The sequence below is a fragment of the Ochotona curzoniae genome, unplaced genomic scaffold (assembly GCF_017591425.1).
Source record: "Ochotona curzoniae isolate NIBS_2020 unplaced genomic scaffold, NIBS_Ocur_1.0 contig_3819, whole genome shotgun sequence".
NCBI classification, from domain to species: Eukaryota; Metazoa; Chordata; class Mammalia; order Lagomorpha; family Ochotonidae; genus Ochotona; species Ochotona curzoniae.
In genome coordinates this window covers 39,610,727-39,682,815 of record NW_024466004.1, presented here as the reverse complement: position 1 = coordinate 39,682,815, position 72,089 = coordinate 39,610,727, and the positions used below count along the sequence as shown (strand labels likewise).

The window sequence follows — 72,089 nt, the reverse complement described above, 5'->3', positions numbered from 1 at the left end:
AGTCAAGGGACCTCGTTTAGGTCTCCCTCATAGGTGTAGGATCCCAAGGCTTTGGGCCACCCTCCACTGTTTTCCAGGCCACAAGCAGGGAATTGGATGGTAGGCAGGGCACTGGAACACAAACCAGCACCCACATGGGATCCCGGTGCATACAAGGTGAGGCTACTTTGCCGGGACCAGGAGGATACAAATCTTAATGTGTTAACAAAGGAGATATTGCTTCAAATAAAGCTTATGATTAGATACAGGAATAGATGAAGTTTTTCTTTATGACATCCTGAAATTTTGAGTTATGTTTATGTATTTACATATTCCTCTTAACAGTTGCCTCTGAAGACTTTAAAATAAGTGGGCATTTTAGTGTGAATTCACTGAATTCTTGGAGGTGGACGTTCAGCACGGTGGTTAAGATGCCACTTCAGCATTCCCATTCTTTTTTTTTTTTAAGATTTATTTTTATTATTTTTTTATTGGAAAGGCAGATATACTGAGAGGAGAGGCAGAGAGGAAGATCTTCCATCCGATGATTCACTCCCCAAGTGAGCACAACGGCCGAGGCTATGCCGATCCGAAGCCAGGAGCCTCTTCCGGGTCTCTCACGCGGGTGCAGGGACCCAAAGCTTTGGGTCGTCCTCTGCTGCTTTCCCAGGCCACAGGCAGGGAGCTGGAAGGGAAGCGGGGCTGCCGGGATTAGAACTGGCGCCCATATGGGATCCCGGGCGTGCAAGGCGAGGACCTTAACCACTTGCGCCACCGCGCTGGGCCCCAGCATTCCCATTCTTTTTATCAAAATACCTGGGTTTGAGTCCCAACTCTAACTTTCTGCACGAGAAAGTAGGTGCTGCCTTAACGGGTTGTGTCTGTGGGTGAAGCTAGGTTGAGGTCCTGGTTTCTGACTTCAGCTTGATGGGTCCCTGTCTTTTGTTGGCATTGAGGGAGTGAATGAGAGGATAAGCGATCTCTGTCTCCCTGTCTTTCTTTCTAGTCAATATACAAACATTTGCAGCCATATGGATAGTCTAGTAAAGCTTTTGAAATAATTTTTAAGAACTTCTGTGCCAATATTGTGACGTAGTGGGTAAGGTTTTCTCCTGGGAAACTCTGGTTCATGTCCCTGCTGTCCCAGCAATCCTGCTCCCTGTCAATGCCCTAAGAAGGACAGTGGAGGATTGTCCATGTGTTTTGGACCCTGCCACCCACACGGGAGGCCCCAGTGAAGCTCCTGGCTTCTGGATTCATCCTGACCAAGCCCTGGCTATTGTAGCCATCTGGGCCAGCTCCCCGCTTTCTCTCTCTCCGCTTCCCCCCAAATTTCAAATAATAAATAAGATTTTAAAAAACCTTACAGTATTTGTTGAAATTTTACTTATGTAAAAATTCAGATATGCACAAGATTTGAGAAAGTAAACATAATGAATCTTCATTTGGCAAACACCTAACTTCTGCAAGTATCTTTGCTTTTCTATCCGTAACCCCATCCACATCTCCTCCTTCTGTGCTCACCACCTGAACTGTTTTGCCTTCTTAGAAAATTATTTAAGATTTATTTATTTGACATGAAGACAAAGAGACCTCTTATCAGCTACTTTACACTCCAGTACCCGCCATGGTGAGATTTGAAACAGGCTGGAGTCAGAACAATTCAGGTCTCCAATGTGGGTGACTGAGTCCAACTACGTGAGCCCTTAGTTTCTGCCTTTTTTTGTTTGTTAAAGTTTATTTACTTTTTATTTAAAAGGCAAACTTATAGATAAAGAAGGAGAGAGAGAGAGAGAGAGAGAGAGAGAGATCTTTCCATTGCAGGCCAACTCCCCAAATGTCTGCAGTTGGAGCTGGGCCAGTCCCAATCCAGGAGTGTGCAATTTGAACTGGTGCCCATATGGAAAGTTGGCACTGCAGATAAAAGCTTAGCCTACTATACCACAGAACTGGCCCACAAGCAGATTCAATTGTTGACAGAAACAATGCCATGGCTCATGATATATACTTCTACCAGTAACAATACTTGTCTGGACTTTGTGTGTGTGTGAGTGGGGGGAGGGTGATAATAGTTAATTCTGCATTATGTTATTAGGGATTTTAATCCAACAATATGCTAATTCTATTAGTTCTTTAACAATTATTGATTGGGATATGTAAAAAGAAACTTTCCTTTTCAAATATTTGGTTATCCTACAGTCTGTGTTGGAAAATGGGAATAACTGATCACCTCTGTTTATTCACTAGTTTTTAAGATAGTGGATTGGTTCCTAGTGTTTTCCTAGTTCAACAGTGTGGCATTTTCCAATGTGAACTTAATAATTTAAGTATGTTGTTTCAATCTGAACATTAAACATTTGAGAATGCAATGATCTCTGAGTGGGTAACACCTCTTCAAATTGCCTCCTGATTCTCCAAGCACTCAGTTTCATTTATTCCAAATACTTTCTTTTCTCTTGTCAAATTCATCACTGGCTCATGGATTACACGGTGGCATCATTTTTGCCAAGAAACTTTTGCATTTTCTTTTTGTCACCCATGTGTTGCTTACTCGGTGGCACGCATTTTCATGGTGCTGTAATTTGTTGCTGTTGTTGTTGTGGCTGTTGTTCTAATGCATACCAGTTGTTGACCTTGTTTCATGGCTTCTTATTTATGGAAATGTATAGTGATAGAGTACTGGAATCTACCATATTCAGATATGGGGGTACAATGCATCATGCATCCCTGCTTCCAAACAAAAGATGGACTTCCAATGAAACTGTTGGAAATGTGTAGACCATGGGATACTAGACTGTCTGACATTGTCTGTATCAGCAATGTCGGGGCACTGTTAAATAAGAGACTGATGGAACTATGACTCTTTATGAAGGACTATACTTTTGTAGCAACATGAGGAAAATCTTTCTGTGGCTGGGAGTTTGGAGGGGAAATCCCAGTCTATATGCAATTGTACCACAAAATTAAAAAATCTAAAATAGAAACATAACAATAACAACAACAACAAAAACCAAATTGCCTCCTGAGTAATTTTTCATAACTATTTATTTTAATTAATTGGAGAGCAGAGTGACTGAGAGGTACACACACACACACACACACACACACACACACACACACGTACACGCTGGGTAACAGAGAGAGAGGAGAGAGAGAAATGTTCCATCTACTGGTTCACTTCTTGTACAAACATCCAGGGACTGGGGCAGGCTGAAGCCAGGAACCTGAAACTCCATCCAGGTCTCCCAGATAGATGGTTTTCAAACAGTTAGGCCATCCTCCCCTGCTTTCCCAAGTGTATTAGTAGGAAGTTAGGTCAGAACTGGAGCCACTGGAACTCCATGGCTGCTTCTGTATGGTATGTTGACATCACAAGATGTGTCCTAACCCACGCTGTCGTAACTCTAGCCCCTTCTCAGCTCTTTTGATATGACTCCAGTGGACTATAAGAGCTTCTTGGCTTTCATACATGATACAACAGGCATATCTTGGCCTTCCACTCCAGTGAACCATCTCTCCAACAGGCTCTGATTTGTTTAGTGAGAAATGCTTATTCAAAGCCTACCATCTGGCTGGTGGAGGAATTCATCGCTATTGCATTGATTAATGTCTTGACCTTTTCAACAGATAAAGCTAGTTTATAAGACATTTATTTTAAGAATGTAAATGGCCCAGTGTTGTGATGTATTACATTAAGCTACTGTTTGCGATGCCAGCATCCCATATCAGAATGCCTGTGGGAGTCCTAGTTGCTCCTCAGTCCAATTTTCTGCTAGTGTGCCTGGGAAAGCAGTGTGTTTAGGCTCAAGAGCTTGACTTGACACCCGGGTAGGAGTCCTGGATGCTATTCCAGATCCCTGGCTTCAGCTTGGCCAAGATAAGCTTGCTGTAGCCATTTACAGAGTAAACCTGTGGATGGAAAATCTTTTCTCTCTCCCTATCTCTCTCTCTCTTTAAGTTCACTTCATTTAAAAGTTCCAGAGTCTTTGGAACTGAAATAAATAAATAGGTAGGTAGGTAGGTAGATAGATAGATAAAGTATGTTTTTCAGGGCCTAGCACCATGGCAGAGTAGGTTAAGCTTCTGCATGCAGCACTGGCATCCCATATGGTTGTCAGTTCATGTCCCAGCTACTCCACTTCTGAAGCAACTCTTGGCTTAGTGCCTGAAAAAGCAATGGAGAATGGATCTGTGCCCATGTGAGAGGCCAGGAGGAAGCTTGTGGATTCCAGCTTCGCATCAGCTCATCTTTGGCCACAGAGAATGAACAAATGGGCAGAAGACCTTTCTTTGTCTCTCCTTTTATCTCTGTAAAAAAAAAATCTAATTTTCAAATGAAAATAAATACATTTAAAAAAAATAAATGGACAGACACTTAAAGAATATAAACAAAAATTGTGAGTGATTTTTGTTTATTTTAAATAGGTTATTTGATTTATAGAACAAACTAATTTCACATGGGAGTAACATTATCAAAATCTTCTAAATATCAAACTACAATTGTAGAAGTTAATATCTTAGATGAGTTCTGTTTGAATAGTTTTTCTTCTGATATGAGATGCCCTGCTTTAAGCAAACTAGTTGAAAAGCATATTCAAAATCTTAAATATATCTGTGAAGTATTGAACATTCTATAAAATGATGTTAAAATTATATTTAAGAAAAACAAATAAGCAATTATATTTGTAAAAAAGTAAATAATGATATATATAATACTGCAAAAAAGATTTGTGTTAAGTATGAGACTACAGAAAAATATTTAAAGCACTCTTAAATAAGTAATTCAGTATCTATTCAGTATATTTTGTAGGAAATTAAGATTTGGGAAATGTATTAAGTTTTTTGCTTCAAAAGTCTCATCATATAAATGATTACGTATATATATATATATACATATACATAGATATACACACACACATAGAATTTTAGTATCAGTTTCCACCTTTAAAATATGAACACTATTTTAAAAAAAAATTCCCAGAGGAAAGGGAGGAAAATCCTTCTTTTATGCATTATACATCACATCCGTAACCTAACAAGTTTTGCTTCTAGAGTGATACATGAGTTAATTTTCAACCTTATCATGTTTGTTGGTTGTAACAGAGCTATAACAAGTGAAATATTTTTAGATATTCCTGTTAATTTCCTTAACATTCCATTGCCTCCTGTGCATTACCAGTTCTGGATTCATAATTTTTCAGCATTTTCATCTGCATTAAATGGATGTGAGCAAAGAGAAGCAGAAATAGCTTTACCCCAGAGTCAATTTCCCATACATTCTAATTCAGGAGTGTGGAGGAGAGACAAATTATGAAGGCCCTATTTTTGTCAGAGTCCCTTGCTCCCCACCATTACCTTCTCATCTCTGAAAGCTTTTTATCCTATCATTAAAAGGACTGCCAGCAATGTGTGCCTATATTTTGGCATTAAACTCATAACTATTGGGAACACGTATACATTTTCCCTCTGGCTACATGATGAATAAGTTCTTAACTGATATAAAAGGAGCCCAGTCACTAAGTTCAGTGCCAACCACTTTTGTCTCTGTGTACCTCTGATGATGCTATCTGCCTCCCAAGAAAGGTGCTCAGACTAGCAGGAGGCCTAACCTTGAACAAATAACAGGTATCAAATATCCGGGCCACAAGCTCCTGGCAAACTCAACCTGACATGAACAGCACCCAATGAGAATGACACTCTGCTCTTCTGGGGTATTGAGGTTTTGGGGTCACACGGATGAAATAGGAGTTAGGGACAGAAAATCCCCAAAGACATATCCATTTGTGTGTCTATCTATTTGTCTAATGAGTGAATCTCATGAGTATATATTAAAGGACTGTGGATGTGAAGGAGCTGGTTTTTGTGGGTGTTACAACTGGAATGGGTACTGGAGGGACAGGAGGGGCAATATGGAAACATAGACCAAAAATTTCAGTCTTTGAACTGAATGGAAGTTTTTGACTTTCATTTCTTCTCAGAAGACATACAATAATTTCATCCTTAGTTTAACCCAGATTCACTTCAAATGCTTCATTAAATTTTACTACAGTGTGAAGGCATTGATTTAGAAATAAGCAACATAGAAGTGAGAAGAGGAAAACCAGATATGATCTTAGGTTTGTGAGTCCTCTAGGTATAACCTGAATCAATGAGTTATTTCTAATGGCCTTTCATTTGCAGTAGTTAGGACGTCTCTGAATGTAAAATTTGTTTCCAAATTCAGTGGCATTTTGTTAGCTTTTTATGGGGCACAGGAAAAGGAAGCTAGAACTTATACAGACCCCTCGTGGAGCCTGAGGCCATGGAAGGATTTGTTCTACTGCCTTGGCAACAATCCAGACACCTGTTCCCTGCTCCCCCACACCACCCTCTAAAGCACACGATTTCAAGGAGCTGTACCTATTCACTGTTTTGCTGCTTTTCTAGTTCCCAAGACAATTTCTTTCTTAATGTCCCCTTCTGTTCCTGGAGGAATTAAGGTCTTCCGACTTCTGCTCAGCCCCGGGCTGATCCAGCTGAGCCTTCCCCATCATCAACGCCCAGCAGGTGCCTGTGAAGCTGCGCTCCCCCTTCTCCCACTTTCTCACTTGCACTGCAGCCTGTCTTCCACGTGTCCTTTCTGTCCCTGCCTCCTCACTCGCCCTCTCTGGAATCTGCGGAGTCTTTCCAGCCCCTTCCCACCGTCTCAGAGCCTCAGGAAGTGTCCCTATCACTTAGAGGTTTAGTTCATCACCCCCTCCCAGTCTTTACAACCTCTCCGGTGGGGAGTCCCAATAATGATATGGTAATGACAATTCTACAATCTTTCTTCACAAATTTTAAAGCACTCAAGGCAGCTCCTTTTATATTTTAACTGGAGAATCATTAGTCTCTTGATGGAGAGAGCTTAGCTGTTCAATTCACAACACTGCCTCCTCTTTTTATTTATTTTTTTAACAGTAGGAAACATTTTATCACAAGCCTAGACAAAGAAGGCTGAGTATGACTTAATGGCTCCCTTCACACATATATTTCATTAGAGATTACTCTACTTTCAGATATACACACACATCAAATTATTTTCATAATCTGAAGATAAGTCAAAATAGGCATATTTCTTATTTAACCAGTTTATGTTTCTCCTACAAAACTGACACACTGATAGAGCCAAGATTCGGTGTATTAAAATCAAAAGTCCTTTTACATTTTTAAATCACTTTTATTGAGAAATAATGAAAATTGACTAAAATTACTCTGTCTGGACATGTCTTTATTCATGGCATGTACTGAGTACTTAATTATAAATATAATAGATTATGCTTTTCCAATTCTAATTAATAGCTGATCTGAATTTCAGACTACATGTAATTTATCACCACATCCATTTTGGAGCCTATTTGCTTTTTTCTTGGTCTGTGCCTGAAAGAATTTTTAAGAATAATGTTTACTGAGATGTGTCATGTTAAAAAATATTATTCTGATACTTGTTTAGACAGTAAGGCAGATTTGGTTCAGAACCATAGGATAGGTGGAAGAACTGCTTTAATAAGGCTTAATGGTAGAAAAAGCAGATTAGAATAGTAGAAAAGTTGCAAATGCAACTAAAAAATCTTAATTTATAGCCAAGGTGCAGAATTCAGTTGATGGGAGGCTACTAAGAAGTTAGGGATGCTCAGGCAATGCCTAAAATGGTACTACTTCTGAACATTTGGGCTCCTTTTTTTTTTTGTAATTATTTTATTTTGACAATCTTTACATAGTTGATTAGAGCACAAAGGGAAATTGGGTAAGACCTTTGTTTCCACGTTATTATTATTGCTATTTTTTTTTCCCTGTATCTGGGGTAAAGGGAAAGAAAAAGGGAGAAGCCCTACCCAGCCTCCCACCAATCCTAGGTCCCTGATGTGGGACGTGCTCCCAGGGTCCTGCTCAAATTGTTTTGATAGTTCAACAGTTCTGAATTGCTGCCAGTCTTGCCATTCCAAGCACAATGAAATATCTTCAGAATCCATTAGCTGACACAGGTCACCTTAGAATCTCTGTTTGCCCAGATTTTCAGTGTCAACACATGGCTGTGGTAGTTTATTTTTCCGTCCTCCATCTTCTGTTGTGGTACCAGTTGTCCTCTGCAAGTTCCGATGGACTGCCATATCCTCCATGTGCACCTGAATATGCTGTCCACTGCTCAGCCTAATCCTATGTGGAGTCTCAGCTTTGACACAAGCATTCCATGGAACCTGCACTTCTCTTCATGGTTGGGGTTTGATTGGAGGGATCCCCAAAGAATCTTCATCTGAAGTGACCCCAGACCTGATTCTTGTGTGTGCTTGCTTGTATAGGATCTGGCACAGTCCGTCGCCTCAATCAGCTTATGCACATGCTGGTGCTTGCAACTTCTGAGTTAGTTCTATTTTCAGCCCTGTCTTCCACACAAAACAATGGGTGTTGCGGTGGGCTGCTTTAATCTCTTAACAATTTTTTCTCTGAAGCTTGCTTCCTTCCTTCCTTCCTTTCTTCCTTGCTTTCTTCCTTCCTTCCTTCCTTTCTCCCTTCCTTCCTCCCTCCCTCCCGTTCTTCCTTCTTTCTTTGCTTTTCTTTGCTTTCTTTCTTTGCTTTTTTCTTTGCTTTGCTTTCTTTCTTTCTTTCTTTCTTTCTTTCTTTCTTTCTTGTTCTCTTTCTTACTTCCTTTCTTTCTCTACCTCTCTGCATCACAGATGGGTAATTAATTTTTCTTAGCTCAGGATAAAGTTTCTGACCTTAGGCTACAAGACCTTCACTTGATCTCTGAACACAGAGTAGAACCTGAATAAAAAGACCGTGCCAAGTTCCCCCAATTGATCATCATTACATTGTACTCCATTTGTCAAAAAAAAATCTGACAACTATTCTCACTGAACTTAACATAAAAACACACTCTTTCCCCTGTTTCTTTGGATCTTCACTTCCGGGGACTTTCATGTTTTATAAAACATACTGAATAAATTTGTATGTTTTTCTCTTCCTAATCTACCTTTTGTTATAGAAATCTCAACCATGATCCTAGCATAGAGACAATAGCTCTGTCTCTGTGAAGGGAGAAACTTTTTTTCTCTGCAATTCTTGTTAACATGAAATTTGTTGTTGACACTTTAAAACCCCTCAAGTGTAGTAGCAAAATTATGAGGACAAGATGATTGAGGGTCAAGTGCAACACAGCAAATAAAACCTTTTGCACAATGTCTGAAAAGATAGGTGTCCCTTGAAGCATCTACTGTCCCATATGGTGCTCTGAACACACAGCTCTCATCCAAGGTTACTCTGTTTATTTGCTTCCCTTTGGGACTGCTCAGTCAAAATGAAACTGCATACGCCTTGTTTGCTCAGTCAAAATAGGAATGAATATGCTTTATTTGCTTTTGTCTTCTGAGTGCCAGCTGTCTGTAATGGACGATCAGTGAATGCTTCTTGAACATTTTCTTAGGACTTTTAGTTAGGTTGGTTTAATTCATTCTTGTATTACAGTTGACAAATAGCAAGTCTCTTTTCCTGGATTTCTCCCTAGATGTTTTGTCTGATTAGCATCTACTTATTTGGGGGAACAAGCATTTGATAAAATGGTTTAGGTGCTGGTTGGAATGCCTGCAATCCCGGATCAGCTTGCCTTGTTACAGTTTTGAATCCTCCACTTCCCATCTATCTTCTCACTAAAATGTGCTTTGTAGTCAGCAAATGATGACTCAGGTACCTGGGTCCCTGCCACACATGGGGGACCTAAGTTGAGTTGGCAGCTCCTATCTTCAAACTGCCCTTGGTGTGGCTCTTGCAAGCGTTAGGAAGTGATGATATCCTTGTCTCTCTGTTCTTCAAATGAAATCAGGTGAAATCTCACTTTCTCCTGAGATGGCTCCAGTTGTGCTGCACTTGGTTATTCCCCTCTAAGTTGTTCCCATAGTACATTGGGTTTCTGCTTTCATAGCCTTGTGAAAAAAACCAATTGACCTGGAAGTAGTAGAGAGATTATTTCAAAGTGACAGTATCTGAGCTACAGAAAACATAGACAGAAATCTTATCCCATTTTCCTTTATTTAATTAGAGCTTCATGAAAGTCAACTGCACAAAACCTCCATTTGAGGAGGCCTCTAGTTAGAAAGGACTGGCCCTTAACAGAAGTGTGATCCAAACTGCGTAACTAACCCTCATCAGAACTTTCCATCCTCTGATGCCTAACATCTGACCCACCTTTGAACTGACATGGAATCCCTGAACTGTTCTTGGAGTTACTGTCTCTAGGGTATTCATACTGGCTTCATGGATTTTTTCCTTATAATCCATCAATTCACAGGCCCACTTCCTCCCTGATAGAATTTAAGTAGAAAAAAAGTTTCTCCTGGTGGCAAATATTATAATTAGTGGTTTTTGTTGTTGTTGATTTCAAATTTAATTTCAAGGGTCAAGAAATAACAAGCTAATTGAAAACACTACGCATTATATTTAATAGAATATTCCACAATGGTGATTAGGCACAAAGTAGAACAACATGAAATAACTTTGTTCTATTGAGTGATTAAAGGGCAGTAACATACTTTTACGCATTCATTAAGCAACAAACATATCTCTTTCTGAGATGCTTTTTAGTGTCATCCCGTAATGTTATGAAATAAAATGTAGCATTATTAGGCCAAGATTGTTAATTGCACTGAAGCAAGAAAATTCTAACCACTTTTCCGTCTGCTGAAATTCTTTATGTCTGATATTGATCAGTAAAATTCTGATTTTCTTTTTTAAATTATAACTTGATTTTAAGTGACTATAAACTTAAAGAGCATAGAGTAACTCTGTATTACACTCACTGAAGCTTTCAGATGAGTCCCTAAGCCCATAACCATCCTTGAATTTGATTTTTTAAAGTTTCACTCACATGTGAACAGTAAATTAATTGGCCATAGAATCCATTCGCCACAGTCTTTTTCCTCCTTAAAGCTAATTAGATATTTCTCAATTGAATCAGTTCTTTGCTCCTTGATACATATACCAATTACTCTTTCCAATCCCTATCGTATCCTCCAAACCCATCCTGTTTCTTTAGCCAGCTCTGATCACTAGAAGGGTAATACTTGTTCTTTTTTTGCCCCTGTTGCCATACTTGCTGGCTGGTTCTGCTTGGATTTCAGTCAATAGATGGTACCAACTAAAAATCAGAGGGTGGGAGAGTGGGGTGAGAAAAAGATCAGAAGTGTATTTTTTCCATTTCCTTCTACCCACTGCAACATCTCTGGTGGTGGTACAGTCTCTCTACAATATTAGAACAAACCCAGGATCCTTATTTCAGGATTCAGTTTCAGTGGGCTGTGCTAACTATAATTTTTTTCTTGTTTATTCAACTTAAGACACATCAACAGCTTTCATTTTTACTAAACTCCATGCCTTATAATCATGTACATTTAATCTTCCTGTCAGAGATGCTTTCTTTAAAGTCACTTCCTGTTGGGGTTCCACCTGATAATACTAGATAGCTTGATGAGTTCTTGGTTTTGTTGAATGTGTGTGTGTGTGTGTGTGTGTGTGTGTTGGGGGTGGAGGGTGTTACTGAAAATATCTAGCAGTTTCACATTTTCTGAATAGCTACAACTTCCAAAATGGTTGAGTATTGCTGATTTGTTAATGGCATTTGGCTGGGAATATTCCTGTTTTTAACATTTAGATATCTAGGCTTCGTTTCTTCAGATTAAATTCGTTCCATTAACACTTTGAACTTTATTTCTAATCCATCTATTCAGTTCCCCTTTGGGAATTCTAAATTCCTTGGTTGGCTCTGTATGATCTTTGCCCATACTTCTTATTATATCTCTCATGACTTTAATCTTTTAACTGTTCTATGTTCTGGGAGAGCTTTGCAAATTCTTTTGTACTTCTGCTAATTGATTTCCTTCGATGTAGCCTTTCAATGGACTGCTTCTATCTCTGTTTTAAATTTGCTACTCATGTTTTTCAAATTCAAGCAATCCTTAGTTACTTCAAATTTTCATAATTGTTTATTCAAGTTATATAAATCCAATTCCCCTTTGAATCTTAATGAGAAAGCAAGCCAGTTATTTTTCAAAACAGTCTGCTGAAAAATGTCTGTTCTTTGTGTTTAAGCTCTTCCATCTTTCTTTTTGATTTTAAAAAATGTATTGGTACACAGCAGGATTTTTCTGCTTCCCATCATTGAGGATGTTACATGCCTCCCCATTTTTGCTTACAATGAAATAATTTTTTGATGTGTTCTATCAAAAATTAGTGTGAACATCTTCCCAATGTTTCTTTCAGAGTAGTATCAGGGTCTAGATTAAAAGAAGAAGTTTCAGAAGATATTAGTCATTGCATCTAGCATATAGGGTTTCAGAAATGACCCTGGAACTTGAATTGCTCTCAAAGATCATGTTTTATTCTTCTTCACTTTCCTAACATACTACTGGCAATGAAGTGTTGATTGATGGGTGAACAAATGAATGAATGAAAACTTCAAAATGTTTTAATATAGGCACTGGAAGAAACTTTCCACATTAAGAAAAAATTGGACTTTAAATATTCATGCTCTTAACACACTATCAATATATAGAATTGAGGGTTTAAGAAACAGATTAATTTGATGCTTTTGAGTTCCAAAGTGTCATTTTTATTAAAATGCTATTGTTTTCTGAATTTTGAATCAATATGCATTTTCTCTGTACTGAGACAGAACAAATATGCAGATGAGTCATCCAACTTGTAAGTAGGCCATGGGATGCATGATGATGTCAAGAAAGGAGAAAATTGATTTAAGAAGAAAAGTCTAAATCTCCACTTCGATCCTTCTAGTTGTATAAATTTCACAAGTTAGTTAAATGGAGTCTCAATGTTGTTATCAAAAAATCTGCCTCATCTACTCTCCCTCCGGAAAAAAAAAAAGATGAAAGGGAATTTTAACTATGAAATGCTGTGCAAACCTTAGTTGTTATTACGATAATGGCAATGCCATGCATTGTGTTTTAGACAAAATGTTATTTGAGTTAGAAGCTAAAGAATGTGGAATGCCCTATGAAGAGGAATAATAAAACAAATAAATTATAATTTCACTGAAGGTAGAACAAGTGGAAACTAGTTTCCACTAAAGAAACAGAAGTTCAGAAAGCACCAACATCTTAGACATTCAGAATAACTGAACGCCACCGACATGATCCACTGGAAAAGTCCAAGGAAATTCTCCCTTAGAAAAGGATATAAAAGGATAGAGAAATAGTTCTGTATTGATGAGGGTGTGGCAAACACACCTAGAGATGTAATCTTCTTCTTGGTAAGTTTCATTAAGGCAACAAAGATGATGTTGTCCTCATCACTGTTACTTTTTAAATTGAATCTGGACACTTCTAAGTACTTGGTAGTCTCCAGATCTTTCCACTTGTCCACTGTCTTATTCTATGTCCTTTGATTATTCGAGAGAATGAAGAGCCTGAAAAGCTATTGAATTCTAAAGCAGTCCAGGGCTCTAGGTTGATGCCCTTATCTCTCCTCCCAAGGCCTTTTTTCCCCCCTAAAGCATTTTATAATGATCTCCATCCTCGGTATGTCTTTTCTCCATAATCAGTAAATCCTTAAGTTCAAATATCTTTGATCAGCTTATAATAATCTTTAAGAAAGATTCTAAACTTGCATCTTTTTTTTTGCCTCATATTCTCTCTCATTCCAGCACTCTTTTGTTTAGGTACTTTCAACTTTCCCGTCACTATTATATCTTCTTTAAACTTCTAAACTTTACATACAGTGTTGTCTGTAATTTGAGTGTTAGTTGAACTTGTATTCTTCAAGGTCAGCATCATATTCATTGCTTTCAAGCCTTTTATAAATTTTCTTCAATCACCAAACTCTCATTATGAGAAGAATTACTTGTTTTCTGTGCCCAAAGCACTCTATAACCAATGTAAGAACTTCTATTGCATAAATGTCTCTGTATCCATATCTGTATGTCTACCATGCTGAAATTTTCAAGTCCAGGAGCCTCATTGCCTCATCTTCTTTGCTTCTGCATATACCTTTGTTATCAATATGATTGATTGCAGCATGATGCTAAATGCTTAAAAGATTTGTAGGTTGCATAGTTCTCAGAAGATATCTTTAAAGAATGAATAAATACATGAAGAAACACAGAAAGAGGGCCTATCACTTGCTGATTCTTTTAGAATCAATTAGCCCTTTTCTATGGATCCTCTTGATTGGTCAGCAACATTCTGTTATACCATAAGGATTGAGAATTAGTCTTTCACACATGTTCCTTTGATGAAACACAGCATACTAGGTACAATGCCTAGTCATCAGTTTACCTCCACTTGTACTTTTCCATACCTGTAACAGGAAAAGCATACCAGTTACAGCACAGGCTAAAGGGAACTGCCCTGTCCTATTTCAGGGCATAATACCCTGAGCATAGGTGACCAAGGTTAACGAACCGTGTCCACAGACTCTGTAATGCTACCCAGTAGATATCAACAAACAGGACCTCACTGGATTACTCACATAACTTTAAAATGAAATAAGAATAGATTTTGTTTATAAAAGAAAGACCAAAAACCAAAAATACCCAGAGAACAAACCAGTGTCAAGAATGAATTGAATATGGATTTCATGATTCCTAAACATACATATAATTGGAAAATATGCGCAACATTCCTGTCTAACAGTGACCTAGGACAACACTGATTCTTGGTGGCCCTTAGCATTCACTAGATTAGGGATGAAAGAAGTTGAACACGAAAGTCTGTAGCCTTTGAACCTTAATCATACAGAGTGGAACTCCCCTTCTCTGTGCTTCATGGTCATTAGGGTTGGCTAACTTACATTCTCCTAGGAATAAAAAAAAAATACTTTTCTGCCCACAAATTGCCTTTCATTCAGAGGTACTGGGCAGAGTTGACCTGTGTGGATTGTGTTGCCTGAGGCTATTGTGCAACATCCCCATAACTCCCTACCTGTGAGTTCTAGGGAGGGGAGGGGTAGGAAAGGGTCTCAAGGGCAAGCTGAGAGGAGACAAAGAATTAGAGGTTGTGTGACCTGGCTCAGCCTATCTGAACAGGGAAATGGGAGTGCTTTCCAGGACACTGGGTTTCAATATTGTCAGACTCTTCTATAGCAAATAATTTACAGTATAACCCAAATTACAATGAATCAAAATAGATAATGAAGTATAGTCCATGTAAATTAAAAAAAAATCAATATAATGCCATAAATGCAAACTAAACTGAAAGAAAAGCAGCTTATGTAATACTGTATAATATGCTATGGTCTTGGATACAATGGTAGCGGTCAGATTATACACAGAAGCATTATGAATGGACTAGTTATAAATGTAGACTGATATATTGGATAAAAGGTTAAGTGCCCCAGTAATGTGATTTTTCCAAAGCATTTAAGTTTGAACCTACTTGGTAGTTATGTTATGTAAAAATTCAAAGTATAGGGTCTGAAGCAATGTCGGTATCCCATATGGGGGCTAATTTGTGTCCCCATTGCTCCACTTTCCATCCAGCTCCCTTCTTGTGACCTGGGAAAGCGTTGAGGATGGCTCAAAGCCTTGGGACCCTGTATTTACATGGGAAACAAGAAAGAAACTCCTGGCTCCTGGCTTCAGTTTGACTCAGCTCTGGATGTTGCGGCCATTTGGGGAGTGAACCAGTGGATTGAAGATCGATCTTTTTCTCTGTATCGCTTTCTCTCTGTAAATTGTTTTTCCAATAAAACAAACAAATAAATAAATATTTAAAAATAAGAAAAATTCAAAGTATACTAACATCATGATTAAAAAAAATATTTAGGACATATATATAATGTAGAGTCTTGTCCCAAAATAATAAGCATGCTGTTCACTAACTTGAATTCCCACCAAAATATTTGTAAATTCAATGGGACAACAATTTTTAATTGTGTGCAACTGTTTGTATATTCCTCATGTCTAATATTGTAAAACTGTACTCTACCATGCCAATCATGGTCACAAAAGCATATCCCATTCCCTTTACACTACTAAAGTTCTGGGGGAGGTTCTTTACCTTGGGGGTCCAGTTGGGTTTTCACTTGAATCTAGTCACATGCTTATATGCATCAATGAGATCTACTGGAAAGACTTGATTTGCAACATGAGTGTGGACCTATAATGCTATAGAAACTTTCTCTGAGTGAAGAGTAGAGAAATGAAGCAAGGGTTTGGGAGTTTCTATCACATAGTTTTTCTTACTGTATATTTATTTCTAAATGGTTTTACAAAATGCTGTTTTTATCCAAAATAATAATAAATGGATGAAAATGGAGTGGTCAACCTGATATCTGAACACATATCTTCATTTAATGATTCAATCCTTTAAAGCAAAGTAGCCCCAACATATTACCACTGGGTGTCTAATGATGTGATCATGATATTACACTATATTTTAACATTTTTGAAAATTAAAAAATTAAACATCCATTCTTTATTCCAATATACTGTAGCTTTCAGGAGTAATTCTGCAATATTCTGCTTCTCTGAGGTCTTTTGGACCAGGATTCAGCACGGGTCTGCCATCAGGCTCTGAGAGAAACTCTCCAAAGATAGACTCTTGGGGTTGCCTGTGAGAGCCGAGCACCATTATCGCTTCAAATTAGTCAAAGCCTCAGGTCAGAGATTTCACAGAGCCTCTCAAGTTAAGGGTGTCTAAGAGATGGGAAGAGTCTAAAAAATTCCTCTTCCTATTCCCTATTTTTTCTTATTTATTTTTCTTCCTGTTTACTTTTCCTTATTATATTTCCACACATGCCCCTTACTTAGGGCTCTCTGTTAACAACAACAACAACAACAAAAATCTACTAAAGGGAGAAAGAATCAGAGCAAAGATAAAGTCCTGTGTCAGAAAGTGATATAAAGGAAAGATTTTAGGATGCAAGAGACAGGACCTTGTCTTTAGGATTCTTCTCATAACAGAGCATGACAGAAAACTCAGAACTGATGCTTATTAATTTTTATTTGAAAGGCAGAAAGAAAGATACCATCCATCTGCCGGTTCATTTCCTAGAAGTTTACATTAGCCATAGCTGAGCCAGGACAAAGCCAAGAGCACAGAAATCTGTTGGGGTCTTCCACACGGTGTCAGAGACTCAAGCACTTAAGTCATCATTCATTGCCTTCCAGGATGCATAGTATTCAAAAGCTGGATAAGACGCAGAGCCGGGGCTCAAACCATGCACTCCAATATGGGATGTTAGCGGCCAAGCAGTTTCTTAACCACCTGGACAAAGGCTTACACTGAAGACTTTTTTTTTTTTTAAATAGCAGTTACCAATGATTTACACCAGATCCCCACACCTAATCTCCTTTAATACATTTAATAGACTTGTCACTTGATTTTTTTCTACAAGGTTATGCTGAGATAATAAATGAGACCACATCTGGGAAATTGTTCAAAGCTTCTTACTTAACTCCTCACATGTGACTTCTGTGTTTAGAGTTCTCTGACACCTGCGAGCCAGACAAAACACAGACATGAAGTTCCCATTATTTTTGTTACATTATGACTACAGGGGCATGAGTTATGTAACCTTAACACTCAACATTCAAAATGATATCTATAAAGCAAAACAATATCTATAAAGGGCATTCAATCATAGGTTTCCTAGATTTCTGTATACAAGAACATTATGGGCTCTTAAGCTGCAAAAATAATCTCTAGTGGGCAAGCAGTAGTGACAGGCAAGTCGATCAGGCTACTGGGACAAAACACTTTAGTCATTTACAAATGACAGAAGCTATCCCTTACACTTCTGTAAATCCAACCTTAAGGTGTGATGGAAAGCATAAATATGTCCTCTTGTGGCAGAAGGGTCTGGGGAGCTCCCTTCATTTCACAAGGGCACCCAGCGAGAAGTCTCCATTGCTTAATTCCTTAGGCGGTTAGGTTTCAAGATGTCAATTTCCAGGAATTACCAAGATTTCCCTATTTACCCATTTCCCAGTATGCAGAGGTGCAGCATCAGATCATGCACTAAAATTCCATTTCTATGTTCATCCTCATTATACATGTCCAGCATCCTTACTGAAGAATCTCCAGTGGGATTATTAGTACTTTATATCCTTTTCCTCTGGTCCTTTGATACAGAATCCGTGACACTGAACCTCCAAGATTTGCATTTTGTTTACTTTTTCTTGAAATGATTATAATATTTAAGATAGTCAATGTAATTCCACATAACTAAGAATTCAGTGGATTACTAAATCAAATATAGTACTGGTAATAAAACCTTCCACAGGAATTTTTCTCAAAGTGTTTCTACTTTCATTGTACAATCCCCCAAAAATGGTGTAGTAGAAGTTAGAGTAATACCATTTTCATCTCACAGAGAAGTGAAGTCCAGAAACGGTTGATGGCAAATAACGCCAGCAGCACCACAGCTGTAGGGTGCAGGGGTAGCAAGCAAGACAGGTGACAGCTCCGTCCCCAACAGGATCTGCTCTCAAGTCTCACTTACCTGCTCTCTAAATGATTCGTTTTTCAAATAAAATGTACAGAATAGGGTGTGCTACTTTCCATTCTCCAATAAAGCCTGGGCTGTAGCTGCTTCTTTATCAAGGCTTTGGATGCAACAGAAAGAACAGTGAACTCACAGACCAATAATCCACTTCATTGGCTTTTTCCAATCCTCATTTTTTTTTTTTAACTGGCAACTGCCTTTCAAGGAAAAGCTAGTGAGCTGTATAGAGGGAGTAGGTAATGGGAGCTTCTCAAAAGCATCAGGACACCCACACCACTGTGCAAAGCAGCTAATCTACGACATCTGTTTTGAATGGGAGAGACAGCCGAGAAGTCACAGCTGAGCCCCAAGAAACTCTCCAAATGTGAGCACTTTGTTTACAAATCAGCTGTTCACCCTCTGGCTTGAGAATTAAAGAGCCTCAGCCATGCTGCAGTCCTCTCCGTCTACTTAATACAGATGCAGCCATAGTGAAGTGCAAGTCCAGAGAGAAATGAAAACAGCTATCAATTATTGAGTGCCTAAGTTCCAGTCACCAGACTGGGCTTTTATGTCCAGAGTTTTACTTACTACTCCTAGCCCAAGAAAGATGAACATTTGCCTTTCTTTTTCAAATTTCCACCTCAAGTTAAAATCAACCATGGCAAACACCAGGAAGAGAGTTTACTCTGAAGGAAGACCCAGTAACTATTAATTGAGTAATCTCTTAGCATTATTTTTCTATTATTTGCAGCATTTATGATACTAGACTCCTTCTGCTGGCTCTATTTTTAAAAAGTGAAACATTTAGGCTTATAAAACTTGCAGGAGCCCTTTTGAAGATAGAGTTCTTTATGTCTAGTTTGTGAGTTTAATCAAGGGGGAACAAAAGCTTTCTTCCCTGGTCTCCTCCCCCTCCCCTTATTTGCACTATATGCTTGTTTATTCTCTGTTAGAGCATACTCCTCACATCGTTTGAAATGAAAAGATGATCCATCTCCTCATTACGGGTCCTCTGCTTGGTGATGGGAAACAAAACAAAACATACGAACAAAGGAAAAATGCCTTCCTGTCACTGCTCAGCCTTCTCTGCCGCTGCTCAGCTGGGATGTTAAAGATTGGGGTTTAATGAAAGAAGGTGAGGAGGTGAAAAAAAAAGGGGGGCCTAATGAGCGTGTGTTTAGTTCTATGGAAAGATCACTCAGGAGCGACAGTGATTTTTCTTTGTGCCTAATCTCACATAGTATCCCCCAAGGTCAAAGCAGCAGCTTATCACCCGTCCTTCCTCACCCATCCAGTCCCTGTCCTGGCAACCAGCCTCTTTACGGGCAGCAGGTTTCATGAAGTTTAATTTTTGATGGTGGAGTGAAAAGAATTTCATTTCTCATCACCAACTTGTGGTTCTTGCGAAGCGTGCAGCAGCGGTGCGGGAGGTTGTTTAGGCTGCTTGCATCACTGGTGGGGCGTTTCAGGGGGCTGGCATTTCAGCCCTCACGCTGCAGACGACAGCCCCAGCCCAGCCTGCAGCCTTACTGACACCTTCTAGACTGGGAAGGAAGGAGGAAATGCTTCCATCTAGCAAGGCACAGCTACAGAAAAACAAAATGCTTTAATGCTTCAAAGGAGAGCCAATAACAGCTGTCAAAAGTCTAAAGCAATGCTCCGAATTAGAATGAAATCATGTAGTCATAATATCATTCCAAAAATGTCTTTAATCAGCAAGCGTTCCAGCCCTGTGGCATGAGCATCACATTGAAAATACCAAATCAAACGAGAGGGCCAAACTTGGACCGAACACCCAAAACTCTAAAAGAGAGTGATGTGTTTGCTTCACCAGTTCCCAAATCAGGAAATCGTAACTCATGATTCTCAACAGACCGCCCTTTGGGGAGCAAGATAGAGGCAGGACATACCGTGACAAGTAAAAAAAAGAAAAGCTCAAAGGGTAACTCCTTTCAGATCAACAGCTATTTCATGGAGGCAGCGTTGCTGCTTTCATGTCCTGCATCCAGTATAACTATTAGCACGGTGGCAGGGCATTCATTGACATCTTTGTTTCAAGTTGCAAGATGCAGCCTTAACTGTGCTCTCTCCTCGACATTTCATCGAGTGAATAATCTAAATTACACAGAACGGCGATAAACTGGTTCATCATTGCCTTGTTTTAATTTTAAAAGGATAAAGATCTACAACATCAGACAGCCTAACACTGAACGTGACTATAGAAGCTGGTGAAGGGACTGGCAGGGTCTTTCTCTCCAAACTCATGAGTTCAAATTCAACCCAGGTTTGCAGTGATAAAGGACCATTCAGCATTTGTGTGTGTGTGTGTGTGTGTGTGTGTGTGTTAAATTTATATGTGTCTTCAACAGAATGTGCCTGTTATGGATGCTGACAGCTTGTGTTTGTCATTCTTACTGACTCAAGAGTAGATGGCCAGCCACATGTGGAAACTAAATCTTTTCCTCCCATATAAAGTTGATTCTCACGAAATGTGAACATCAAGTGCATCCTGCCTTCACGCTGTCATCTGCCAGCCTTTTTTCAGGCGGAAAAGCACAGCAGCTCTTTGACTCTCAGTCTAATACAATCCCTTGATGAGCCTGGACAGATTCATTTTAAAGATGTACATACATGCTCGCAACAGCAGCGTTTTCCAAACAACATAATAACTCTCCATTCTGACAAAGCATGCACTTGCAGTGATAAAATGCCAGGTCACAAGTCAAATTTTGACTCCATTACTGAGCATTATCCTTGAGCTCTAAATGGAAAGTCAGGACAATTCACCAGCTGTCAGACTCCAGTTCTCTCCCCTACCTGAACAACAAGGAGAATCCCAGGATACACAGTCAGAGCCACCAGTGGCACTGCTTGATTAGATTCTTAATGACAGGCTCAGCCCACAGGTCACTTTGGCCAATCAATCAACAGACCTGCCAGCCACTCGGACCCCAGGTTTCTGCTTGGGATTTCCTAGAATTCAGTGAAGAAGCCACAAACCTAAAGAGATTTCAGATGTATTGGTGCCCCTTAGGATCGGTAGCTTGTCCCCGCTTAATGAGAGGACACAACTTGGGGTGGCTGAGAGATGAAACTTCCATGGAGTAAGTCCGCAGACTACAAACTGTGCCCACCCTCTGTTCTGTTGCTGTCCACCAGTAGAGTAGTTGAACATGCGGCAGGATATCCTGTAAGCTAAGCCACCAGGGATGCATCCCCGTTGTGTATCTGCCTGATCCTAAATAGCTATGCCACTCCAAGAGCATACACAGAACCAGAACAAACGCCCCCAACCGGGAGGCACTCTAGGGCATTAATCGACAGAGGTCCTTATCTCGTGGAGGGGAAGAACTGTCCAGCCCTAGATCTTTCCTTTTAAGTAGCAGTACCAGGCCTGGTAGGAGATACTATTTCTGGTCAAGAGTCTGGAAGGGCAAACTTTTGTAAATATTACCGCTCCTGGGGGGGGGGGGGAAGGGGAGAGGGCAAAATCTAACAGCTTTGACTCTAAAAGAAAGAGGCCACAAACATTGGAACCTCTTCTCCGCACCCCTCAACCAACCCCCTTTTTAAACCCCCTGCGTTTTAAACCTCCAAAGAAGACACCCCAGTTAAAGATGGCTAGATCGAACTCTCTCCAAGGCAGCAGATTTAAGGCCCAAGTAATTCCACATCTCTCCACCCCACACGTTCCTCCATCTATGGATGGGTGCATCCGATCTGTATTTATAACCTATTCCATCTGCCTATTGAGCAGAACGCAATCATTTCAGCAGTGGACTCCGGAGAGGCGGGCCACCTCCCTGATAGAGAAACAGGGAATACTGTTTCTAGCCATTAACAATGGAAGAGGATCTTCAAAGGCTCAACCGACGCTTTTGCGGAAATCCTTTCCAGGATTTGGCCTGAGGTTTCCAAAGCCGCATTTCCAGCCTTCCCCTATCCCCTCTCAGGGACCTCGGACCCACCCATCTGCAGCTTCCTATCTACCAATTTGGAGAGCCTCGCTTTTCCGGGCGCACGCCACGAAGCGCAGTTACGGGGCCCAGATCTGTGCTGGTGGCCGTCGGGCTCCGGACCCAGGCGGGAGGGTGGCGGGGGGATGCCGTCCGGGTCAGATTCAGGGGTTCCGGTGAGGGGGCATGAAACGAACGCGAAGGCGGTCCCCAGTGGAAGGCCAGTCCCCGGCAAGGCGCGCGCCGTCAGGTGGCGGCGGTGTAGCCGACTGGCGATCCGGCTTGGGAGCCCCCGAGACGTCGAAATCACCCTGCGCGCCGACACCCGCCAGCCCGGCGCGGGCAAGGCGCGCCCTCTCGGCTGAGGCCATGGCTGGGGCTTGTTTGTAGATTCGTAATTCACCATGATAAATGTAAAGACCAATTAAGGTTTGATCCGCGCACACGGGAGGCAGAAGGCGGCTGATAGTGGAACCAATTAACGAGCATGTCCCCTAATTCCTGCCGCGGCCGCTGAGCGCACAGCGGATCCCCAGGCGCTCGCCCCCGACCATCGGGAGGCCGCTGCCCGCCCTGCCCTGCGGGAGGGGTGGGAGAGGCGTCCTCCTCCTGCGCCGAGGTGCGAGGGGGGTGTCGGGGGGACCTCTGGGTTGGCCGGGGAGGGGGCGCGCCGGCCCAAGGAGGCGAGGAGCCAACCGCCTACGAAGCCGAACTGTTTGCAGCAGGGGATGGGCGGGTGGGGCGCGCCAGAGTGGTCGCGCCAGGAGGAGGCGGCGGGGGCTGGAGAAGGCGCTTGGAGGCGCCCCGAGGGCGGAGGACAGGTGGCCGCACGGCCGCAGACAGGTAGCAAACGCCTTGGGCGCTGCGCGGCAGGTTTCTCCGGCAAAGCCCGTCCCCAGGCCGGGCTCGCTGTTGCCCGCCGCGGACACGGCCGAGGGTAGCACGAGTGGGGCCGAGACCGCACCCCTCCGGTCCCGCGCGGCTCATCTCCTCATGTCCTGCTCCCCTACCCGTTTCGGCTCCGCCAGGTGGCCCAGACGTGACCCCCCGCGCGCGAGGTGGTGGCGCTGCGCGAGCCGGGACGCGCATGATTAATGGCCCCGAGGTCGGGGGCGGCGCAGGCACGAGCCCCGTCTTGGCTGGACCAGGGTGTGAGGGTATCCGGGAGGGGAGCAGGGGTCGTGCAGCGGGGTCCCCTGGGAGCGGGCGGCGGCAGCGGCGAGGGAGGTGACGCGAAGCCGGAGAGGGTAGTCCCCTCTGGCCCCCGGCGGGCGGCGCTGCGTGTGTGTGCCCCGCGCCAGCAAAGTTTGGAGCCGCGGGCGCCGCGCGCAGGTCCCCCTCCCGCGCAGTTCCCTCGGCGGGGTCTGTGCCGCCGCCGCTGCCAGGGCAGGACAAAGGCTCATTAACACGTGATGGGACCGCGCTTCATAAATGGGACCGGAACGAGAGGGAACCAGAGCCAGAGCGCCCAGCGGAGGGAGAGGCAGGGACCGCGCGAGCGAGGCGAGGCGACAGGCGCTCAGGCCAGCGGAGACGGGCCAGGCGCGGCGAGCCGAAGGACCCGGAGAGGAGCCGGGCCGGGGGGCGAGGCCCGTTGACTGCCGGAGCCCAGGGGACACGCGTCCCCGTGGCTGTCGCGGTCGCGGGCGGGTGCAGAAGGCAGGGACCGCCAGCACGCGGACTGACTGACCGACCACCTGGCTCCCCCCACCCCGCCCCGGCGCCGCCTCCCCCCCGCCACTCCCTCTGCCACCCCTTCCTTCTCCACTTCTTTTCCGCCTCCGCCTCTTCTTGGCTCCCGCGACGCCGGTGCCTTCCCCAGGTCCGGGCGGGGCGCCTCGGCTCCCCGCGGAGCTGTCGGTAGAGTCAGGGTGGGGGTCACATTTCATTCTAGCGGAGAACCAGCCCCTGAGCTGTGCGCAAGGTGCAGAGGGAACGTCTGCCCCGAGGACCGGGGCATGCGAAGGGTAAGACCTGACAGAGTTATGTTTGGAAATACTTTTTTTTTTTTCTCCACCTCCCGCCCCCTCGGGTGCTGACCAGTGCGGTCCCCAAGTGTCCTTCTTGGAGTTCTCAGGCCCTGTGAGCGAGTCGTGTGTTGCTGTTTACTTAGCTCTGGAACCCCAGCCTGCTAACTATGGTCTGTGCTACTTCTGGAGGCTTCTACCGTTTACTATTTCTCGGATGTGTGTGCACCTGCTTCTCTGTATGCATTGTCAGTCTGTAGAAAATGTGTAATTGTGCATGTTCGAAAACAGGCGCTTGAGTCGGCGCTTAACGCCTGTAAACCTTGCCAGCAACTGAAGCTTCGCAGCTATCCACAGATCTCTGTGCCCGACCTAGAGAAAGACTCAAGTCTAACATTACATATCTTGTAAAGAAACGTTATGTTAGATAATAAACTTCGATATACAGAAAGATAGCCACGGGAACCACTTGCTTTAGAGGAAAAGCAAACATACACTTAGCGATACCGAATTGTGAATGTTGATGCCACGATGGGACTCTGAATTGACCATTAAGTGAATAAAGTTGATGTTGGATTTTTTAAAAGCCTTTTCTTATGCAGGCTCACAAATCATTGCTGGATCACCTCCCGGATGCAAATGTGTTTGTGTGAGAGACGTGAGAAGCTGCCGTTTGATCATTTGAAACTTTAACAGCCAGGTGCATGTTTCTAATTCTAATAGATGATTTATTTCTGGAAGGTTTTGGGTTGATGGACAGAACCACATATTTGGTAACCTATGAGAATTAACCATTTTGTCTCCTCTTCCCCTCCCTCTTCGTTTCAATCTTCCTCCGAGTAAGTGTAACCCTGGCCTTTGTTGTTGATTTCTTGATACATTAAGCCTTCTCGGGCATTCTAATCCCATAACATTAGAGCAGATTTACTGGCTTTAGAAGGTGCTGAAAGGTATCCGGATGGGTCAAATAACTTCTCATGTTTATTACCATGTTAAAGTCTTTGGAACAATGAGGGAAATGTCATTTGTTAGGGGAAACTCAGTGGACGTTGAGAGGTTGGGGGGTTCACCAGTGACATCAGTCTGTTTTGCAGAATATTGAGAAGCTCAGTGCAACCAACCTTTAAGGTTCCCATTGGACTTCATCTGATTTAAAGTGTTGCTTTTCTAATCCCACTCTACTGACAGTTTGCCAGGGAAGATATACTGATTGATTTTTTTCTTGTTCCTTCTCTCCCCTGCTACCCCCTCCCCAGCTCCCTCTAACTCCGTTAAGAGTGATTTTTATTAAAATAAAGACTGTGCATAGTTTCTTAAATCAGAAAATTATTTTCTGATGATATCCACACAGGAACAGAATGCATGTACCTCCAGCCTTTTCAACACTGGTTACTGCAGACCGTTCTTTGTAGGCCCGGAAGCAGTGACCAGGTTAGGGTAGAAGGCTTGATGGTGGGCATGGTTTGTACAAACTGATCCATCGGGGGTTATCAGCAGAACTTACAGGCAACAGACTCTTTATTTCGAAGATGTCTCCTTCTGCATGTGGCTGAGGTATGTATGAAGTGCGTGCTGGGAAAAAGATCTCCTTGTGCTGCCAAGCCCACTTGGGGGGTGAAACAGTGCTACAGGGTGGGAAAGTTCCCTCTGACCTCTCAGAAGTGAATTGACCATGCGTGTATGCTGGTTGTTAGAAAGGCAAATTCAGGCCCCCTCCAAATGCCATTTCAGGATCAGTCTATATGCACATAGCAAGAAAGCTACCAAGAACATCTTCAGGAAACTGTAGGTGATGTGATTTGTTGAGTGTGCAAAGTTTTTAATTCTGGAGAGAAGCAGCCCTCCCGCTGGAGTCGTGCCTGGCTTTGTCTGCTATCCGCTGTTTCCTGTCTCTTTCAGTTACCCTTTTCCCAATGGGCTGTGTTCCTCTCGGGATTGCCTGTGAGATAGCTCTTCTCTAATAAGCTGGGCTGCGGGATCAGTGTGTTCTTTTTGGCATTTCAAAATGTTAAAATAGTGGAATTGTTAAATGTTACCAAGATGCTACTGCTGGGAATGAAATGCTCCAGAAGAGCCACTATATTTGTGGCATAGTACAGTCTATCCCAGAGGAAACCCTCCCATCGGGTAACTGATTTCCTCAAGAAGGAAGCAGCCCCATTGATTGTGGTGATAAGTATTTAGTATGCAGTAGCAGGTTATTAATTACTAACGCGATGCCTGAGAAAGTCCTGTGACATTCTGCTTTGCTTTGACCCTGAATTAGCCTTAGCCACCCGGGAAGTTTAGTCAGGCACCTTGGTTGTCTCATGGATATTATCCTTATGGATTAGAATTGGATTCTTTGGCTAGGTAAGAACGTATGTTTATGAAAAGGAGCTAATAGCAGTTTAGAGTTCACTACACTTACCAATGTTTCTTCTCGGAAAACAGTTACTCTAATAAGGAAAGCAATAGTTTCCTACAGCTAGCTATCCAGGAATGCTACAATAAAAGGGGAGGGGTGGACAAATTGAATTTGGAAATACCTAATGACACATAATTAGTGTAGAGATTTGGTTATAGCTTCTTGAATCTGGTTAGTAAGATGGAGCCTGTCCTTCAGGTTGTTGGCTGTTATTCCTGCGATAATTATATTAGTTCAGTTGCATAAAGAACACAGATGAGAGCTTGCATTCTCTGCTAAAAAGAATACCATGTCTCTGCCAGTGTCTGTCTTTCCTATTTTCGTATTCATCATTTTCTAATTCAACTGACAAATAGTTAGAGTGAAACCAGCCTTTGGGTTTAAATTATTTATAATTCTGCTTTGGACTCTGAAACAGCCTGGATCCAACATTGTTTGAAAAACTGCTAGGGCCAGGTTTACATATTGTATATTTGTAATTTGAGAGGCAGCCAGCTCTGCTTATTTTTCTCTCACTGACTGAATAGTGTGAGAGAACTTAAAAAAAAAGAGGACACAAAACCAACTTATGTATTTTTTTATTGGCAAAATTTTAGCATCATGCTTTTCTTCCTGCATCTCTAGTTCTTTCATGATCCTGTTCCTATAAAAAGGTTAATTTAGTTTCAGTTGCCTGAATGATGTTTGATGTGTTTGTATTTGATGAGGTGGAGTTGTAGCATTTGTCATTGCATTGCTATTTTATGCTTTGAAAACCATGTGATACTCTTATCTGTATATTCTTCGATTGTATTGGATCAACTTCATAGCCTAGATCAACTCAGATGCTTCCAAAATATTTTGTAAATGAGAGAAAACAATGTCATCCAGAATATATGTAATATCAAATTATTTATTGCATAATTTTAGATGAATTGATGTACAAACACACTAATGCATAAGCAGACTTTTCCACATAAGGCATAAAAATTTAGACACATTTTATATGTTTGAATCCTTTTAGGAATAAATACTGTAAGTTTTTAAAAATGTCCAAGTTGAAAGGAGCTGTGCAGATGGACACTGAAAGCTGAGAGCAAAAGGAAGTACCCACTTGGAATGACAGAAAGGCTGTTCTTGTTTTCCAGGATGGGTGGAAACCAATCTCAGCCTTCTGTGTTCTAAGAATCTTACGCATAGGCTAGGGGAGTTGCTGCAATCAGTTACAGCTTTATAATTAACGTTGTTGAGTTTACAACTCTTCCACCTTGCTTATTATTTTGGGAAATGAGGCCTTATCCTGTTGGATAAAAATATACAAGTTTATTGCATCACAAAATGGGTGTTAATTTGTTAATATACAATGCATTATAATGCTGACACCTCTAGGAAGTCTTTAAAAGGAGAAGGGAGGGTTGTCAGTAGTCCCTGTGGCTTCTCTTGCTTCTAAACACATTGTTTGACATTAGATGAACTTGTATCGGAAACTTTCCCACATAGCAAACCGGTATGTGCCTGGCATATCAGAGTAATAGTGGGAAGCCCTTACATAAAATCATCAGTATGATTACTTCTAGATCTCAAACAAAACATTTGCTAAGAACTTTCTGGGGTCATGTTTTTTCACCAAACAGTGTCACATGGTGGAAAAAGTTCATACCCTTTCTTGTAGGATAGTTGTTTTAGTCTGATCTGGCTTATGTTGTCATTTGAAGTACTTTCCTTATAGCTCTTAATATTCAAAAGATTCCTTTGGACAGACTCATAACTTAGCAGTCATGATCTTAAGATCCAGGATTTTCTTTGGTTGAGGTTTTCAGGCATGCATTTGTGGTTCTCCAACCCTGAGCCCATGGGCTGGATGGTTATCATGGTAGTTCTGGGAGTACCATGAGTTCTGTCTTAGCCTCAGCTGAAGAAATGTGCACATTTGCACTTTAGGAAAGCTTTAAAAAGTTTTGCTTTGTTCTGTTTTCTTAGTTTTGGCATATGTGAGTTGAGACTAATTAAATAGGAATCATTGTTTTTAGCCAAATTCCTCCCCCTTTTTAACCTGCTTTGTTATTGTATTACATTTTGTGCTTTTAAATAAATTTCCTAAAATGTATTGTTTAGATTGTGTTTGAATGCCAGAAAGGATTTAAACCACTGCTTCTTCTAGCTTAGATGGCAAATAATTTTTCAGTAATAGTACAAAATTTTATTATTTAATGTTTTATTTTTCAGTCTCATTTGGATTCATAATTATTTGGAATTGAACTCACAGAGTAGAGATTTGGTAACTGGCTTGATTTCTTAATTATCATTATCAACTCTAAAGAGCATTTAACAATTTTTTTTAACTTCATAAGATAAGGTGCAATATAATTTCCTAAATATGATAATGTAATATCTATTTTTTTCCTACTAGCTCTTGCTTTTTAAAGAAAAGCAGAGGCATTTTTCAAAGTTGTGCCAGGCAATCTGTTGTGGTAGTTTAACATACTGACAAATGCTTTCACAAATCTTGTATATCCATAATATAGTTAAGTATAATTGAAACAATATAGTTAGGAAATAACATTTTTCAAAGTTTGTGTTTAAATGTGGCAGTTTCTTTCCTTCATTTCTTTGTCTATTCTGTCCATTCTTTTTAACCACATCCTTAGAAAAGAAAATTGGAGTCAACGTGAGTTCTACAAATGGAGTTGTTGTAAGTAAGGTTACATTCAGACAGGTGGTAAATTCTAACTTACAGTCTACTTTAAAAAAAAATATATACATATATATATACATATATTTACGCATTTGAGAGACATAATAATTAAAGAGATAAAGAAATAGGAGGAGAGACAGAGAGAAAGAGAGACAGAGAGGTCTTCCTTTTGCTGGTTCACTCCTCAAATGACTGAACAAAGGGGGCTGGGCCAGGCCAATCCATCATCCAAGAGCTTCTCCCTCCAGGTCTCCTATATGGATGGCCTGGCCTCAGGGAATTAGGCTGTCTTCTGCGTGTTTGCACTCCCCCACCCTCACACACGGAGGCCATCAGCAGGGAGCTGTATTAGAAGTGGACATCCAGGGCTTGACTAGTACCTGTACAGGATGCTAGTACAGTGGGCAGCAGCTTATTTAACCTGCTGTGCTGAAGTAACAGCCCTTTGAAATGACAGTGATATTCTATATACTATACTGGTTCTTGTGATCGCCCCACCTGCTTTGTTTGTTTTTGAAGAGAGAGGGAACAGTTTTCTTAGAGTCACACATGTAAATAGTTTGGGATACATTTCCGTATATTTATATATTTTAGGTATTTTTGACAGATACTGACCAACTATGAATCAGTAGTACAAACTGTATAATTACTGGAGCAACTTTGTGTAAGCTACTAAGCAGCAGGTCAGCATGACTTGGGCCTATTGCAGAATTCTACCTTTTCCATTCTTTTGCTTTCTGTGTTTATCTTTTATGGCATATTGTTTTATGATTCGGGGAAAAAAGAACAGAGAGAGAAATATTTTGTAGCTTGAAAACTAAACTGACCTGTTAATTACTTTGATTTTTAAACTGTTCTGTTATGCTCAGTAAAATCATGATTATGTTAAAGAAAAGGTTTAGCAGTCCTATAAGCCTTGGCACAAGCTTTGTAAATGGAATCACGAGAAAATTGTGTGGGGTTCTTAATTTACATCTATACACTATATCAGAATGTGTTACATCATCAAGCCACTTAACTGTGCTGCATAAAATACATAACAATAAGATTCCTGAAAAAATCCAGAGAAGTCCTAAGCTGTAGACTGAAAAACCTTCTTCATGCTTACTTTTCATCTAGGCTACATTATTTCAGCAAAATAGGAATGCTTTAGTTTTAGATATCTGAAGGAAGACACCACATGTTGGTCATACTCCCTTAGCAATCCATTTCAATGATCTCCAAACCTATACCATGGAATATTCTTTATTTCTATCTAACCTCGTTTATTTTAAAAGGTTAATTCTATTCTGTCTGCTTCCTCCCCACCCCCAGCATTTATTTCTTCCCCATAGGGCTGTATAATCTTTACAGTGGTACTACACATTTCAGAATGTGATAGAATGTCCTGGAGTTCTGTTAAGAACACAGATGCTGTCCAGCTCTAAAGGTGCTGATTCCAAAGAGCAGAGCTGCAGCCTGAGGACATTGTTTTCTCCCAGCTGGCACCAGGTTGCTGCTCGTGAAATGACCCTTTGAGTGTCACAGGCCTACAGAGCAGTCCAGCGTGCACTTACGCATCTGCACCTTAGACTGCTCCTTAAGATGTGTACCTGTCTTGCTTACTAACTCACTCTTCGTGTCACTTTTTCTGAACATTTGCAGTTTCTCAGCTCTGTTTATAATCTCATAGTTGTATCACATAAACTCTAGGACAGATTTGACCCTAAATGAGTACAATAGTACTAACTCATGGCTTCAATAATGTGTAAGTCCCATGCTTGCATCCAATTTGCATGTTTACTTCTTATTCACAACTACATTTCCAAATGTTCTTACAGTTCTGTTTGTATGGAATCATCTGCATCTTGATTGTGTATTTTCCTGTTTCCATTTTAATACACAGTGAGGATTTCCTACTTCAGTGGAAATCGGTGATACATTAAGCACCTAGTTTAAAAAAAATTCAGAGGACTCCTGAATTTATACAGTTACAACAACAACAAAAACATTATTTGACATTGTAATGAGAGAATTATAGGAAGGATATTGAATCATTTAGAAAGTCACTGTGTTCCTAATTTATATGACCACTTGAACCAATATTCACTTCTTGTGAGATATTCCATTTTATTTCTCATAACAATAGAAGTTAATGTTATGACTTTACATTGGTGATTACATACTTGGAAATTGGGAGTCCAAGTGCTTCATAACATAGAAATGTGATGAGTTTATTATCAGGATTGATTTTGGGCTCCTGAGACCTCCCCTCTTACTTTTAGCATCTCTTGGTATAAACATATCTGTTTCCAGTAGAATTGCTTTACTCCTTCCTAATTACTTTCTTCAGGCAAATTTCCAAATATCCACAATTAATTTTTATTAATGTATTAAGTTTTCTCAGTGCCCTTTTACCTCAGAAAGCAATTAGATATTTACTTTCTATAAGCAATTGTAATAATCCTTTCAAATGCTCCATAACAGTTTTATTTATATTTTAATTAATTCAGTGTAAATTCATAAAATATTATAGGAGCAGAAGTTGCTCAATCAAAACAAGAACTGTGGTCCACTGAATAGAATAACAAATTTATTCCTAAGGGCTTATAAAAGCCACTCCATCTAGTGGTTGAATTTTTACATAACTTGACAAGTTGTTTTGAAAACACTTGCAAATGCATTAACCCATTTGGGAAAGATCAAGGCAGAATTACATACATTTAGGAGAAGGAGAAAGTTCTTTATAATAATTTCATTGTGCTTAAAGGTTTACCAATAGTGTACGATTAGGATTCATTCAATGTTGTTCGTGTCTTAGAGATTGTGTCTCCATGTATGTGGTTGATAGTACATATGCAGACAAAAACAAGGATAAAAGTGAAAACTAAATGCATATCTTTTCCATTTTATGGTGAGATACACAACTCTGAAGTCAATCATTGCTGACTTTATTTTATCTAGTTTTTACATTAGGCACTTTTCTTGTAGATGAATATTTGTAGGTTTAAACCTTTCTCAATTGAGTTTTATGTGAATGAAAGATATCCAGGGTTACATGCCATTCTGTCAAGTTAAATCTGTCATGTTGCTGATGTATTCCACCATGACTTTAGTCAACAGAATGCTCTCTGTCAGGCACTGTGCCTGGCAAAGGACCTGCAAGGGCGAACGAGGCTGGTCCCAACACTCAAGGTTTCCATGGACTTGAGGGTTTAGACACAAAGTTGGGTACAGAAAGGTACAGCATGATTCCTCATTTCCCCAGGAGAAACTCTTAAGTATGTATGAGGGGACTTCAAAATGTTCTTGGAAATGGAATTGAAAAATAAGCTTTTATTGGTACAAAAATTGAAATAATGCATATTTTTTCATAATGTCCATTTTCTGTTAACTCTTTGAGAACTCCTCTAATGCATGAATTTCACAATTTTTGCCCCCAAACAAACTTATCTTTAATTCCATTTCTGTAAATGTTTGAAGTATCCTTATATTACACATTCTCACACCCTTTTCCTTTCTTTCCTTTTGGGAGGAAGCAAACAAATGGGTAGGCTTTACTTGTCAGAGAATGATGAAATGATTTCCATCATTTCCCTTGCTTGCTTGACCCACCCTACACTGATTGTACAGATGTGAAATGTGAATATGTTTCATAGGTACATATGCCAAAAGACATCCAAAGTTTGGAATATGTCTCGGGTGCTAGACATGGAGCATGTACCCTATAAAAGTTCATGGATGAAGAATGCGAGCTTATATATTTATTTATCAGCCATGTTGCTGATAGTAGTAGTAATAACACAGCTTAATGCCCACTGAGCATCTGAATCCTTAACAAGCACTCATTGTTGGAATTATACCAGTTTATTTAGTTTGCTTACCTTAATTCCAGCTCAGAGTTTAGGAACTGGTCACAGGGAATCATCTTCCTTCTGGATCTAAGAAAACTGAAGCACTGCTCAAGGTGGAAAGTTATACTAAGTGAATTTGAGTTTCTTTTGGTAGGGAATGGATGTGTCAAGCTCTTATTTATTGGCAGCCATCATATCTTATTCACGATAGAAGATGCCCCTGTTTTATCTCACTGGCATTTTGGAAAATGTTATAACCATCCACAACCCTTATAATTGAGTAATGAAGCAAAACAATGTAACAGCAAAAATGTCTTCAGTAATTAAATCAAAATAGTGACAATGATAACTTATATTTATTTGTTATTTGCCAACAGTTAATGCCGACAAGCTGCTTATCAAAGCTCAGGGATTCTAACCTCTAGTTAATTGTCATACTTTGAACCTGCCTACCATGTGGCAAGGATAGTTTAAGTTTCAGAGATAACCTTTTTGTTGTCAACAGATTATTCATTCAAGTTTTAGTGACTTACTGTGTAAAACTGACATCTGCCATTTTTAACTTCATTTGTCCCAAATCAGCTCTTCCTTTTCTCTAAAAATGAAAGAAAATGTGTCTAATTAAGTGACTCCTGAATGGTGTTAACAGCAGGGACTTCTGAGTCATGCAGTAATGGATTAAAGTTCCAGCTCTGGCTTCTCTAGTTGAAGATGTGAGGCAAACATTTTTAGGTCTAAGCCTTTGTTTTCTTGTATATGGGATAGAGATTATAGTAGCAACTACTTCCTTTAAACAACAAAGAAAAATAATAAATACACTTAGCAGGAAGCCTGTCCCATGATAAACATTCAGATTTTACATAGATGGAAGTATCTGCGAATAACAATTTTCTGTTGGCTATTTACCAGTTTTTCAAGGTCTAGAGAAACAAAATTTGGGTTTCAGTTGAACTTAATTTGATTCAAAGAGAAAATATCCCTATCTTGATAGATGATAGAAGAATTTGGAAGTCATGCTGCACAACTGCTAACGTTCTTTCAACCACTGCTGTATAGTCCTTAATACTGGACTATAGAAACAAGAGGTTCTTTACTGGGTATATCATCATAGGTTATATTGATTTTTGCTGTTAATGACCAAATCTAATATATCAGATAAGGATAGCTTTATGGAATGTGTATATAATCGCTTGTTTTACTTACAATGTGCATAAAAAAAGGTATTTCTCTCTCTCTCTCAAAAAAAAAAAAAAAAAAAAGGAGGCCGTGATGTTTAGGAAATATCTAGCAGAACAGAATTAAATTATAAGGGCTTTGTTAGGACAGTCAACAAAATATTTCATTTGTACTATTAATTCACCTTTGCATAGAACTTTTCCTGTAACATTATTATCAAAAAGTACCTAAATCAGAACAACTTCAAGGCATGCTTTCCTTGAGCCTTGAAATTAAATTTTAATATTCTCTAAGAGCTAAATAGTTAGGCATATTTTACATTATATTAGAAAAGGAACATAGACCTATAACTGTCTTAATGTCTTTAATTCATGTATGTTAATGAAAAATATAATATTCTCATTGGTAGTAAAGAATAAACCATAGTAACTTTTATATTACAAAATATATGAAGAACTGAAGCTTTGAGAGCCAACCAAGCATTACAAGTATAATGGAATTTTCTTTCATATATAGGAAAAGGAGCTGATATTAAACAAGGAAGAAGGATTAGGGTTTTTTGCCTGAATTATCAGGATAATTAAGTCTCTGTTCTTTCACTTTGCATAGAAAATGATGGAAAAATGACAAAACTGTTTTAATAATTCCAACACTCTAATTTAGGCAAGATTGAGAAAAAAACGTCTTGCCCATTCCACTGGAGCAGAAGCATCATTCATTGAGTTATGTTGTTGGCCTAAGAGATGTGCTGGGTGTTTTGAGGACATAGCATGGGCATAATGCAGTTAGAAGAGTCAACTAAAATTTTCCCTACTAACCTTGGAGAAAGACATTAGCAAGGTATTTTTCTTGATCAAATTAGTAGAAACCAGACTTGTTCCCAGAAATGAATGGAAAATAACAAGCAAATATATCCACTGGGGCCTCCATTCTCTTGAACCCTTCACAGGACTCTTGTGTGAAACCAGCCATGCAGAACAACACAGAGCAAACAAAGTAGGGCAAACAGCAGGGTTAAGCCAGGACAGTTGATACGCTGGATCCCTATCAGTTCTCCCCAAGCATTTATAAACTTTGCATAGTAGATAAAGAGCTTGGTGGCCAGGATAGTCTACAGATCTGCCAGACTCTTTGATGCTTCTATGTGGGGTTCTGCTTTCCTGGACATGATTCCCTGCAGAGAACCACTATGCCCACCTATTGTTTATTCTCCGGAGAGGCTATGTAGAGTAGAATTACATGGATTTGACTTCAGAGGCAACAGTGTAAGTGCCTAAAATACTGAAATGTCTATATAAAGTAAAGGTCTTCAGTGGAGCAATGAAAATTTAAAATGACTGCTATTAAATCTTACTGACAAATGGTTCTGATTTTATTTGAAGTCTTATTTCGAAGACAGTATTTCATGCTTAGTCTAATCAGAAGCATGTATGTATATGTGGTGTTTAAGTATTTACTTATTTTTATTGCAAAGGCAGAGTTACAGAGAGAAGGAGCGACAGAGAGATGTCTTCCATCTGGTGCTTCACATCAACAAATGGTCACAATGGCTGAACTGAACTGAACTTATCTGAAACCAGGAATCAGCAGCTTCTTCTTGGGCTCCCTCATAGGTTCAGGGACACAAGGACTTGGGTCAGCCTCTGCTGTTTTCCCAGGCAATAAGAAGGGAGCTGGATCAAAAGTGAAGCAGCTGGGACTAGAGCTCGTGTCCATATGGGATGCAGGGATGTGGGCTGAGGCTTAGCCTACTATGCCACTATGCCAACCTCATAAAGCATGTTTATTTTATGTCTATTTTTATGTCTATTTTATGCAAGATGCCAGGTCTGGGAAAATATAAATGCTTCTTCCATAACCATAACACATCTTTGAGTATATCATAGCCTGCTATTGGTAAACAAGGATGCTTCATGAAAAGTTCACGAAAAATAAAATTAACAGGTAAATTTTGTGGGTGCAGAACAATTTGAAATGCATATATGAGACATCTTCAAAAAGTTCATAAAGATGCATATTATTAATAAATCACTCATGGGTCTCCAAAAGAAATTTGCACTGAGTTAATTGATCTGCTGATTTTTCAATAGCTTTTGAAGTACCCTGTATGTATATTTTTCTGGGGATTGGGATGGAAAACCAGATGAGGATATGGAAAAATGGACAAAAGGAGCAGGTGACGTTATTCTCAAAGTTTAAAATATTTTTTTATAAAGATAGAATCTATGCATTAAAATAAAGGCCTGATTTTGGCTTAATTTGTTAGAACATGTTGATTATATTTTTTAAAAAATTCTTGGTCCCGGCATGATAGCCTAGTGGCTAAATCATCACCATGCATATGGTGACCCTCTATGGATACCAGCTTATGCCCTGACTGCTCTACTTCCTGTCTAGCTTTGGGACCCTGCAGCCTTGAGGGAGACCCAGAAGAAGCTCCTGGCTTTGGATCAGCTTAGCAGTGGCTACTGCGGCCACTTGTAGAATAAACCAGTGGGGAGATTTTTCTTGCTTTATCTCCTTCTTTGGGTATATCTACTTTTCCAACAAAAAATTTTTAAAAATCTTTTCAAAAAAACTCTTGAAAAATCCTGTAAGTGTCATTCAATCATTCTTTTACTATAATTGTAATAAAAACCAATTGCCTCTTTAATAGGTGCATCTTGCTAGAGATTTCCAATTATAATTGTCCTGGTAGCAAACAAAAACAAAATTAATGGCAGCTACATTCCCCAAAGCCTAATCTATATTAGTAATGAACTCTCAAAGAAAACTCTCTATGCAAAAAATAATAAGGTGGAAATTACTGTAATAATCCAAATGTAGAAATAAAGGAAAGAATTACCAAAATGCAGAACACGGTTTTCCTGCCATGATCCCATTAACTGTTAAAATAGTCTGTGCACAGTGGTAGTTTGTTATTACGAGGATTGTTGAACTGCACAAAATCCATGCTTCTTTTAAAAAAAATTACATTCTTTAATTAAAGTTGGCTCATATTGGACAAAAATTACTCTATATCTTATAACTGCGCCATGCCCTCGCTTAGATTTTAAAGCTGGTTTGTTTTAATGAAAATGCGTGGTTGCATTAAAATGGGAAATTGTGATCACCTATGTGGTGACCTTAATAAACAGTAAATCACAAAAACACATGTTTCTGCATTACTGGAATAAGGTTTGTGATCCTTTGTCTTCATTGAGAAAGCTTTATAGCTCCTGGATACTGAGTAAAATCTTAATCCTTGGGGCCATGCCAATTGGAAGATTTACCTAGGTGGGCTGAGATAGAAAATAGTGATTTAGCAGGAGGTAGCCTTAATTACTTTTGGAAAAATGCCTTAATTTAAGAGTGTAGAAGATCTGAATATAATAAAGGTTGTAAAATTGGTTTAATCGAGTAACTGCCAAATCCTGAACATGGATGGCATAAATGGCTAAAAGTAGGTATTCTTGAGTCTAGAAAGCATTGGCTCACCTATAGATGTTTCATAAGGATTCTGGACAATTTACTGAATATCTGATGGCCTATATTTTTTTCATCTGTGAAATGGGGATAAGTACTAGTCAGAGTTGTTGTGACAATTTAATCATGAAATATGTGTAGTTTTGTAAATGTCTGAACACAATAACGTTCAATTAAATGTTCTCCTCCCCTACTCATGTATATTTCTTCTTTTTGATTCATTCTTCAAATGTTGAGACAAAAATAAAATAGATTAAGTAACCTATCCTTTAATTAAAGCAATGGCTATTCTTGAGATATTAGTAGGCATTGTAATTAGCATAATATATTCTGAATATATAATTATCACCTGGCAAAGCTATAAATACTAATTCAAGATAATAATGTCTTTATTATCATCATCCTTTGTGTGAAACAATGTGCTAACCGTTACATGCATTTATTTTCATGTAACTTCGAGAATCATTTTGTGATTTCAACATCATCATCATCATAATCATGCCCATTTTGAAAATGAAATACTGAGTCTAAAAAGAGTAGCACCTTCCCAAATCCAGTTTTACACTGATCTAGGTCTCCTAAATGTCAATTCAGTGTTGTCTCCATTGATTGGTGCTTCAATTAGAATTACTGGGTAAAGCACAAATGAGGGTACTATCCCTGTCTTACCTTAAAGAGATCATATATCACAAAGGTTAACAGCAAAGACTCTGACTCTGCATTGCCTAGTTTTGTGGCCAATAGCTAAAAGCACTTGAAATGTGGCCAACATCTGGGATTGGTCCTGGCTATACCATGTGTTAGATATGTAATGGCAAATTACTTACCATTTTTGTGCCTTTCATCTGAAAAGAGGAATAGTAATGGTATCCACCTCATGGGGTCACTGCAAAAACAGTAAAGGGGGACGGCTTATAGTGCCTTTAAAAACTCTCAATATGTGCCTAAAAGAAGGAAAATCCTTAAGACATAGTGGTCACCTATTGTAGAAACAAAGGAGGAGGTGTCACAGAAGGGCCAAGGTAATAGTTTAGGTGACTAGAACTACTCAAAGTAGCATAAGAAATGTGGGAAAATGGTGTAGTTATAATAAATTCATTGCAGCATTATTTATAATAGCAAAATATGATACATACTCTGCACCTCCCACAAATGGTCACATTTGTTTAACAGCTCCCAAAGGCAGCTGCTTATTGAGGATGGAAGTTTTACAAACTAGTACGGAACTGTCTTCACTATATACTTCTAAGAGGAAAATCAGGGTATGAAAGAGTAATACTATTTGCTAAAAAGAAACTAAAGAGTACCTATGTATGAGGGTTCTTAGGAAATTCACAGAAAACTGGGATAAGAAAAAATGAAATCCATAAGCAGGGTCTTCAGAGGGTTTATGGAAAGCACATGTTAAGAAAAATTGTGCATAAAATTCAAGCATTTTTAGTGTCACAAAAGACTTATTTTTTAAAAATTTGAAAGGGAGAGTGAGTGACAGGTACATGTGTATACACACTTAGAGATATTCTACTCACGTGGTCTTCAATTCCCAGAGCCTAAAATAGTTGGGGTTGAGTCAAACCAAACCTGGGATCCAGAAGCTACACTGGGTCTCCCGCATGGCAGGGACCTGAGTGCTTTAATCATCGTTTTTTGCTTCTCTGGTACTTTAGCAAGAAACTGGAATGAAAGCAGACAAATCAAGACTTGAACCAGCACTCTTATATGAGATGCAAGCAACCAAACCACTGGCTTAATCTACTGCACCACAGTGCCTGTCCCCATGCTTATCTTATAATTTCCCATAAACATTGGAAGACCTCTGTGTAGATACTTGAATGAGTATGGAATGTCTCTGGCAAGAGCAACATAAGACTTATTTCTTGTGTCTGAAAGAAAAACTGGATGGCTGGGATAACCTGATCAGAGTAATTTTTAACATATATTCTATACATTTTGCATTTTGAATCTTATGAATTCAGTAGTGAGGTAGTGAAAGTCTCTGTATTATTTACTAATTGGGAAGTATGAATGGAAAGGTCGCCACTTATGGAAAGATGACATCCACCAACTACTTGGAAATATGGGCTGAAGCTTTAGCTTTCAAGCCAAATGTATTCTTGAGTTAATTATCTGTCTCTTCTCTAATTTTAAGAAAAGGCAAATAAGTAATTAAATCTCTGTTTCAATGTGTCAGCTAATAGAATCTAACTGCTTTCTCATTAGGTGCATGTGAATGTGAGCCCAGCCCCCTCCCTTCTGCTAGCAGGTTGATAAATCACAGGGAAAAAAAATTACCATTCTGTATTTGGAAACCACATTCCAGCTATGGAAATGACTATGTACACAAGTGATGAAATACTACTGTGAATAATGAAGTGGGAAAACCAGTTATTGATGGCAAGAATTGGTCAGGATGATTGCAGATGTGGAAGTAACATTGGCACAGGTCTGGGATGATAAATCTAACAGCTTGGGAATGAACAGTAAGCAGAGGGAAGGGCAGGAGGAAGGACAAGGTGTGTGGGGTGACAGTCTCATCAATGATACCTGGCTATTTCCATGGGTCTGTGAACTGTGTGTTTCAGAGTGGGTGGGGTTTGAGAGGCCAAAGTCAGGTTTGAGGATATGCCAGTGCCGCATAAGGAACAGCTGTTTCCCACCCTGTGGCTGTCTTCTATGTCCCTTTGTGCCTGAAAGTGTTTGTATGTGAATGGAGTTGCTTGGCAAACAGACTTACAAAGAGCCAGTGGTGAAACCCATAGGGCTCTGGAAGGGAGGAAGACGTGAGTGAGGAGATGCCAGACAGAAACAGGGAACCTAAGGACATGTGAGAATTAACAGTTGCATCCTGGCTGAGGTTGGAGACTCAGGAGGGAGTTTTTGAAAAGGAACCTGGACACATTGGGTAATAGTGTGTTACTGGGCTTTGGTCTTTTGTTTCTGCTTCCTTTATCACCACAGCTTCAACAGCTAGCCTTTGTCCCTGGGATCTTAGCCTGATTTTGTTAGATGCAGCAGCCTCTAACTGTATTTTACATCCCTTGGTTTGCACCCAGGCACTCCTGTCTCTGGTCAAGCACTTGGGCATTTCTTCATACATTATTCTGTGAAAGTACAAGAACTGGTTCCAAACCCCACATTGAGGAAAAATGCTGATGACAAAAATTACTCCTGGAAGATTCAGGCTCTCAGCTCTGTAGTGGCTCCAACAGTCATCCTAAGCTATGCTCCTTCTCTAAGAGGGCTCTAGGACCATGAGAGGGGTTGCTCTGTTCTGTTCATCATTTAGTATCATCTGACCAATATTCATGCTTGCCTCTTGAGGGCCACTTGCCTAGGTCGTAGAGTTCATTCTGAGTAGTTAGATTAAGTCCTCATTGTGTAGCCACTCATATTCAGAATATTAATAACCCTTCCCAAATAGAACAGTTTTCCTGCACAAATGAATCAGGCAGCTCCTCCGGCTAGAAGCCTGTATTCAAGTTTACTTATTTCTCATTATGATTGAGAAAATATCTCCCTTCCATTGAGTAGAAAAGACCTGTTATGATTCTGTTATATACAAATATATACCAACCAACTTATTTAAAGACCTTTCTATGTGCCAAACATTTGTACTAAATGCTCCAAGTAAATACTGAGATAAATAAGTTTCCCAAAGGGGTCTTTAATGAGCTTGCCATCTGGTGGGTGGGAGGAAGGGGTAGAATAGTTTCAAAGGAAATATTAGGAAATTTAACAAGTTCCCTGATAGAATTCTATTTGTGTATTCTGAGTTCTCCAACCATGGGAAGCAGGGAGCAACCTAAGGGGTGACAGCAAACTGCCAGGGAGGCATTAACCTGACAGAAGAGTGGGACCAATGATAGCAATTAATCAATTTGTTGTGCTTTGGGGACTTGAGTCAATAGTGCAGCCCTAATGATGAGCTGGGGCTGGCAAGGGGAGAGTTGGAGAGAAAGACAGGGACTATATCACAGGAAGTCTTTCACTGAACTTCACCCCATGGGTGTTTAAGTAGGAGGTGGCACTTTCCATTGTGGAAGAACAGAATGTGGGTAAGATAGGGTAGCGGGCAAGGTGCTGAGAGTTCAAACCTAGAAGGAGTGTTGGTGGACTGTGATACAGAAGGCAAAACCAAGGGCTCCATGTGTGGGCCTGAGAGGAGATTTTCATTAAAGAGTATATATTTGGCTTTTACAGCAAAGAGATTGAATCAGGGAGTCAGGTAATGAGCAGTGTATTTATGCAGATCACTCTAGAAGCCGTGTGACAAGCGATCCTAAGGGAATAAGAGCAGGAAAAGGAAAACTGGTCAGGAGGTAGGAGCTGTAATTCGGGGGAGCATTGATACGGGCCTGGATTTGGATCAGCAGAATGTAGGAAGGCAGGTCACATTTAACACGTGATGCCTGCTCCAAATTACTTTTTAAAAAAATCACGATACTGAAAGTATTAATTTAAAATTTGCCTCTTGGGTTCTGTTTCCAATCTCCACCCACAGGAATGCTGCATGTTCTTGGCACAAACCTTCTTTCCTTGGGGAAGCCTCCTTCAGTCCCCTAGACTATGCGTCTCCGTCATCACTCTCCCCGCACTGTAGGCCGGGCCTCTTAATGCTGCCCAGACACTGATGCTTAGTGCAGTGCATGGCACAGAATGGGTACTGCATCAGTTGTTGACTGGCTGACCACACACATGCGTGATTTGTGAATTCAAAAAGCTCTGCATTTTTAGAAGAGAACTGAGAACTCTTTCATGTGTTGCAAGATAAATACTCTCTCTCCACCCCCAGTATACTGTGCTATCTAGAAATAATTAACAGCAATTATTTTTTTAAAATATGTTGTCTTATTAATTGTGACAGATATCACTCTAGGCTTCAAATATCTCTTATAAACAAATGAGATGAAAAGATATATTTATATGAAATTTTTAAAGTTTTTTTTGTTTAAAGCAGGGATAGAGAGAGATACATCTTCCATCTGCTGACCCATTCTCCAGATGACTTGGATTCAAGCACTACCTGACACCGGGAGCCCATCTGGGTCTCCCAGTCTTGCACTGGCACGGATTCAAGGACCTGAGTCATCACCCAATTCACATTACCGGAAAGCTGGAATCAAAGCCCAGGCTTGATCCCAGGCACTTAGATGTGGGATGCAGGCATCCCACAAAGTGTCTTACCCACTCTACCAAAATACCCACCAATAGCTACATTTTAAATGGGCATTTATAAATTATCAGATCAGTTTTCTGGCCATTGAATTCAAAACAAAACCAAGTCATTTAGCTTGAAATTGAAGAGCACTTAGAATTTGGTCCCCTCCTCTGAGCCGTCCAGATGGAAAGTCTTGGACTCCCTCAGGCTGTTCTGCTGACACCTGGTATGCTGCAGCCCCACTGTGTTTGTAGCAGTGCACTCGGGGAGCATCTCCCACTGTCACTCACCCTAGCTTTAGAGAGTTTAGTCTTCCTTAAGCCTTGATGCAAGTTTAACCATGATGACATTTTTCTCAGTTGGATAGTCATTTTCAAAGTTCCCCTCAGCTGTAGTTTAGCCCAAACCTCCCTTTCCCTGGGTGAGAACTTAGCAGATGGAGCAGATGTTCCCACCATACCCCTGAGCTACCTTGGTTATTGACAGTCTTCTTTTCCTTTACACTTAACACATTGAATGCATGACTCAGCAGCAGATTGTCTACTTTCTTGTTCCTTGGTTGTTTCATACACTTATATCTGAAAAAGTGTGGTCTTCAAGAGCAGAGGTCACGTGATAGCGCACTGTTCCTCCCAAGCCTTCCAGCCTGACACCCTGTAGAAGCTGCAAGCTGAATGCTTCCTGACGTGACTGTGAAATGCACATTGTGCCCAGGTGCTTGCTTTAACTTACTTTCTCAACGCTGGAGGCCCCAACAGGATTCGGGTGATGGCTTCAACCCCGACTGCCTCACTAGTGAAAGAACCTCATTGTGTCTCCCATGTGTTCTTCTCCAACCCCCAGCTTTGAAGTGCTCTCCTCCGCGATTGACTCCTTTCGTTGACTGAGTCTGATGAGAACGTGATGTGTGTTCAGAGGCAGTAGTGAAATAATGTGATGCTACACATTTGTGAGGCACTGAGTGCTGCATTCTTTCTGTACTTCTCCTGGTTTTCTCTGAATTCAGCTTGTTTTTGTTTTTGTTTTTCTCCTCTTGTTAGGAGTCCCTCCTGCAGGTCTCTTTCTCAGTCATTTTGAGCTTGGCCTAATAGAAGACTGAGGTGATGAAGTCCATCCTGGATGGCCTCGCAGACACCACCTTCCGCACCATCACCACAGACCTCCTGTACGTGGGGACTAATGACATTCAATACGAAGACATCAAAGGCGACATGGCGTCCAAGTTAGGCTACTTCCCACAAAAATTCCCATTGACTTCCTTCCGGGGAAGTCCCCTCCAAGACAAGATGACTGCAGGAGACAGCTCCCAGTTAGTCCCGGGAGACCCGTTGAACATGACTGAGTTCTACAACAAGTCTCTCTCCTCCTACAAGGAGAATGAGGAAAACATCCAGTGTGGGGAGAACTTCATGGACATGGAATGCTTCATGATCCTGAACCCCAGCCAGCAGCTGGCCATTGCTGTGCTGTCCCTCACGCTGGGCACCTTCACGGTCCTGGAGAACCTGCTGGTGCTCTGTGTCATCCTCCACTCCCGCAGCCTCCGCTGCCGGCCCTCTTATCACTTCATCGGCAGTCTGGCGGTGGCGGATCTCCTCGGGAGCGTCATTTTTGTCTACAGCTTCGTTGACTTCCACGTGTTCCACCGCAAAGACAGCCCCAACGTGTTTCTGTTCAAACTGGGCGGGGTCACAGCTTCCTTCACTGCCTCAGTGGGCAGCCTGTTCCTCACAGCCATCGACAGGTACATATCTATCCACAGGCCCCTGGCCTACAAGAGGATCGTCACCAGGCCCAAGGCTGTGGTGGCCTTTTGCCTGATGTGGACCATAGCAATTGTGATCGCTGTGCTGCCTCTCCTCGGCTGGAACTGCAAGAAGCTGCAATCCGTTTGCTCGGACATTTTCCCGCTCATTGACGAGACCTACCTAATGTTCTGGATCGGGGTCACCAGTGTGCTGCTGCTGTTCATTGTGTATGCCTACATGTATATTCTCTGGAAGGCTCATAGCCACGCAGTCCGCATGATTCAGCGTGGCACCCAGAAGAGCATCATCATCCACACGTCAGAGGATGGCAAAGTGCAGGTGACCCGGCCAGACCAAGCCCGCATGGACATCAGGCTAGCCAAGACCCTGGTCCTGATCCTAGTGGTGTTGATCATCTGCTGGGGCCCTCTGCTTGCCATCATGGTGTACGATGTCTTTGGGAAGATGAACAAACTCATTAAGACAGTGTTTGCTTTCTGTAGTATGCTCTGCCTGCTGAACTCCACCGTGAATCCCATCATCTATGCTCTGAGGAGCAAGGACCTCAGGCATGCTTTCCGGAGCATGTTCCCCTCGTGTGAAGGCACGGCGCAGCCCCTGGATAACAGCATGGGGGATTCGGACTGTCTGCACAAGCATGCAAACAACGCAGCCAGTGTTCATAGGGCGGCAGAAAGCTGCATCAAGAGCACAGTCAAGATTGCCAAGGTGACCATGTCTGTTTCCACAGACACATCTGCTGAGGCTTTGTGAGCTTGATGCTTCTGGCAGCACGAGTAGAAATTTTTGTTTTTTTCAAGTTCAAAACCTAGAATAGTCTGTTGTCTCATCGGTTATATTTTTAAAGCCCATCATGCTCAGTGAAAAGGTGATTGTCACCGTGCTCGTTCATTAGTTTGCAAATGTTTCAATAGCGTAGGTACTCAAACTCCCAGGTTGTCAGTAGTGAAGACAACCTGTTGGTTGCGTGACTGAAAAAAAAAAGTGTTAAGGAAATAGGAGGAAAAACTTTGGCTCTATGATTTGAAGACTAAGAAGCCCTAGAAATGAGTGTTGGCTTTGTCACTGCAACTTTCATTACAATGTGAAGTGTATCTGTAGTATCAGAGGTGTCCATTTTTACAACTTATAGTAGTAGAGACATTTTGTAAACTGTGTTGTGTCCGTCCTGTGAGTTGTGTATCAGTGTTTACTATGTGCCATCTGTGTTTGTCTAGTTCAGTGAAACTGACAGGTCAACTTTTGTGAAAATAATGGAATGTGTGCAGTGGAACTATGCCCATGAGACCCTCCCTTTTTATATTATTACCATAGATATAACATTAGAAACCCTATTATTTCTTAAAATAGCTCTATTTAAATTTGATGCTGAAGTCACTACACAGGTTTATTTTTCTGTTACAACAAGAAGAATTTTATGACTATCCAAAATGCTGAGCAAAAATCATTTACACTTAAAATTTTGTTAGCCCTTCACTTCCATAGGAGGACATTTACTATCTTCTGGACTATAGCTATTCTATATTCAGAGCGGAAGTAAGAAACCCTATTGACTTTTTGGGGCTGACCTTTCTGACTTTCTTTAGTCTTTAGCTATTACTGGACCTCTTATGACAGCATGTGTCAATGTTACTGTATATTGTTATCACTGTGCAGTTGCTGTTTACTTGACAAGTATTGTGTTCTTATATCCCAGGCTTAAGTAGCTTTCATGCCTGGGTGGCCAAACAAGTTTTCATCTTTTTAAATTGAAAAGAAGTATTGTCTGAGTCAGTAAAATTATACTGTGTGTGAATGTGAATATAAATGTGCGTGTGCGTGCTTCTTTACTGTAACTGTATAGTAATGTCATTAAGTGAGAAGACTGTGACCAAGTGTAAATTTTACCACTTGCCGCCCTCTGGCACATAAATTCAGTTTCTAAAATTGAGTTCTTCCACAAATCTTGCTGATAAAAAATACTTACCATAACCAATCAGAACCACCCCTCCCCCAACCATACACATACCCCTTGCAAAAAGATTGAGTCAAGTTTTAATGACATTGACTCTTTAGATATCACACAAGACAAGTGCTTAGTGAGGAATAAGCTAAGACATATACTCAAGGGAAGGTTTGTGTTTGCAGTGGTATTATCAAGAAAAGTGTTTTGAGTGAGTTTATGAATATTTTAGTGAGTAAAAGGAATATGGTCTTAAAACTCTCTAATGGTAGCAGTTTCAATTGTGCTTGTGGATTGTGCGGTTCTAGTTTAGGTGCCACTGTGCAGATATTGTACTAAAGGGTGACTACCAGTCCTTGCCCATGCAGTTAAGGAGGCCAAAATAAACAGTAGGTGAGACAGAAAATGGTAGGAAGGGGTGAACACATCTGGGATAGGAACCTGAATAGTGTGCTGCTTCTTAGTCTCCCAAGAGAAATCGGGACAGCTCAGCATCTGGCCTTGTCAAGGTGGGTTTGGTCTGAAGACCACATTTCTCTTCTGTTTGTGGTTGGCAAGATATGCAAAGGCATAATGAGGAGCAGGGTTGGTTTTCTTCTGCAACCCAATTCACCTGTTTCTAAATGATAACATGGATGCTCAGAATTGGGTCCCTTTGCAGTAAGAAATGATGTTGCTAAAGAAGCTACCTGATTCTCCCAAATTTCACTTGCAAACACTCTCCTTATACAAGCAAAATATGCTTCCTCCAGGGCCCCGAATCTTGCACAGCATGAAGTAAACTGGAGAACAAGCGTCTATCTGGTGATTTTCAGCTCTCAGCGTACCCACGCTGTCTGTCAGGATAGCCCCCTGCCTGCAGTTCATGCTCTGAAGTGGAAAGTGGCCTGTGGACCAAGTGTGGACCCGTTCAGTTGTCCATGCAGCTTGAACCTGCCTGTTTGTTTCTTAACTTTACCTCTCTGTGAAGTGCAGAGGAAGGTCAAGGTGCTAAAGAATGAATAAAATTTCTTTTGGAGGAGAGAAGAGAGTTAACCAAATAACAAACAAACAAATAAAAACAAAAACAAAAACACCTGACCAAGCTCTAGTTTTCTTTCAGAATAGATGGAGTTTTGTTCTGCATCATCCTGAATATTAGTCCACACATCTCAGAATCCACCGGAAAGTATCTCCTCTCCTCTCTTTGCTCCAAAGCCCTGGTGGAAATAAAATTCTTGCTGATAGGTAGAAAAATTCCAGAATTCATTTTGGAAACTGTATTTGTTCATATGCCATGCTAATTTTTATAGTGTATTGTGCTCTCACTACCTAAATTATATATAATAAATCATGGGACAATGGGGCTGACAGCACTAAACTTGGTGCTTCTTGATATTCTAAGAAATACCTGTGAAATAACATGTATGTGTTATATTACCTTCATTTAGGAACATCTAAAATAAGTTGGATTCACTCTGAAACTCATATCATTTCCTAATCCTAGTGACTAAAATGTTCCCTCCACTGAGTTACCATTAAAAAATATAGTTCATTACTATCTTTGATTAATTAGTCTCATAATTAGACACATTAATTTAAATATGGTGTAAATGTGTTTGTCAGATGTAACATCAGAGGTGGGTACATTCCTCTGAGGATGATGTATATGTTGTACCCACAGGCACCTCTCCATCACATCTTCAGAAAGGGCCAGATTCCCAACACATGCAATGTCTGTGATGGTGAATCAGTCAGTCCTGGACTAACATTTCCATGTAGACAAGCAAGGCTGTCATCAAGAACCTCTCACTTTGAAATTACATGTGAAATGTCTGTGAAAAGAGATACAGACCCAGGAGCTGCTGCAGATGTTTGCCTGCATTGAAGCTGCTCTCCAAGCATCTGTGTCACTTTGAGACGGGTCTATCTAGTATTAAATGATAAGGAATTTTTGCTCCCTAAACCTGCTTTGCAGGAGCCAGGCCCAACTTATAGGTGAGAATTAGGCCCTAGATGAATTGTTTGCCAGTTACTGTCCTGTTGATTAATTTGTACCATTCCATGACTGTAGAAAAGACCACTGACATCACACAGAAATTCAAATTTCTCACACTATAACTGTATATTTGTATGATATTTTAAAATCTCCTCAATGCCAAGCAAAGACTATTAGCAATTGTCTTGCACTGGCCTTCTGATGAAATGTTAAACAATGCCTATTGTAATATAGACAAAACATTCTATCTACTGGTTTGGGCTGAATGTATGTAAATAGGTTTTAAAAGTCAGATGTTTAAGCAGTGGCCTACAAATCAGTGATTTTCAGATAGAAGTGTTTCTTTACGTCGCTGTGGCATCCTAAAAGCTAACTTTGTGTAAACTCCTTGTACTAGACTGACTGGGGATCAGAGTCCCCAGGAAAGAAGACCTTTTCTTGTAAAACTATGACTCAAGATGCAAGATTATCTGGATTCTTTTTTCCAGTGTTTCAAGTGGAAAACAACTCTTTAATGTCTGTAAATCTAACATTATTCCTTTTCCTCTTAGAAGAATATTGTATTGTTAGATGTTTGTTGAGCTGGTAACATCCTTGCACTTGCTGCATATCTTTGTTAATAATCTGTATAATGCTTTGTATACAAGTACTAGTAAGTTGTTATTAAATGTAGCTTCAGCCATTAAATTACTATAATGAGTAGTACTTCTGTAATATTTACAATGTATTAAGCCCATAGTATATTTTATTTCAATGGTGTAATTAAGCTGTTATTTATTCAAAGAGAAAACATTTCATCATGTCTGTTGTCCCAAGTTACCTGAATCAAATAAAAATTCTAGATTATCAGAAAGAACACAAACACCCTTTGATTTCTGTCTTATTTCAGTCTGAAATACATGATGAAATACTTGGGATTTATATTCTAAATGGTCGTTAACAACTAATTAGTTTTTCAACAAGCGCTTAAGACTTTATTTGAAAAGTGGGGACATATTGGGTTACTATATTCCTTTTTAACACTGAAAAAAACTTGAAAAACATTTACACAATAAATCAGAAATAGCTGCTATACTTGTAAAAAGAAATATTTTGTTAAATATTTGAATGAGTTTGCAGTGAATTAAAACAAATGTATTATTCACAATGCATAAACTGGGACTTTGTAGACATAACCCAATACAAATCTAGATATAGAATCTATAAGCATATTCTATCCATGCAAAAAGGTAAATTCTTTACAAAAATTTATGAAAATTTACAGTTTTACTTAAAAACAAAATATTTTAAATTCTTATAATGAACTAAAAATGCATAACACTGAAGTTAAACATTATTGTCTGAAATAAACTACATTTGTAAAGTTTTACATTTTAAAAATAATGGATTGATGAACATTTGAAAGTTTTGTTTTTAATACCTATAATTAAAACTGGCCCTTCTGCCTTTTTTTTTTTAAAGCAAATGCTATGGCTAGCTGCTTAAGCTAAATGCTTTTAACAAAAAGAAAATTACATCTGTTTTTAACTCTTAGATTCTATACTCAGACTTCATGGGAAAAAGGTACTTAATCTTATTACCTGGATGGAACATCTTAAAACCTCCAAAGTGATTCCTAATCAACATGTGGCCACATACATTGCAATATACATTTAGAATTATGTAGAAGCAGACAACAAACTGAGACACACAGATAATCCACAATGTCACCCTATATGTGATTCCAACCAGAGAATTCTTCCCCCAGCTCTAGAATATTCTGCAATGAGCATTTTCTTGGATTGAATGTGAAACAAGGGAAGTCCTTGGCTCCAAGTTGAACTATGAAAAGTGAACAATACTCATCATTATCTCCCCAGTGCCCCATGCCTGAAATTTTGGAGAGCAAATTCAGAATGTGTGTGTCTGACCAACTTAGAAGGTGATGAACCATGTACAATGGGCAGGACACCAAACGTCTTGTTGTTCCAGGTGATTGGCCGCTGTCTTAACTACTTCTCAAGATTCTGAGTTCAGCTAAGTAATAGATAAGAAAATACAGGACACACAGTTCCCCAAGGCAAACCCAAAGACAAAGGGAAGGATGGGAAGGAATTGCAAATGGGAAGATTATCAGAGTTTCTGTTTTTGATTAAGAGGAAAAATGAGACAGTGGAATTTCCACTTGTTCACTGTTCTGAATATGGTTGCTCAAATATCTATAGAGCAAATACTTTTTTCTCTTAATACCAAGAAACAGATGACTAATTGAGTACTTTAGGTGTTTATTTTGATATTGATAATAAGAACAGGATTATTCACAACTTTGGGCAAGCCGATTTCATTTAAGGATCTTCAGCTGTCCCTAACCCAATGCAATCTTGTTGGCTAATGCTAGAAGCATGGCAAATGCAAAAGGCATGCGGCTTTGAAGAAGGAGGCAGCTGTTTTGCTAGAATGAACACTGGGGGGGATTCTTTCAACTCCAGATGCAGTTCTGGATCACTTAGTTTCTAGCTGTTTCAAATTGGACAGACCATGACCTCTGACTGGATTTTCTCATCTGTAAGAATGCAGCTCTGAAAATATTTGTAGCATCAGATGACAGAAAATATTCTGAAGAGCTCTGAGAACTGTCAAGGACTATGCCAATGCAAAGTTAGGATTAATCCATGTGCAGTTCTTCGCTCTATCTTATTCAGTTAATCTTTGCACCACTTCCTTTAACTGATAATGATAAATAAAGAAGCTACATTCTGTTGTAACTACTAAGTGGCAGGCATTATACCAGCACTTTATGCTCTTTTATCTTCACAGCAATCCTGCATACAACAGATTTTAAGAAAATTTCTTGTAAATGCATATTATGAGAAAAACCATAGACTTCAAATTTCCTCTTTGCACCCACAAACTTCTTGATGCTCCCCTTTATGCTATTAACTTCATGTTGTAGGCAAAAACAAAAACTTAGTGAAGTAAAATACACATAACTGAAGTTAGAACCCAGAACTGCCTGATCCCAAAGCCCACATCATTTTTGTTAAGCAACATTGCCTGTCTGCTTCCTTTCTGTAACACTTGTTACTTTAAATAATTGTATATTCCACAGATATTGATCTGAACATTTCCTACATGCCATCAAGTTCAAAGGTGAAAGACTCTACCTCTGTCTCCCAGAATGCCTAGTGAAAATGATGCCTATACATTCAAAGCACATGTTTGTTTCTGAGAGATCTTTAAGAATTTCACGAAAATATGGTACTGTGAAGAACTTCTGCCTTGGTTAAAAATGTTTTGCACTAAATAAAACTTAAAATTTGGGAGAAGGCAGAGAGATGAGACACATGAGAAGCAAGCAGGAACAATTCCATTCTCTGGTTCACATCCCAGATGACCACAATAACTGGGGCTGGACCAGGGCCAAGCCCAAGAGTCAGAAACTTAATTCAGGTCTCTTACATAAGTGTCAGGAGCTCAGCTGCCGCATCTGGTCACATCTGCATTAGGAGGAAGCTGCCATCAGGATTCAGGGCCAGACACGCCAGTGTGGCATGCAGGTGTCTTAACTGCTAACCTAAATGCCCGCTCCCAGACTTGCCTTTTCATTTCACTTTTCATGAACTGTTCAAAGTGTTTTCACTCATTTATTTGAAAGCAAAAGAGGGGAGGTGGGGGCGGGGAGAGCACTTTTGTCTACTGGTTCATTTTCCAGGTGGCCACAACTGCTGGAGTTGGGCCATGGCAAAGACAGAAGCTTCTTTTAGGTCTCCCATGTGGGTGGCAGATCCCCAATACTTGGGCCATTTTCCATTACTTTTCTCAGGCCATCAACTGCAGGGAGCAAAACTGGAAGTGAAATAGCTGGAACATGAACTGTTGCCCATATGGGATGCCAACATCGCAGGAGGAAGCCTTTACCCACTATGCCACAATGCTAGTCCATTCTATTGGGTTCAAAGAGGTTCCATGTCTTGTACAGTTCCTATGTTTTATGAAGTTACTTTTCTTGAGCTCAATTTGAAATCTTCTCACTCTGAATTGTAGATATTCCCATCACACCACATAGTGAGGGAACATGGGTTTCATCCTGGGTAGATGAAAGAGTGGCTAAAGAAAAGTTTGATTTATTTTATTCCCAGGGCACTACAATTACATTCCAAATCCCATCTTCAGTAACCGTTTTTTCCCCCCCCCCCAATCCTCTGGCATAGGAAGGGTTTCATTTTAATTCATTTTTTAAAAATTAAAAAAAAAATTTAATTTGTACATAGAATGAGGCATCTAGGAAATGATACTTGAATAGACACGAAAAATGCAATGCCAAAATTGTACAACAGGATTAAATAAGTGTTTGCTAAGAACCTATATTGTATTTGGCACCAATAACAATGGTTAGCATTTATCTCATTTATTAGGAGAAGACTCGTCTCATTTAATTCCTTCAGCTGATCTGTTGAGGAGTATTAGCCCAATTTAACACAGTATTCTACCCAAGGTCAAACATCTAACAAGTGACTAGCACAGAATCACTTTTAGCAATCAGATTACTCCATTGAGATCCATAAGCTAATTTTTATTTAAGGACTCACATTGTGCCTTTGCCTTGTTTAGTTACTACTTAATATTATTTATTAATACTACTATCATGAATAATAATATTTACAAAAATATATTAAAATATTTTAAAATTAAGTAAATACTCAAGTTACTTAAAATCTAATGAAAAAGGTGATCATTTAAATAGGTAATCCCAATGCAATTTAAACAATGCTGAAACAGAGGGTCCTGGAAACCAGACATGACTTAGGAAGGAAAAAGCGATCATTGAAGAGCGTACTGAAGACCAGATGAGAACTCTCCAGTAACAAAGTGAAAGAGGAGAGTGAAAAAGAAGGATATTAGTGGGGTGAAGGCAACAGGCAAAAGATGCAAGGAAGATTTCTCTCTCCAGGGAATGTGGTATCAGGAGGGACCTAAGGTCCAGGAAGTGGATTTCCAAGGGTCATAGATGCTAAGGAGATGCATCTGTCTTGGGGGATGTTCATTTTTATTTCTACAGGCCTGAGTAATTTATACTATTAATCAAAAAATCAAAGTCCAGGTAGCCTTTTCCCTAGTTCTGCTAATTAAAAAAGATTATTTACAAAGCATTATATACATATGTATGGGCATTTCTTCCTGTTTCACCCTGTAGGCTGTGCATTTAGGGGCAGTAGTAGAGGCTCCATACCCTGTGTCCGTCTGAACTGGCCGTATGTTTTCCCTCTTCTTGACGTTACTGTCACAGCAAGAGAGGGCATTATTCAACTTGGAACGGAGGGACACATCAATTAGCTCCCCAAACAGAGCAGTCATCAGTCACAGAGTGTTCCTGGTCATTATTCACCTGGGCTGGGGCAGACCCTCTGATCTCAGAATGACAGGGACCTTATTGAATACCAGCCCATGGGGCCGCCAAACCTCTGCCCTCCTGCCCCCTTTGTAAATAAAATTATTGCTGCTGCTGCCTGGTTTGCCTGAAGGGATGTAGAAATCCTTGAGGGAACAAATAGATAAGGACTAAAGGGGAGACGCTTTTGAAACTGTCCAAAGCTGCCCAACCCTACACCTGACCCAAGTGTAATTATTTCATTCATATTGGAAAACACAGACTGCTTTTCAATTAGGTGTTTGAGTTCGGAAAGGGAGGAGGGAGGAAAACTGAAGACATCTTTGAACTGCAATATAGGCAGGAGTTAAACTTTAAAATATTCTGGCAGTTAACCTTTCTTCAGAAGAATTGCAATGTTCTAGTGTACAGTTTTCATCATAAACAATTTCTTTGTGTAAATTTTTAAACAAAAAGGAGCTTTGCCATATATTTTCATGGAATTTATTGCTTGTGTTTAAAGAAGTAAGATTTTTTTTTCCAGGTTTGTTTATTCAAAATTTTGTTGTTCTTAGTACAGACACAGACACATTAGCCATCAAGTCAGTATCTGAATGTTTGCCTTGTTAAATCTCAATCTTTATAACCTGGGTGATTATGAGCAATTTGTCCTACCTGGTCATTCTTGAGGTGTTAATCCTTTCCCATTGATTGGGGAATTAGAGGTGGAAAGCCCTGGAAAACAACTTTATCCATCTCTTAACAGGGGCACAACCCCTGAGTATTCCATCATTATTGATCAAATAAATCTAAATATACCTTGAATGACCTGGAATATGTTACACTTGCTGCAGAAGGTCACTGTCTCTCAGAGACAGCCTGAGAGATGAGCGATGTGTGTGTGTGTGTGGTGGGACATATGCTGGTGGCAACAAATACGGTATGTAGAAATCTTAGCACAACGTGCCCCTCTCAAACAGCCCTCCATGCAGATAGGGGCACATGTAACTTTGTATGCCCAACTGTCCCAATATTGCCAACAGAACTCACACACGAAGCAGACTGTTGAACAGTATTTTCTTTAGCAACAATTCTGATTAGCCCCCAAACATGAGAGTTCACTCTTCTAATCACGTTACATATAAGCAGGGGGAAATAGGAAAAGAAATATTGATTTTTAGAAACTGATTATGACTGTAAATTCTTTAACAAGGTGGCCTCAGGAGATGTCTAAAGTAGAACAGGAAGCTTCTCGAAGACATTGTGTGCAGATTAGCAGATTCCGTTGGTACTCTAGAGCCCTGAACGAACAATACCATGAGGTGGTACCAATCAAAGGAATTGGCTACCAAATGCTAGTCTTTTTTGGCCTGCCTTGTAGAGATTATGAATCAATACAGGCACATGCCTGGCCTTTCTAAGGTTAAAGGACAACTGAAAAGCCCTATAAAAGCACTGTTTCCAAGAACGACTGGTCAGGGGGGAAAGAAATAGCCATTAACCAAAGTGTAATTTCCCATCTTACATACAAATATGTGAATGAATATGAAAAGCCAGGAAAGTGTTGTGAATCAAGAGATTTGGTACCAGGGCTGGATTCCATTGTTCTTGTGACTATCGTCTCTGACAGGAAACAATACAAACCAGGCTAAAACGCAAGCTCTTTCATTTTCATCCAGGGCTAGAGTATTTGGAGAGTACCTAAGGGATGCCAAGGAGTGGGCCAGGAGAAACTCAAATAGTAGGAAAAAGCAAATTTACTCTGATTTACATACTTTTTTCCAACTCTGGATTGTTTTACGTACACTGTATGTTTGTGTTGGAACTCTGAAGCTGTCTGCAAAAATGACAACAGAAGCAGAGCCATCATCTGGAAAACGGGAGCTAAAACCTCAGCTTTTGTGTAGAAATAGGAAAGAAAGACAAAATAAATGCACCAGAAAATAGTATGAAATTTATAAATAAAAAAGGGCTTATCCTGACTTTCTGGGATTTAGATGTAAATTCTGTATGCAAGTGATTAAAGTATTTGCAAAGATAGCATATTTAGAAACAAACAAACAAACAAAAAATAAGTAGGCCCTTCTTACCCAAATGTACATCAATGCAATAGTGAACAGATTTAACATATCCTAAAGCAGATGCTTGTTTTTTTTTCCCAGAATGTCACTACTCGCAGGTGCTTTTAAACATGGCTCTGTGAATTAGTCCCCTCCATTTTCCCCTAGTGTGGAGCATTAAGTGTCCATGAATTTTGGAAACCTAATCATGCCTGTTCCATTGAAAGCTTTATGCCCAGTTTATGATAAGTACTTCTCAGCCTTGACAGTGAAAACAGGCAGGCACTCGGTAGTGTTCTCCTGGGAGAGTGAGTCCCTCTGTCCGCCAAACAGTCAATGAAATATTCTTGGCAGGTGTGGGCATACAGGTGTTTTAAGACAACTTGATATTTTAAAATTCAAATTCATAAAGCAGACAAATGGAGAAGGTATTCTTTTCTCACATACATACTTTGCACCCCGATGGAACACTGAACACTGTGGTCTTTAGTTATCAGTACCTTTGGTGGATTCAAAATGGAAGTAAATGTTCGTACTCCAGTTTATAATAACTTTTTAGAAAAAAAAAACCCTCACTAGTTTTTGAGATGTTTGTGCTAATTCTGCCATTTAATCTTGTAAAGCTGCTTCTGGCAAATTTTTGTAATCTGCAACCAAGAATTCTTTGGCACAGATGGATATGATGAACTAAACACAGTCAGCTCTTCCGGGCATAAGATCCTCTACAAATCTGAAATAGTGTTAGGGTTATAAACAGACTTCAGCTACTCACTATAATAGTGGATGGGCATAAAGTGAGTAATGAAATCCATAAATAATCCCCAGGTCCCCAAGTGCTTGATAGCCAAGCAGAAAACACGCTTTCCGTATCAGGAGTTTTGCCACTGATGTTAACAAGTGGGAGAGGAGGTTGATTAGCATCTGATGACTTCTTTCACTGCCTTCTGACGCAAGGAACAGGCAGGAAAATGGTTCGAGAGCAGTCAGCGCAGGCCTGGAAGCAGAGAGATTCTGCAAGCTGTGTAATTAGCTTTTAAACAACAAGAAGGCTGTAAACAAACAAGGCAAATGCAAGCCAGAGGGCGTTTATACAGCCATTTAGCAATGTTCTTGCCCATGTTCTTTGGATGCCAAGAAGGCTATCAACACCTTAGTCTAGCTGGATATCTTGGACCCTCTCCTAGACCTCCCCAGAATGACCACTACTGCCAGCTCTTCCTTAGGCAGTGGTTCCTGGCAGCAGCAAAGATTCAGTGAAGTTACTGTTTTGGTAATACAAAGAATGCCAAGTCCTGGTTGAGGGAGTGACTCAGCTGCTGGGTTTGATGCTGGTTGTATTTCCTACCTACTGCTTATATAAAGCCCCAGGATTCTTTACCTGGCTGCTGTACAGGGCTAACGGGCAACCATTGTGAGTAATGAAAGTGCTTCTTTGGTCACATCTGAGGTCTATAAAGTCCTGCATTAATATAAAGTTTTATTCAGGAGGGTTTATAAAATGAAATTATAATTCTAGTAATGTAAGCTGTTCTGTGCCTTCTCAAGAGCCTCATACAGAGCCCAGTACTGTAAGTAGCCTCCACTCATGGAGTTTGTACCCCCCTGCCAACTCTGTTCAAGGGTACTGCCAGCCTGAAGGGTTTGAAGGATACATGATGCACGTGATGTGGCTCTGCCACATAGCTGAATTGCTGGAAGGAGTCTTTGAGAAATATGATTCTGCCTGCTATGGTCAAATTCAGTGCTATGTTACCTTACTGCAGCCACCTGAGTAACTCTGTGTTAGGCAGTCTCTGCACAGAATCTACACTTGATACAAAACTCTTTGTAATCCACATTGGTTTTCCCAAACATCAAATATTTACAAAGAGTTAAAATCAACAAAAGCTTGAACCCTTTACTTCTTCTGGATTTGGAGGCATATTTGAAAATGTTTATGTACCTGACATCCCCAACTGCCACCCTGATTTGAGACCTAATTTTGGAAGTCAGTGCAATATAGATGGAGAATTTTAAGCTTTGCGTTTGATTATTGAAATATAACAGTATAGCGCAATGATTCAAAATTCAAAGAGATCATGTTATAACATTTCAATGAAATTTCTATTGCTACATTAGCCTTGACTTTTTAGCCAGGTTAAAAAACTGTGAAAAGACCAAGGTTGTTTTACTATTTAATGATAATCAGCCAGAATTTTTAAATTTATGTTATTCATGTAACAAACATTTGTTGTGAAAATCTATGACTCATACTGGGAAGAATCACTCAAAGTTTCACAGAAATTATGCGATTCTGTGATAATTTATGGTACATAATGGCCCTCTGCAGTCAGAGAACTGTATTTCTCTGAGTTTGAACATTCACTAAAGTTCTTCCTCCAAGGAGGCCTATTTGGACTAAATCCCATGAAATATAAAATCACTTATAAAGGTGTTAGAGAGGTATGGATGGCATGAGGCTTTCTGCTGTGAAACACTATTGATCGGTGCATTTTGAGCCTTATGGGACTAGTACACAAAGTGGAGACGGGCTGACCGCATAATGAAGGGCATGGGTGGTTGCTAGGAGAAGGGAGGCTGTGATTTACCCACTCAGATATTAATTCAGATGAACACAGTTCTCTACCAGACAGCAAACACCCTCATGGCATATTGAATGGATCAGTCATTTATACTTTAGTGCAAATTCTTTTTAATAATAGCTTCAATTGCACGCATTTTTAAAGGGAACACTTTTATTGTACTTACTATGTGTTGGATACTATTCTAATGCTGCCTAAATTAGCATTAGGTGATTCCTTACTCTTAATTAGACAGTACATCTATTATACTAAGGACAGTTCTTCCACAACTTTTAAAAAATCACAGCAGGCATGAAACGTATCACGTACATGTTGTAACAGCGTAAAAACCTCTGCAAATGCTCATGGCTGAAAACCACCAGCCTCGGAACCTACTGTCTAATCCCTGGATGAAGAGAAACAATTCAACGTTTCTTTTTTGGCACATTAGCTGAGAATGTCTGATTACGCTAAATACTTATCAAATTAATATAGGGCAAATATCTAGTTATCAAACTATATTGTATTTGAAAATTACATGACATAGAAAATTTTGGAGAATGAAGTCTATCTGGGTGGAAACTAGAAGTAGCAGCAGTCCTTTGATCTTCCTTAATCTGTCTGGATTATGAAATAAGCAGATTTTTTTCTCATTAGTTACTAGCATGACATTAGGTAGATCCAAAAGCGTTATGATTCCAGTATTTAGGAGAAGTTAGCATCCATGATACTGCATCTATTGTCCTTGTTTAAACCACAAGTGCCATCTATGTAAATTCTGATCTATGGTCAGCCTTGCCTTCAAATGAGGAGCAGTTTTTTTCTGGTAATGCTCCTGCACATAGACTGATCTCATTTCTGAGCAAGTCTGTTGCTTTCACCACTTTAATGTTTTTAACCTTGCAAAACTGTCAATGAAATAAGTGCTTCTTCTGCATGTGTAAACTCAGTTTCTAAGTGCAAGATTGCAGTACATTATATTTTTCCAGGTGCAAATGGTTAAAGATGGTTTTGATGGGCTCCAGTGTGAGAAATTCTGTATTCTTTTAAAATTATTATTAATGCTGTTATTCATATCTAAGGCATCTTTTTCTGCTTGAAAAGTGTTTCCCAGTAATGTATTTGCTTCACTCAATTGAATGCACTTGCCCTTTGGTCTCCACATTTCTTATTGTAGATAGGTCCTTTTACTTCCCGGTAATAACTGGGGTTGCAACAGAGCCTTTCTATTTTAATTGATATAATTCTTTGACCCAAGAAGCTAAAAGTCATTTACAAACAAATTGCTTTTTAAAAACCCATCAGACAATAGCCATTACCTGCCATTTACAGCTGTAGATATTGCCATTTGCAAATGCAGATGCTGGAACCACCTGAGAATTCTTTAGCTTTAAGGTCATGTGCAAATACACAGTAGTTCTGAGAATTAAAACATTCTAGACATTGCAACATTCTCTATAAACAACAGAATGATTATGGGCCAGAAAAGTGAGTAGAAAACAGTAGAGCAAGAACTATTTCAGTGGGATTCTTCTAAATTAAATCAAGGCGTTGGCTACTATCTCAATTTCAATGAATGACATTTTAATTTGCAAAGTAATTGAAGTTAAGTGTAAAGTTTGTCTGTGACAGATTCTTTTGCAAAGCACTAGTGCCTCCTTTTGCCGTTTGTCCATATATCCTAAGAGACTTGTTTGGTTGGGACCATATGCTCCAGAGCTGCATCCCCAAGTTCACACCCCATTCTATCACTGACTGACCTTGAGCACGTTACTTAACTTGTTTCTACCTCAATATTTTTCTATTTATACCTACTTGAAAGATTACTTTTGAGTAGATAAGACCTCAAACATGCAGAGCAATATAACATTATCGTATGAAGTTTTTCAAACAAATCATACTCTTCTTTCTGTACCATCTTAAATACCTACTTCCTATTTAATCAGCTCCTTTACTGAGAAGTCTGTTGAGGTGTGTGCCTTCAACTTGTGTCGTGGGATATGCCTTTACTTCATGACAGATTAACCCTGCCCTGTTGCCCCAACACATACCCTGGCCTTGGGCAAATGTCTAGACTAAATTCTTTGGATTTATAGCATCTTCCTCTTCTCATGGCAAAGTTTCATTAGGGGTGCTTTTGTCACAGCTTGGTTCTAAAGTTCAACAGAGCTTATGAGTTTACATTAGAATGTCAGACATCTTGTATTGATAGTCTGAGCATATATGTTCCAAGTTTTCCATGTGTCATTCACTGCCTAGAATCCATTCTACTGCCTAGAATCTATTTAAATCTAACTCTAAAGACGAATGTGGGCTCCAATGTTGAGCACGAAGATAGGTCTTCTCTTTGATATCAAGCATTTTTGTCAACTTGGCAGATTCAGGAAGGTAGAACACTGCATCCTTACTAAAGTAATCCAGCTTCCTTTTTCCTTCTTTACCCTTCCTGGAGCCCAATTACAAGTCATAGAATTGCTTTCCAATGATCCTCCTGCTAAGGCAGGGGGACGTATTCCTTTTGTTCACATGAATTCCTCTTTGTCCTTTGTAGATGATGATGCTGTCTACTTACAGCAGTATTATTAGTGATATTCATCTAGCACGATATGGGTTGACCTAGTTAAATAATAACCATAGAACAAATCCTTCAAAACCACCTTACAAACAACTTTGGCAGTAGAAATTACCTGTAGGTCAACTTCATCTTCAACGATGCTCAATGAAGTCTAAAGCTTGACTCTCTATTAAGGTTGGTATTCCCAGAGTAGACCAAGTTTCTCAACCAACCATGACATAGAACTGTACATTTCCTTTAAACTGATCTGGACTCATGATATCCTTGGATAGGCTGCTCATTTGGCATGCCCTGAGATGGATTTTCATTAAATAATTCTTTAATATACATTTATGATGAAAGTTGATTTTTACTATAGAGGAGGTTCGAAAACGAAAGCCTTGAATAGCAGTGCTCCAATTTGCATGGCCGGTCTTGCAACTGACCAGATCTACTTTCTTTAGGGGCTGTTCTATGACTAACAACTTTAGTGCTATGAGTAACATAAATGTGTCAGGATAATGAGTACTATCTGTGGGATGTGTTTTTGCAGAATTCACCTGCGCTATGCCTGGCCTTCACTCCTGATCCTACTAGCCTCTCAATGATTGTACAGCCCCATTATAGGGATAGCAGGCCCATAATTTATTTCCCCAAGGGTTGTGAGGAGGGGAAATCAAACAGACTATAATTAACTATTGATTCATTTCTGAGATTTAGCAAGGCACAATTTAAGAAGCAAGTCTTTTAAGCCTAAATTAGTCCTTGAGAAAATCCAGCAAAAGCTAAAGGCACAATTGAGTAGAAGAGCCCAGTAATTTGCAATGGTTCCATTCCAGGTGACATTGGAGTGTTTTCAACTACAATAAAGAGTCCCTTCAGTTTAATGTAAAGAAATAAAAGGCCCAATGCAGGGAATATCAGACATTAGTTTGCATTAGAATCATTTGAAGAACTTGTTGGAACACAAATTACTGGGCCCCAAACCCTGAGTTTTCAGATTAGCAGGTCAAGGATAAGAATTTAGAATCAGCATTTTTTTTAAGATTTATTTTTATTATTTTTTTATTGGAAAGGCAGATATACAGAGAGGAGAGACAGAGAGGAAGATCTTCCGTCCGATGATTCACTCCCTAAGTGAGCGCAACGGTTGATGTTATGCCGATCCGAAGCCTCTTCCGGGTCTCCCATGCGGGTGCAGGGTCCCAAAGCTTTGGGCTGTCCTCGACTGCTTTCCCGGGCCACAGGCAAGGAGCTGGAAGGGAAGCAGGGCTGCCTGGATAGAACCGGCGCCCAAATGGGATCCTGGGCGTGCAAGGCGAGGACCTTAACCATTTGCGCCACCGCGCCGGGCGCTGCTGCTGATGAAGGCAATGCATTTTTTGCTGCCTCTCTATGCATCTTTTGTTAAAATAAATTATAACAGTATTTAGTAATTCATTGTTTCTTTTCCATCTTAGAATACAACTCTCTTGAGGGTATCTTGTTAGTCAGACTAGTCCCAGTTGTTCTTAAATATTTGTTGAAAAAATAACTCATGTGATGTTTATTACTTTTTTTCTAACCCCATTTTGCTCAAAATCCTCTTCATCTTAATAAGACTAATTATTATAATAACAAGGGCTAATGATCATCAAGTGCTTAACATATACTAGAAACTATACCATGTGCTGATATGCACCATCCCTTTGTTAATTTTGTTTGTTTGAGAGTCAGAGAGACAGACAGCTCCTCTGCCCTGGTTTATTTCCCAAAGCTCTACAACAGTTTGGTCTGCAGATAAGACTGAGACTGAGAGATGGAAGTATAATCAGGTCTCCCACGTAGGGGACAAGATTCCAACAATCTGGCTGACACCACTCCCTCTCCAAGTCTCTGCATTGATGGGGGGAGGAAGGGTTAAGGTAAATAGAGCAAGGAGAAGAACTTACTCTCACACAGGATGAGGGTGCCTTAACCACTAGGCTAAACACTCACTCCCTATCATCTCATTTAATAGCACAATAATATTTTGAAAATTTTATATTATTACTCCCTTTCTTACAATTGGAGAAACTAAAATATAAGGTGATTTAGTTATTTTAGGCAAGATTCATTAAAGATCACAATTTACGTTAGGCCATCTGACTCTGAGATCTTCAGTCCTGTGCTGCTGCACTTCCCTTGTAAGACTCTAGTATCCCTACCTTCATCCTCACACCTAAAAGCTTAGATACAACATTTTGCTTGAGCATGCATCTGTATTTTATATTATTATTATTATTTTCCATGATGCAGTTTTGTAGGTATAGACATTCCTCCCTCCCTTATCTTCCTCCCTTCCTATTTTCCCTTTCTACCATTTTCTCTCACATTATCACAGTAACATAGTCCTTTGCTAACACTTAAAAGTTTAACATTCTACCAGTTAAGTATACTATGGCATTGTAGGTATAGGCAAAGATAGAAAGTATACTATCATGTTGTCCAGGTATCCTTAACTGTTTCATTGGGAGTCCTTTTTATTTATTTTTTTTTAAAAGATTTATTTTTATTATTTTTTCATTGGAAAGGCGTATATACAGAGAGGAGAGACAGAGAGGAAGATCTTCCGTCCGATGATTCACTCCCCAAGTGAGCGCAACGGGCCGATACTATGCCGATCCGAAGCCAGGAGCCTCTTCCGGGTCTCCCACATGGGTGCAGGTTCCCAAAGCTTTGGGCTGTCCTCGACTGCTTTCCCAGGCCACAAGCAGGGAGCTGGAAGGGAAGCGGGGCTGCCGGGATTAGAACCGGCGCCCATATGGGATCCCGGGGGTGCAAGGCGAGGACGTTTAACCACTTGCGCCACCGCGCCGGGCCCCGGGAGTCCTTTTTATTTGGGAGTAGAGTTGTGTACTGCAACCTGTCTTCACTTCTTATATTCTTAGCATGCATCTTCTATTTTAGTGTCTTTTCTTCTTTACGTGTCCAGAAAACACCTGCTGAACTTTTAAGATTCATCTCAACTATTACCTACTCTGTAGTTTTTTGGCTTTCCTCTGCCCAACCCCAGGAGATGACATGATGTTCCTCATTTATACTTTCATTGTACCTTTTTCTTCTGCGCCATTTTAATGCTTTTGGCTTGCACTACGGTTGCTATGCCCTAAATAAAACTGTAAGTTCAGGAACTGGGAGGGTTTAATTGATCCTGGATCTTTAGGAATTAATATATATCTTAGACAGGGCATTAATAAATATTACATAAAATGTCAGTCTAATAATTTTTTCTCTCATAAGATTTAAAATGTCATTTTTTATATGTAACCTTTAGTCACAATAAATTTTATACTCTTTATATTTTAAAAATCTTAATCTCTAGTCACCTCATTTCCGTAAGTTCAAGTCTAACTAATCTCAAATTATTGTGCTCAAGATTTGGGTAGCTAATTTTCATTTGCCTTTGTGTCCCAAATCTCCTTTCTGGTGATTCATTTCCTCGTGTGGCGTGTAATTTTTTAATTTGTGAACTCATCTTCTGCAAGGCCTATTTTTCCCTGGAGATTCTGATTGTTCTGAAAGTGTGAGGGGAAAAAAAAAAAAAAGCAGTTTTCAGTTGTTTCAGATATGCTTCCCCTGGGACTCTCAAATCATTTGGTAGTGCAAACCACTTCTAATGTTAATTTCATGGCTTAAGTTTTCTGTACCTCCCTAGTAAATAAATTCAGACTCTACATTTGCATTGGGCACAACCCACACATGGTTTTAAATTTCTCAAAAGCAACTTTCCCCTCTTCCTCCAAGGCATTAGACAAACAAGAAGCTTTATTTTTCTGAGTTGATAAGAAAAGTGTTTGCAGATATTCTTTCAAAAAAAGAATAGTTTTTTTTTTTTTTTATCATTCAAAGCTTGATGCACAGAATTTCTTATCCAAACTCTGTACTTCACACAGATCCAAGCCCACATATGTTCCACAACTTTTGGGTACTGGTGTATGTCTAATCTGAAACCCACTTGGAAAAATAATGTCAGATGCTACTACTGGTCTTCTTTGGGTTTATCTCAATTTCCACCACTCAGGCTATCCTTTCCATTTTGGGGGTAAATCTATAAACTAAATAATTGTGAAGAATTGCTTTTTCAACATTTCTATCTGTAACAGTGTAAGTGCCTGGTCTTCTCAGTCAGCCATGTTATTTGAAGTCCCACTTAAGTTTTGTTTTGTTTTAGATTTATTTAGTTATTTGAAGGACAGAGTTATAGAGAGAGCAACAGGGCAGTCAGGGAGAAAGATCTTTCATGTACTGGTTCACCTCCAAATGGCTACAACAAGCAGAGAGGGGACAGGCAAGATCCGGGAGCCAACCACTTCTTTCTGGCTTCCCACATGAGTGCAACAGCCCAAGCACTTGGACCGTGCTCTACTATCTTCCCAGGCACATAAGTAGGGAGCTGGATTAGAAGTAAATGAGGGCAAGATTGACAGCGATTCATAACTGTGGGAATATCAAAACCACTTGAGCAAGAACCTCAGAGCATGCCCTACATCCGGGACCTGGGAAGGGTGGGAAATTGGGTGGGCCTTCTCCCTTAATACCCCCCTTTAAACATGAAGGTAACAATATGGAAAACATACTTGTATTATCCACTTTCCTGTAGCCCTTGAAACTTCTTACCCTAATTAACTATGTAAAGAATGTCAAAATAAAATTTTATTAAAAAAAAAGAGAAGTAAATGAGGGAAATATTTATCAGAATTGTACCTATGAAATTACATTAGATTTGTTCTGTTTATATGAATAAAAATGTTTTAAAACCCTCCACTCTTCTAATTCATCCTGAAATTCTACAAACTGATGTCCATACATTTATACAGTTCAACTAATACCTAACTAGTCAAAGGTGGCCCTTTGACCAACAGTCGTAATGACTGGATAACCAGATGGTGCTGTGCTTCAACAAGCTAATCCTTCAGCTTGTGAAACAGGCATCTCATATGTCTCAGCTCGTCTACTTCTTCTCCAGTGCTCTGTACATGGTCCTGAAAGCAGTGGAGGATGACCCAAGTCCTTGGGGGCTCTGCAGTCACATGGGAGATCTGGAAATAGTTCCTGACTTTGGATGGGCTCACCTCTGGCATTGTGATCATATGGGGAGTGAACCACTGAATGGAAGATCTCTGTTTCTCCTCTCTCTGTAAAATCTACATTTCAAACAAAAATGTAAAAATATGAAACTCGTAAAGCCAATAAAAAGTCTTACTAGCATCACATCCCATTATAGAGAAACATGAAGATATTTACAAATGGAAATCAGAAGCAGAGGTAATCCTGAGTACAAGCTTCAAAACATTTGCTAGTGAGTCAGCCTTTGTGCTCCTCTTACCTCAGGTCAATGCATGCAAGGCAACTCTACATAGAAACATTGATTTGGGTTTTTTTTTTTCCCCACAGAACTCTGTGCAGTAGCAAAACATGCTTGTAGCAAAATAGTGTTTAAAATTTTCTTCTTGTTGAATATGACACTTGTCATAGCCTGATTGCTAGAAACAAAGGACAGTTCATGCAAATAGTTTATTATCAGTATGTTTGCAATGTGTTCCATAGTCTCATAATGTGTGGGGTTACATACTCGGTTACATCATGCAGTATCTCTGGTGTCCCTTCATCAATCATGAACTGTTTCACCAAAAAGAATGAAAGGATCACCCAAGTGTGATCTAGGGAATGTGAGGATCAAAAGCTATTCTTTTAAACTATGATTATTTTTCCATCAGAAAAACACTCAAAAAGCATAGATTAAGCAACCGCCTATTCACTTCTTGACAGTGCAATGTGTTCCAGGAGCAAAGGTGGCTAAGATGGCTCGACCTTGCTGTTAACATCTCCCTGACTTCTTGCCTGATTCCTTCAGATGGACAATGAACAGGAAGCCAAGACAGGATGTAAGTGTTGTTTATCTTCTCCACCGACTACTCATAGCTATTTGCTTTCTGATAATTTGGCTTTTTCTTTGGGATCTCGCTGGTTCTGGTGGGTAAATGCATTCAGGAACTCTGACTCTTGTGGAGAAAAAGCTGGAAGGTCACACACCATAACAATTCCATACAGCAGGAGTCGACTCTTGTTTGTCTACTGGGGGCACTGAAGGAGGCTGTTGATGACTGTTAGCCTGGCTGCTTCTGAAAGCAAATGATTTCTTCAGGATATAATATTGCTTTATTCTGAGACTTTTCAGGGTTTCTGTGGCATTGGGCTTTGTTTGAGAATTAAAAGAAATCTCGTGGAAAGCTTGGCTGTTCTAAAAAAATAATCAATTAAAAACTCAAGTGCTTTAGACATTATGAAAGTGAGCCACACATGTCTCTGGTTTGTATCTGAAACAAAGAAGAGAGGTTAAATGTTATTTTAGTATCAAGGAGAGCTGGCACCTAATGGGATGATTTGCTTCCACAAGGAAGTTATAAGCAGTAGAAAATGCCAAGGTTTATCATTGTGTTAGCATGTTAAAATAAAGTATAGTATTGTGCGATAAGCTGAATTTTATTGCTTTGTAAGGGCTTGGAGAGATGGAGGAAAAGGTGATTCTCTTTGCTTTAAGAAGTTTTCTCCAAGTTTACTCTATGTTTTGTAGTTTCTTATGTATTGGATATATCATCTTCATTAAGCTGTCTCATCCATGACAGTACCAGCTTAATCAATACCTGGAAATCACATTACCCATGGCACAGTCATATTGCTGTCATTTGCTCTGAATGGAAGCAGTCAGAATCATTCTTCCTGATGAATCTCCTCAGGAAATAAGCCTGGGCTGTATCAATTTTGCATAAGAAGGGAAAGAGCCCGGGAAGAGTATTCTAAGCTGTATGTTCTCATCAACAGGCTCCTGCCACAGGAGACAGGAGGCTGCAATGCCCTGGGGGAATTATGACCCATGCCTGAAGCGAGAAAGGTGGCTCTGGCACCCCAGGACAGAGTCCCTCACTATACCCTGCAGATGCCAAATCTGCTTTCTCACAGGACACAGAGGGGCGTCAACAACAATGATAATAACTGACAATTATTGAGTGCCTAGGATGTGCCAGGCAGTCTAAATGCCTTATGTATATTCACCCACTGAATTCTAACAACAACCCTGCTATAGATGGAGCAACTGAGGCATAGAGATGTTTAGATTATGTGGCAGAGACTGCAGGGCTGATTCGAACAAAGCAGAGATGTGAATCCAATCTGTTCCAAATTTGGTATTCTTCAAATCTTTTAGAATCTGCATTTGTATGTCATTGTCAATGAAGAAGGAGAGTCACAAATTCATAAAGTATCTTGAAAACACATGCAATACATGTGTGTCAAGGACTCAAAACAGTAACAAAGAGCAGTGTTTAAGAGAAGAAGACAGGCTGTGATCTAAACAGTAGTTGTCTAACAGAACAAGTCAGTGGAATGATGCCGCCTTTGTTAGTGTTTGTGTGTGTGCGTTCATGTGTGAGTGTATATGCATGTGTATGTGTAAGAGAGAAAGAGTCTAATTCTTGTTGATTTATTTTCCACTGGGGTGTTAGCTTTCCCTTCACAACAGGCTCATAAATAACAGAGATGACAGTTGACATTTCAATCAGTTTTATGCTCTTTGGGAGACCTCTGTCTCCTTTCACTTCGTTTTGCATGCTTATTTGTATAGATCTTCACAAGCAATGCATATGTGCCTGTTTTTTAGATCCAGCAATTTCATGATTTCTGTGGAGTCGAATCACCCTTTAATACTTTTCTTATTAAACATTGGTTTTATTTTTTTCCCCTCTGTTCACCTCTGGGTTATTGTTGTTTCTAGACAGTGTTTTTGTCACTACCAGGAATCCTCTTGCCCCCTTTTTAATATTTATTGTATATTTGAGCTCAGAACTCAGGTTCAGAGGTTTTTGATAATGGGTTTGTTGTCTCTGCCATGGAATTACTGGGTTTGGGTCACTCCCAACCACTTATTAAAATTAGACTGCCTGAACATGGAAGTGGGTAAGACAAAGTTCAGAAGAGGTATCCTAAGGAGAGAAAAGGCAAGGCTGAAGACTAAAGACAAGGATGTGTTGGAGTAAAAGTTACTCATGGCCTACATGACTCAGCACAGATTCTCCTAGGATGGAACAAACCTGTTATTTCTCCTACATGAAACACAGATGCCAGAAGGCCAGGCTGATTTGTGTTGATTTGTAACATGGGATTCCAGGCCCTGCACACATCATAGTTGCATTTGATTTGGAGGAAGAAGTGATTACTACTTAGAAAGAAACACTGAGCACATATTTGTGGGGGCTGGTGCAAAATGAAAGCATAGGGTACTTTGTTACAAATTACTAACAATTTCAAGACCATGACAATGGAGTATAAAATCAAGCTTGGGGGCCCTAAAGGCACAGGCTCTGTGAGATTGTGCTGGTCCCACGCCCATGAAAATTCCTTGTTGGGACGTTTCTCTGAAAGAGATCTCTACCTACTGGGGACCTGTGCGTTTCACAATTAATAAGTGGGGTCTGCCTGTGGACCTAATAAAACAGAAGATACATGAGGATCAGAAAAACTCTGCTGGAGAACTTGAAGAAAAGCACAAATTTCACAATCAACTGTCAGAACATAAGAAAATGCTGTGATAAAGTTGTATGAACAGTTAATAATCTGCCCAGCAGCAGAAAGCTATCATCTCTGCCCGTGTGTATAGCTGAAGACAGCTCCAAATTGAAAGATACCTCCCTCGAGGCCACTGAGCTAAATTCAAAGGTAAAAAAAAAGAGAGAGAAAAGACTAGAGTAATTTTAAAAGATTAGATGAAAAAGAAGAGCGATTTGCTAAAGAAATGGACAAAAAAGGGTTTGTATGTTTCTGTCACACAATGTGGTCAGGTGGGAGAGAGAAGATGAGAAATGAAAACTGTGACAATTGCAGACATATAGACCAATAGCAAATTAGTATGGATTGGGTAATAAAAGCAAATGCTTACCTGCAAATGATATTCTTGGAAGAAAACTGGTTTATCAGTTGCATGCATGGGAGCTGGAGGGGGCGGGAGATTGAGTAGAAAGAACTCTGATTAATCAGCTTGAAAATTCTTAAATTAGTGACTAATGAAAAACAAATTTGCTTTTTTTCTCTCCTCATTAATTTGTGTTATGTGAAGGAAATTACATTGACAATAAACAGTAAAGAACTGAACATTTTGTTAAAACAAAAGCTACAACTGCATCATTTAAACAAACACCCAGTAGAGGTTTTCTAATTAGATGCTGTTTTTAAAGTGCAGTAAGGTTCAGGATGAAAGTACTAGGTAATTGTATGTTTTTATAGTCCTGATGGTGAGTAAGATGATCACAAGTGAAGAAGATGTATGTCAATTTTAAAAAGATGATCGAGATGGTTGTTTTCCTGATTCAAAGGGCCTAAGAATCTCCCTTGGGCAGATGACAAATGTCTGTGTACATTCTGTGCAATGCATCTCCTTACAGCGTGTGCCGGGGTCAGTGAGGCCAACAGGGGTCAGAAAGAGCTGGTTAACGGCTGTTCTTCACACTAGAATTTTTTTCTCCTCTTTTCTGGTTCCTGAATGAAACTGACAAGGATTCTGATAAATGCACCAGAACAAGATATCTGGTTAGTGCTATGGGATTGCTGGCCACTTTGGAAGGATCATAAGGGAAATTCTGGTAGGCTTCTGGATTTCTAGGCTTTGAAAGACCTTGATAAGAACCTAGAACCCTGCCTGGAAGTGTTTTGAGAAGAAAATATCAAGGAAACCAGGGTGCTTAAGTTGTAAAATAGATGCAGGCAAGTTGAGGGAACTTTGACAACAGCTACAAAGGTGTTTAAAATTACTCTGTCTTCCCCTTCTTCTCTCTTACTTTCTTTGTATGTAGTGTGTCTGGTATGGATTCTAGGGTCTACCTAAGGATGCCATGAGAGGAGATGTGGCTTTTTTTTTAAAGATTTATTTTTATTATTTTTTATTGGAAAGGCGGATATACAGAGAGGAGAGACAGAGAGGAAGATCTTCCGTCCGATGATTCACTCCCCAAGTGAGGGCAACGGCTGATGCTATGCCGATCCGAAGCCAGGAGCCTCTTTGGGTCTCCCATGCAGGTGCAGGGTCCCAAAGCTTTGGGCCGTCCTCCACTGCTCTCCTGGGCCACAGGCAAGGAGCTGGAAGGGAAGTGGGGCTGCCGGGATAGAACCGGCGCCCATAAGGGATCCCAGGCATGCAAGGCGAGGACCTTAACCACTTGCCCCACCGCGCTGGGCCCGAGATGTGTCTTTTTGTTTCATGGGGTGGAGAACAGGAGGGATGGCAACAAAGAAATGAAAGCATCAAGTTAAATGTGGACTCCAGGTCCCCCCCACAGCCAGAGTTGGCCCCATCCAAAGCCAGGAACAAGGAGCTTCTTCCAGATCTTCCACACAGGTATAGGGTGACAAATCTTTAGGCAATCCACTGCTCTTCCAGGCCATATGCAGGAAGATGGATGGAAAGTGGAGTAACCTGGACATGAACTGGTACCCATACAGGATCCCAAGGGGAGGAGTAGCCAGCTGATCCACCGTGCAGGACCCAGATATCCAGATACATATTACTCTTCTCTCCATTTTTACAGCTTAGTAAATGTCATGAAAGAAATCGACTAGCCACTTCAGGATTTACAATGGAGTTAAAACCTGAGCTCATCTCCCTGGGGAGTTTCCACTCTAACCCCATGTTATACTGTCCTATTCAAATATGAACTGGAATAGAGACTAAAGAGTTACATAAGTTAAAATGAATGCAATAAAAGGATTGGGACATGAAAAGATCCTGTAATTGTTCAAAAGAGAA

General features: G+C 40.1%; 1 protein-coding gene across 4 annotated transcripts; it reads left to right on the top strand.

Moving 5' to 3' along the window:
* The first annotated feature begins 24,216 nt into the window (after positions 1–24,216).
* On the top strand, positions 24,217–45,623 carry CNR1 (cannabinoid receptor 1). 4 transcript variants are annotated; one of them, XM_040983071.1, is made up of 2 exons: positions 24,217–24,352; positions 44,106–45,623. In XM_040983071.1, the coding sequence occupies exon 2, from the start codon at positions 44,169–44,171 to the stop codon at positions 45,585–45,587; it is 1,419 nt and encodes a 472-aa protein (XP_040839005.1). In that variant the 5' UTR covers positions 24,217–24,352; positions 44,106–44,168; the 3' UTR covers positions 45,588–45,623. The 4 variants fall into 4 exon arrangements, with proteins under 4 accessions (XP_040839005.1, XP_040839004.1, XP_040839007.1 ...); XM_040983070.1 differs by lacking the exon at positions 24,217–24,352 and adding an exon at positions 26,996–27,062; XM_040983073.1 differs by lacking the exon at positions 24,217–24,352 and having other exon boundaries at positions 44,169–44,230; positions 44,330–45,587.
* The last annotated feature ends 26,466 nt before the right edge of the window (positions 45,624–72,089 follow it).

What these genes read in the sequence shown, in the direction of transcription:
- CNR1 (XM_040983071.1), top strand. Translation starts at nt 44,169, where the DNA reads ATGAAGTCCATCCTGGATGGCCTCGCAGACACCACCTTCCGCACCATC.